General features: G+C 40.9%; 1 protein-coding gene and 1 long non-coding RNA gene across 9 annotated transcripts in view; one reads left to right on the top strand and one right to left on the bottom strand.

The window, feature by feature from the left end:
* Positions 1–20,707, top strand: part of LOC137617326 (DENN domain-containing protein 1B-like) — a 90,434-nt gene extending 69,727 nt beyond the window's left edge. For 3 of the 8 annotated variants that reach the window (XM_068347345.1, XM_068347343.1, XM_068347344.1), the window contains 3 exons: positions 9,232–10,398; positions 10,847–10,997; positions 14,951–15,906. In XM_068347345.1, the coding sequence (XP_068203446.1) occupies positions 9,232–10,398; positions 10,847–10,997; positions 14,951–15,612 (1,980 nt within the window). In that variant the 3' untranslated portion in view covers positions 15,613–15,906. Of the gene's footprint in view, positions 1–535; positions 617–9,231; positions 10,399–10,846; positions 10,998–12,074; positions 12,161–14,950; positions 15,907–16,387 lie in introns of those variants that run through there. The other 5 variants (XR_011039618.1, XR_011039619.1, XM_068347346.1 and 2 more) reach the window with 5 other exon arrangements.
* Positions 20,708–30,622: 9,915 nt separating this feature from the next.
* Positions 30,623–61,717, bottom strand: LOC137617327 (uncharacterized). Its single transcript, XR_011039620.1, has 3 exons — positions 61,637–61,717; positions 57,087–57,214; positions 30,623–31,832 (listed from the first exon to the last, which is right to left on the bottom strand). It is a non-coding gene; the product is annotated as an uncharacterized lncRNA (long non-coding RNA).
* Positions 61,718–72,089: the final 10,372 nt, after the last annotated feature.

Below are 72,089 nucleotides of genomic sequence, written 5' to 3'. Positions count from 1 at the left end.
TACATTTGATTTTGGTCTTTTTATTAATTTTTATGGCATTTGAGTAGAGCTGTTTTGTTTCTTCTTGAATATGCATCATCCATTACTATAAAAAAAGGTTTAATATTGTAATTGCACTTAAATATAATCATGTGCTTACTGTATATAGTTAAAGATACTCTACTACTTTGAGAGCAGTTGCCTTCTTCATGCTGGAATGTTTCTGAAAATTTGGTTTTTTTACAATTAAGAATATGATGTCTTATAATATCATATACTGTATTGTTTATTTAGTTTTAAAGTATATATTTTTAAAGTATGGTGTCAGTAACGTATGAAGTTTTGGTTTGAAAAGGAAATTATTTTTTAAATGCAACAATAGTGTGATTTATTTTTTTGTAAATAAGTTTCTATGTTTTCTACATTTATTTTGTATGCTCAGCATTGTTCTTTTGATTTCATTTTGTGATGCTCTTAATTTTATTTCTTCTTAATTAATGATCTCCAATGAATTGAATTCTGCTCGACTTCCACCTTTGACCTTTTGTGATTTCAGCTGAGCAAACCTATTCTGGCCCCTTTGGCCATTAATGTTAATGCTGCGGAATGGATGTGTAAGAGCTATGTGTATCGTGGGGTGAGTTGCCTTTCCCTGCTTGTGCTGCCACAGCAGCATTCGTCAATGCATTGTGCTGCCTTCATTTTGCTTATGCTGGTGCTGAGGCCAGAGCTAATAAGGTTATGGTTTAAGGATAGGATACAGTTGGAATGTATTTTCTAAGTGCAAGTTTGGTATTGTGCAAGTGAACGAAGAATCTTGAGAAGTAAATGATTCTTAAAGCCAAATAAGTAAACATTTGTTTAACCAGAATAAGCTCGTTTAGGGAATATAGGCATGATTTTTTTTTTACATTTAAAGTTACTCACCATAGCATCTTTAAACTGATCAAACATTATAATAATGGTCTTGCGTTAATTTAGAATCTTTATAATTATATGGGTTCTAATTAAAAAGTTTATTATTTAAATGTATGTTAACTTTATTCTTTTTTTTCTAGCAGTTTATTACTAAAGATATATTTCGGAAAACCTAATGAGGGAATGGAGTACTGTAATTTCTTATTTCTTCTCAGAAAGATAGTGGCACTGGTGGTAGTGGTAGTAGTATGGGGCAAATCCTTTGTAGCAGCAGCCCTGGGAATTTTGTTATTTTTATAGATTTCACCACTCTTTGCTAGTTGCATTTCACATTTTTGAATTTGAAGGTGGGTGGGATCTCTTGTCTTCTATTGTCCTTTGTTTCATATGTCAATAATCAAGTTTGGAAACTTTACCTTTTAACAAAATACTAAGCCCTCAATCTCTTCTCATGTTTTTGTGGTTAAAAGGTGACCAATGCTGTACTTTTATTTCTCTGTAAATCTTTGATAGTGTTTTTTTAACTAAAGTAATCATTGGTTTTGGAGGTGCACGTATTATCTTGAAAACTAAAATATTCATACAAATACTTTAGCCTAGAATGTGTGACGGAGTGAAATGATTTTAGCAATACATTACACGAAGCATGTATCCATGAGTCGCTTTATCCGTACTTAGATGGTCTTCAGTCACGTCATTGACAAGTACAAAAAGGCATTACTACTCAAGCTCACCTTTACCCAAGGCTTGATACTCTTCTGTGTTCAATGCTGTTGTGCCACTCACAAGCATCAACATTGTTCTCCAAATGTCTGCATCACTCACGTCGTCATCTTTGGCCGGGTTGATTTTTTCCTGTATTTTCCCATTAATTTTGATATATTTTTATACAATATATGTACTTCTAAAGAGTTCCCACTCCTTATGTTTCCTCTTCTTGTATCATTTTGTTTGCTTTGTCATCGATTCCATTCTTAGCCTACGTTCGGCTTTGTTATCAAATCTATAGAGTGTAATGTGGTTATCCAGCTCTAGTGACTTATTTTCCTCTTTGTTTATGTAGTTTTTATGAGACGTTTTTTATTGATTCACATGAATTTCAGTCTCAGTGCTTTAACTTTACCTAGCCCACTGCTTCAAGTTTATATGTTGGGGTTAGTTATCTATGTCAGTGAGCTGATTCTAAATACAGCAATCCAAGATGATTTCAGCCTGATTTTAAATGCCTTACCTTACTTAAGAAGGCTTTCCAGTCAAATCGTGTACTGCTTTTATATCCTCCCAGGACAAATCCATTCATTTATTGTGCCATGGAAAACTCTGATCCGTAAAATATGGATATGAGAATTAAGATCTAAAACATCAAAGCACACAAACAATAAACATTTAGTATTTAGATTCTCTCAGAAGTGTTATCTGACTCGGAAAGAAGGGGATTTACTCTTTCTATTTTTATATGTCCTCTCCATCAAGTAACACTGCTTTTCAGACTAGCCTGTCGAGAAAGAGTCGCCCCTGATCCACGGATAAAACAGCTTGGAGTCTGTGTTTTGGGCTATTTGGCAGCTACACCCACTCCTTGTACAACTTCATGCAATAAGGCAAAAGTCAGTTAGAAATAAAACACAAATCACGATGTAGAATATAAATAGCTCAAGAAAATTCGGTCGGTTCACAAAAAATTATATACAGTAATTCACAAATTGAGCAAATATTTGAAGTTACTGTACTGAGAACCTTGATGTAAATGGGTGAGAACACTAGTTCAGTAACTCTGCAAGATAATGACTTGAATTATAGATATGAGCCTGTTTGTATAATAAAAAGAATATTAACTTACTGAAAACGGTGGAGATTAGAGAGTTGGGTGGCTAAGATAGTCAAGTTGGACCCAAGACCTTTTTGACTTTAAAGAGCCCACACTTGAAATACATCTTGCCCATATGTAAGGGACTTGCTGTGCATTTTTTAAATGAAGCATTTTTATTGTAAAAAAATGAAAAGTGTTACTACAAGCCCGAGATGTGACACAAAGACAAGCAATCAAGCAAACGTCATAGACATCTTTGCAACCTTCCTGTTGCAATGGAAAAGTAAAGGTGAGGGAAAAGAGAATCGAAGTCGGAGAATATAAAAGCACTCGCTGGCCCAAGTGAGATTTCTATCTAACTGGGACAAATAGTTCAAAGGTGTTCATGTGTACTGGTGCAAACCAGCCTGTAGATGATTTGCCTTGAATAGCCAATGAGATTGGTGTCTGGAATGAAGACCAACACATGTTCGGCAAACGGAATGGGTTCGTGCTAAAATAAGCTAGTTATTAAAGGTAGTGAATTATTTTTAATACAAGTTATTCTTTGTTGATCATAAGTGAAGCGTTAGGATGAGTTCTTTAAATTATTGTAATTGTTAGGGCTAATTTTCTCATGTTTAGTATAGGTTTAGAATTTTACAAGCCAGAAGGTCCGGTGCCTCATGCTTCGCTGCTGCTGCTACTGCTGATAGATAGTTCCATGGAATTTTGCTTTTGATGTCATACAGTACTAAAGGAAAAAAATGTTGGTATGCATCGTGTTTTCTAAATACATTTGTAAATAATAAAGATATTAAGAAAATAAAATTAATGAAATAACATTACCTGTTATAAAGCTTGAAATTAATTATTTTAGAGTTGGTTGATATACTTAATTGACATTGTAATATTAGATATAATCAAGTCTGTCAATGCCTGAGAAAGATTGTTATTTTCTTTATATATTTTTTTTATTATTTGTACTATATTTGCAAGCAAATACAAACCCTGCCAGAAGAGTATCACTGTAATTTGATATGACTCCGAGGGTGTTACTATAGTCCATTTCTTTCATCGAGGCAGATTTGCACCGACTCGCAGCGGTGCCCTTTTAGCTCGGAAAAGTTTCCTGATCGCTGATTGGTTAGAATTATCTTGTCCAACCAATCAGCGATCACGAAACTTTTCCGAGCTAAAAGGGCACCGCTGCGAGTCGGTGCAAATATGCATCGCTAAAAGAAATGGACTATAGTGTTAGCTAGATTTTGTGGGGTATATTAGCTTACTTATAGTAAGTGGACACATTTTTATCCTATTTCATGTAGTCCTGACATTTTTGGGCATACTTTATATAATTCTATTTATTCTGTGTTTCTTCATCATTATTACCTGAATTTCAGTGGTAGCCTGTATGAGGGGCCTAGTATTATTGTTGTGAACAATGCACTGTAGGAAGGGAAGTCTCTCATTTGCCACATCAAACTGTAAACTGTAACATTGTGATAATAGCGAATGCTGTATGTGATTTTCTTTGACTTGATGTCAATCGTGTTTCAGCCCTTGCTTTTTTCTTTTGTCTTTATGAAAGAATTGTTCCCTTCCAAGGTCATGCAATAGTTGATTTTGGACCTTCTCTATTAAATTTCTGAATTTCTTATTCTTCCTGAAGTTCCTCATCCATGGGCCATTTTTGTGGAATGACATTTAAAGTATGGATGGGAAGTTAAGATTTAAGACAACATGAATTCTCTTCACATTGTAATTTAAAGCTTCCGGCAAAAATTGAGACATTTCCCCTTTTCAGCCTTTTTTGTTTTTGATGAAGCTTTTTATTGGACGTTTTTGGAATAATTGATTCATCTTTGCACTAGCAAGGGATATATCTTTTATACTGTGGTAGAAGACATTAAGGTTCATCTCTTTCCAAAGTTTTACAAGGAAGGCCATCCTAATCATCCTATTTTCTGAGATTAATCTGCGTTGAGATGTCAAATTACTTTGAAAAATGCTATATTATCTACGAGAAATTCTGATACTTTAAAACTCTGATCAATTCATTTGCTTCAGTTTTACAACATTCCAACATAGTACAATTTTATAAGTAACATAGTTTGGTGTTTCTTACATCCTTGTCAGAACTTCCCGCGAAAGAATTAAAGTGACTACTTTGTGAGGGCTTCAAGACCGTAATGACCAAAAATTTAAACTTATTCCTTCTGTGCCTCTTGCTCAAATGTTCACTGTATTTTTTCACAAATTTCTAGTAATCATATGGCCACAACTTCATTTATGTTCAAGGTTGTCAAACTGTAGGAACAATATAGTATAAGAATGATTAAGATCCAGGTGTTAATTCATGTCCATAGTAAAGGGAAGTTTGGGACTCTTACCACCCATATAAAAGAGAATTAAAGTGAAATTAAGATAATCTTCTAACAATATGTTTGGATCCTTTGAAATGGAGAGCTTTTTGCTATGTAAGTTTGTTTATGTAGGACAAAATGTCAGTCTCCACAGGATGACCAAAAGCAATTAGCGGTGAAATTAAATCTAATGGAATTGGAAGCTGTCTTTTGTGGTTATAAGCCTACACAGTACAAGCCTCAATGATTGGTTGGTTGGTGATGACGGACTACGTTATTATATTTGTGCATCGGCGTATGTGAGTTGATTCATAAAAGTGAAGGAAAACATCAGGACCTTTATAACAGGGAATACCACTGAATTGTATTAGTTTTGAGGTTCCTGATAAGGATCTTTTTCCTTTTTATTTTGGAGACTTAATAAGTTTTAGTCATAGTATTTTTGTAGTTGGCAATATCTTTTGCAATCTTCCGATTATCAAATCCTATGAATTTTTATGGTTGGTCATTTTGAATAGAATTTTATACTTTTAAGATGGTGGCAGTTTTAATTTTACAGGTACGGTGATTGAATTATGTTAGTGGGTGTAATAAATGGAGATACTTATGGCGCATCTCACTATTATGATATTTTATATATGATTATGGATATACAGTATACAGTATAAATATATACAGTAGGTCATTAAACTCCACATGGCTTCATTAGACTCGCAAGTAATTGGTTTGCTTTATTGATGTCTCTAACAACCTATTAATTCGTAGATGTTGCCAAATTTAATACTTTTGAAAATGCCCTTGCAGAATTCTGTCAGTAGGGAAAATTAAGGTACTTTTGAGTATTTAGCTTCGTCGTTTGTAAAATTATTTCTAATCATGGATGCTTGTAATTGTCTTTCAAATTTTACAATAATTTATTAAATTCATCAGAAATATTGTTTTAATGTGAACTCCATTCATCCCAATTAATAAGGAATCTCCTAACATGCATATGGTAATTTTATCATATTGTTTTTACTAATTTAAAAAATATTTTACTTCCAGTGTTAGGTATTTACTTCAAGTAATTAGAATTGCCAGAAATTTAAGCAGTTTTCCCATTTAGAATTTCAAGGTAGAGGTGGTGGTTTTTATTTGTTGTATTCTCCATGTTTTTCATTGAATTTAGATTACCATATTTTGTTTAAGAGAATGAAGATTTAATTTGTGATACACGGATTACCATTACCTGTGCTGGTGATGAGAAAAGACCTAGAATAAGTAGAAAGTTATAAAAAATTTGGAGTAACTAAAGCTTTAGTCATATTTTTCTTCTTCTCTTCCTGTCTTTTTCTAAGGCATAATTTTAGAGGGAGAGAAAATATTGTGTGTTAACTACAGCCTTGACTGCTATTATATCTTTAGAAGTTTGCTAAGTGCAAGAAATATTCAGAAGGTTTATTCTTTAATCATATGTTCAAAATAAATCTTGTAGAAAATTAAAAAAAAATATATATATCTTGCAGCTTGAAATGTATATTTCATATTACCCCATGGCGAGAATTCTATCTTTTAAGATTCCATGCATGGGGGCTAAGTTTTTATTCCTATTCAGGTATGATATACATAAGCCTCAAAGTAAATTATTCATTTTTAAATTTTTTATCATCTTAGAATATTGGGTTCATCTAAAGATCTTTTTATTCATATCAAGTCTGAATGGTTGATGTTTTCAGATTATACAATATTTCTTCATTACAAGACAGAAGCTGCTGAGAGTATTAAAACCATTTGGAAGTGTTTATAAGCAGAAAAAAATATTGGCAGAGTTTAGGGTATGAAAGTAGATACAGTAGAAGACAGTGCTATGGATATTATTATGAATATGCGAGGACTTAGTGGTTAATTAATGTAGGTATTTTGGAGGATATGTAGTAGATGATGATGGTTTAGATAGATGGTGTAAATTTGTTCAAGATTCAAATAGGGCTCACATAGAGGAATTGTTTTTGAAGGAAAGGTGAAAATGGAAGCAAGGGAATGTTAAAGAAATAAGACAGTTAGAAGTTAGAAGAGACCAAATGGAGAGGCTGAAGCTTAAAAGGCAGAAAGAAGAGGGTCTTGGGTTAGAAAGATGTCATAAAAAGTATTCATTACCATTGACAGTATGCCATGCAACAAAGTGATGTAACCACAAAAGTGAATTGAGGGAGGTAGCCAGATTTGCAATAGACACAGGAAAAAGAATTATTTTGTAAGCAAAGCTTAGGATAGATGAAGTAATTGTTAATTCATCTCTCCTTTAGGAGCTAAGATTGATAATGGAATAAGAGTTAAAGATTCAAAGGTTAAAGCTTTTAAGATGCACTGTTTGTGTAGTACACCAAGGGATTGAAAGGGTTAGGGGTATAGAGATACAATGGCAGTGTAGTAATGGTCTGTTTTTTCATGTAGTTAGGTAATAGAGAAATAGCAGATAATATTTTAGTGGAAAGCATTTGTAATTCAGAACTTTGCAAGGAAGGAAAAGAACAAGAAATTTCTGACCCTATGGAATGCTAGAGGTGTTTGAACTGAAGGGTCTAAATATCCGTGCAGTGCCAGCTTAGTTGTATGCTGCTGATGAACTATTAAGTGTGTTTTGGTGGGATCGATGAGCCTTCACCGTTTGTTGAAATCAACCGATGTTATGGAAGTTATCTGCACAAGAACCTCATCTTTGATTCAGTAGCTAAAGGATGAGTGTTGCAGAGTAGATTTTATTTCCACACATTTAGGAACCCATGGCTTGATATCCATTAAAGAAATACCACTCAACTTTCATTTTAGTTGACCAAGTTTTGGCTTTGTTTGACCTCTTGGCAGTTTACACGTATCAAAAATTCTTTGAAAGGTTTGGTCAGAGCTGTGATATAATGAAGCAAATTTATCAGACTTAAAAATAGTCGATGTCAAATCGTATACAGGTACTGTACTCATTTGGCTGTGTAAGTTCTTCTAAAAGCTTCTTTGAATATCACTTTAGCGCTGTAGTTGCTAAATTATACTCTTTATGAAAATCATGTGGCCATGTAATCTGTTTCTAGTATCCGGGGGACCCACTTACTGAATATTGTCTAGATAAATCTTTACTAGGAGATTTATTTTGAGGTAAACGTCTTCCGCTAATACATTGTCAGTTTGATTTTTTTTTGATGTCCAGAAGTTTAGAAATAGGAAATGTGTTTGCTCTTTGAGGAATTCTGATGTTTAACCTGATGGCATTAATTTGCAATACAAATTAAGGAAAGAGTATGATTACAAGTCAAAAACTCAGTAACTTATATTGAATTGATGGAAGTAGTGTTACAGTGAAGCACTGAAAGAAACACACTAACATTTTTGGTGTTAAAACCATAGCTACGAAAAATACAAGTTTAGAACAATAATGTATATATTTTAATCCAACATAATCTATGTGCAGGTTCTTTGTGAGTTTTCCTTTTTGAGCTCATTGGTCTGGATAAACTATAGTAATGGTTAACAAACAACATTTTGAACTATTAGATTGTAACATTTAGTGCTTTACAATACAAATGTAATAGCTCAAATTGTTTGTTGTATTATTTTTTATGCACTGTATAATGATATATATTTATTGTTTAGAAGTCTAATGGCATAATGTTTATTATAAATAATCATGTTTGAATTTTTCTCTTACATAATTTTATTCATGTCATTCTACAATATGTATGGGTTGACAAGGGGTAACATTTATGAAAAAAATATTTGATTACAGTATATAACATTACAAATTAATTGAATATTTCATTTCCATAACTATCTCTTTACTAACTATGGCATAATTTGATTAATTCTATTCTTAAATTGATCTTATATGCAATGGCAATAATGCCATCAATGTATAGATTTCTAGAGTTTTTCCTTCTTTTGTCCGTCATTGGTGTTATGGTTAAGAATTCTTCATTTCTTCACTTGCTTCCTTAAAACCTATTTTAACTTTGGTGAATTATGTACAGAAAAAAAATATTACTCATTATGTAAAGCTGAAGGGAAAAGAAAGAATATCTCATATTTTTAATAAATGATATGGTGCAATTTGAGCACACTTTATGAGAAATTGGTCAGTGGGGATAATGACAACAATAGTTCTTTATTATAGGATGGGTCACTAAGCTATATGTTATATGTCTCTTGCAGCAGCTGAGTGCGAGCCTCACCTCTCTTCCTCTCATTGACCTCTCCTTAAACATAGAACTTCCTCCTCCCATAATGGCATCTTTTGGCTACCGTTTTCCTGTCACATTTGATGATGACAGTAATGGTGGTGGTGGAGATGAGGATGGTTTAGGCAGCTCCTCGTCCTCTCACTTTCGTTCTCCTAAGCTTCTGCACGATACAGATTTCACAGTCTCCGATGCTGATAACTCGGCAATGGACTCACATTTATGGGGACATACCCACCTCCCTTCATCATCTACTTCTCACTCTGCTAACGATGGCTCCAACATCTCTGCTGTATGTACAAGCTACTCAACAATTCCAAGGGAGCATAAAAAATCAGGCACGCGCCGTGGGCAGTTTCGTGATTGCTCTGCCTCTAAATGTACTATTCCAGTCTGTAAAACTTTTGCCACCAAAATCACCACTGATTTTCCTACCACATGTTATGCATCCTCTGCCTTGTCTCATGCTAAGTTGCATTCTCATTGTGGGCATGCTTCTCTCTCACCATCAAGGTCTCCCCAGCAACCACCTCGTGTAATTGGTTTGGAATCATCCTCTGTATCTTCTATCCGTAGTAGCACTGAATTTCCTAAGTATGGGGCAAGTCAAGCTTTTTCTGCTTCATTATCCAAATATTCCAAGACAAAACAGGGTACCCCAGGGTATTTTTATTCTAAGCTAACCAAATCTATTGACGATGATGCCCCAGTTGCCGAATTTGAAGCCATAGAGAAATCTGAAGATTTCATATTATGCTCCCCTGTAAATATACCACACGCCGCATTTCCCTCTTCTCAGCCTGGTTATGCTGGAAATCTCCTTTTCTTTTCCTCCGCTTCACAAACAACAGATATCATGACTATGAGCCTGCCAGCTGTGTTGACCAGCATCTCACCACCACTACAATGTCCTTCTCCTCAAGGGAGAAGTTTATCTCCAGCACCTAATCCTTCTCATTCTCCTTCCTCACCTTCATCCTATTATCCTCCAAGTCCAGTTACTCCACGTCCTTCCAGCACTCAATCCAGGCATCCTGACAAATCCCTCAGTCCATTTCCCCCACCTCCCCCATCCTTAGGCCGTCGAACAAGGAGCCCTAGCCCCCACCTTGGTTTAAATCAGGGTTCTGGTGAGGAGGAGGTAATAATCTTTCAATATTTAACAATTGGGCTCATGATAAATATTCAGTTGCAATTTATTGTTTAGTTAAATACCAGGTGCATAGTGTATATACAGTAATGTGCTTGTATGTACCCTTTTTTGTTCTTTAGTATAGGTATGAATATTTCAGTGTATGCTTGATTCAGTGACTGCTTTTTACAAATACCTGCTTCACTGCATGCTTATTTCAGGTTTACTGGGTGTATATCCTGCATTTTATGCCATTTTATTTTGATACATTTTACCTGTGTATGCTTTTATTTGCTTTTTGTTTTGTTTTACTGTTGTAATGAAATATCTGTACGTGTCTATTTTGATATACAGTATACATATATATGGTCAATTTAATGCATGGTTGTCATGGATGTTTATAAATGTAAACCTGGGCAATTGGGTTTTAGATTATATGTGGCGTTATAAATTCCAGGATGGGAATGGTCAAGACCTCATCTTTCTGGAGTCTCCCCAAGATGAGATTTTTGATCCGCTGTTATCAAAAGATATTACACCAAAAAATAAACGACCAACACATTCACCCCCACCTATCCCTACAACAAAATCCACTTCAAATCTTCCAGGTAAGTTAAATATTTGTGGGGTTTTATGATAAGTTGTGAGAACCTTATGTGAATGACACAGCCGAGTAAGTTATGTAAGTGAAGCTTATTGTGTAAATGGCATTTACTAATCATGGTTAAAACTAAGTTAAGTATATTTTCCCTTATGATGATACATCTCAAATTCATAACTTCTCCAAGATTAGGAAATTTAACAGTAAATTTTAAATTTTACATTTGATAGTTCTTTTTTCCTTACTATTTTATTTTGATTTTTAGTAGGTACAGTAGATGTGTTATACCATTTACTGTAATGTATTTTCTTATATTCTTTACGATGTTGATTTATCCAGTATTTACCGTTAGATAACGAGTTGAAATGAACATTAATATGGTGAGTGTACAATGAAATTTACCAAGGGATGATAATTCTATACCAAATATGAGTTGAATAACATACTATACGCAGTTTTTTTATTATCGTTATCATTATAACTGTCATGAATTGATTTAAGGAGACTACTGAGTCGTATTTCTAATTTTGTACAGCTGCCCAAAGGATTTGATATCCAATAAGGTTAAAATAGGAGTAAGATAGTTAGAATAAGTTTTAACAATTAAGTAAGAAACAAAAGATAACGAAAGAAAATTAAAAGGTGGAAATTAGTACCCCTGCAGTCAAAGAGGTGATGGAAAGAACCTAATGTATTTTGTACTGAGGTCCTCTTACGAGGTATAGTATAATAATGAAAATCTATAGGTTTGCTCGCTTTGCCCTCAGAACTTGGTCTCGTCATAAGAATGTTTAATTTGGTACAAGTACAAATAAAAGTTCTGATTTTTATGGATAATTGAATCATTGACAAATTACATAAGTGTGTAATACGAATAAGAAATTCTGTGGCTAAGAGATGAGGGATAGTCAAATTGCAAGTTATCCTCACTCACACCAAAATCATATTACTGTTACCCTTTCCCCCCCCCCCCAACCCCTTACCATCAATAGTTTTTTTCCAACTAACTTCAGAGCGTTTGGCTTTGCTCTGCCATTGATCTTGAACCATTAGCAACTTTGTGATTCTTCCGGGTTAATTGCAGGTGGACATTCGTGCTGAAAAAAGTGTGAGAGTAAAGGCGAGTGTTGGTGATATAGAAAAAGCTAATGAGAGGATTACTAAGTATAGGTAAATATATTTATATATTATAATTATACACAGTGCACTAAATAATAAGCAATAAAAATTGCTCACCACTTGTATCTGAATACTGAAAGCCTTGCAATCATCACCAAGAAGAGACGAACAATAAGTGAAGTGAAGGCCAGCTTAACAAAGCATTGCCAACCTTGCACTTTTTTACCTTTTTACATTGAAATAGCTATTCTTTAGAAGGCTAAGGATTTTGAAACCTTGTGTATATCTTACAAAATAAAAATACTGTATGTACTTGCAATACTTATTTACGGAAAAAGACTTGTAAAGGCTGAGAAAAGCAGGCAAACAATACTGGTGGGCAAAAAAACATCATTTATGAAGCACACAAAACAGATAATGATTTTAGCTAATTAAACAGTAATTCATTAAATTAACCGCTGAGTATCTAAGCACAATGTAGAAAAATATTAAGGTGATTAAAGAGGAAAATAGTTGCCTTCATTCATGGTAGAGAAGAAATAGAAAAGAGAAAATACTGCTAGGTTGGGGAACCAGATTGTTGACAAGCTAGCCACACACATGAGGAGCAATGCTCTTATCTGCCTTCACCCCCCAAAATCCTTGTAGCACATGGATTGAGAAAAAGACTAACGTGGAAGTTCTACAAAAGATCAATATCGAAAAAAGATTACTTGACATTTTGGATGAAAGAAAACTAACTTTTATTGGACACCAGGTTCGGAAACACAATACTCTGGAAAGAACGCTACTAATTGGATCAGTCTATGGTACAAGAACGAGAGGAAGGCCTAAAACTAGATTGAGTGACAATATCAAGGAGATGTGCGGGCTAACAATGGTGGAGTTGGAAAGGAAGGCTCAAGACCGGAATGAATGGAGATGTTTTGTGCAGAGGGCCACGGTCGTTCGACATCGAACACCCCGTACTTGATGATGACATGTACCATCTGTCCAGTCAGTAGACAATCTTCTTTATATCAGGAATTAGGTGATTAGAATTTTTGAAGACCAGAAATGTGGTCTACTGTAAATGAGAGGTTTATTGCGAATCAAACTATGCTGGAATGAAAATTATACTCGCTCTATAGTTCTGAATAAATTAATATACATTGAATTCATGCACAATCTATATATACTCTATAAGAAATAATATTCATTGGATGGGCAGCCTGATATGCTCCAGTCAATGCAACACATTTTAGAAATCCTATCCTTAATATACAAGGCACTTATTTTACAGATTATTACTAGAGAAACAGAAGTCATAATACAACAAGCTAAAACAAATCAGAATAAATCTATTCTAATTGATAATGCACAACTACAAGTGGTGCTGTATTTCAAATACCTTGGGAACATTGTTTCATCTACTACTGAGAACGACGAAGACATACTAAAATTAACAGGGCCTCACATGCTTTTTGCAAGTTAAGGACCAGGATTTTTCTGAACAAATATCTGAGACTGACCACCAAAATCCAATATATAGAGCAGTATTTATCTCATTTCGTCTCTATGGTGCAGAAGCCTGGACTATTGATGCTATCTCAAGAAACTGGAACTTTTTTACATTTCCTGTTTGCAGAAAAGGATGGGCCTCACCTGGAAAGATTGGGTACTACACACAAAATTTTTAGAATAAACAGAATACACAACCTTAGAAGACATCCTCACTAAATGCCAACTATGTTGGCCGAATCACGTAATCCATATGCCTGTAAAATAGCTCCCAAAACAAATTTCATACAGACAATGAGAAAAGAGCAAGCGATAAAAATGTCAAGCTAAGTTGACCATAAATAAATGTTAACTTTACTAGCTGACCATGTTAGAAACCAAGTGGTCTGGAGAGCAGGTATTAATAACTGGGTTACTACCCTGGTACAGGCTCTTGCAACCCAAAATGCAGTATTGACATGCTAGAAAAGAGTTCTTCACAGTCCCGAATCTATATTTGATGTGTCTGACATGTGGCAAGGTATGAAAATCCAAGATTGGCCTGGTGATCAATGTAAATAGACAGTGGCAGTATTCACACTACATTTTACATCTATGAAAGAAATTCGTTCATCGTCGTCAAGTTAGGAAAAGTAAAACTAGGAATAAATTTTTATTCTTACTAATATGCAAAACGAAAGCAGTGTTTGGACAATCACTGACCTTGAATTTTATACTATCTATAAATGATGAGTTTTATAGGATAAAGATATTCACATTCGTTTGAAAAAAGTAAGTGTGGATATGATATTAATCAAATTATGTCAATAATAACATTTTTATTATTAGGGAATGCTGATTTAAAGGGTTTAAAAATTGTTTTCAAGTAGAAACATGTTAATTGATTGCAATATATTTTGACCCTTTTAGAGTTTGATTTAATTTTAAGTGATGTCAAAATATCCTAGACTAGAGGGGCACTCGGTAAAGAGCATGCCTTCGCCATGCCAAGCTGTCTTATTTTGCTCTTAACTCCACTGCATACTTGTACCAAGATGTATTTTCTTCAAAATCTAATGGATCTAATACATGCCTATCAAAACGTTGCGGCGAAGATAACTAATTTCCAAAATATTACAGGTTCATCCTTGGGTCATATTCAACATAACTACGAAGTTTGGTCAAAATTGGTACAGTAGTTTTTGTGTAAAGTTCCTCTCAAACAAACAAACATACAGGGGTGAGCACATATTCTTCGCAAAATATTCGATTTTGTTGTAGACAAAGATGGGAGGTAAACAAATAAAAAACTGGTATTATAAACATTTTTAAATATTAATTGAATATTCGTTTTATGTGCAGGTAAACTGACTCATACAGACCTAAGTGGAAGTGCCAGCACATCTCACCTTCCTAGTAAAACTGTACCTCATCCAGCTTTAGCCAGGACGTCTGCTATCAACACAACAGGCTTACCTAGTTCAACACCTAATAGAAGTTCAGAATACCGACCACTCACCCCTTTTCAGTCATCAGCACCAGAATACCGTCCATTTTCCACTCTGCAGACAAATTTAGGCGTGCCAGTTGGATGTCAAAATCCAATTTATACTCAACATAAACCACTTGGTGATCATCCACTGCCCAATGCAACAAGAAGTGGTAGTGCTACGGCAGCCTTCGCAACGAGTATGTTATCTAGAGCTCCTGAAGAATCTTCTTTGAATATGGCAAATAGATCAAGTCAATATGTGCAGTTTGAACCACCCCTGAGTCATTCAACCAAAGGTCTGAACAGTTCCTCTTCTCAACCCCAGAGGCCTCCACGTTTGTCACAAAAGGACCTTTTGGGTGATTTTTCTAAAGACTTCCAGAAGCTTAGTGTAAATAGCCCTTCCAGAGCAGCATCTCCCGCTAATAATAATAATACAATTATAAATAATAACAAGACTTGTGATGCCATTCAAGCAGCAGAGTCAGATTCTGTAGATCAGAGCGAAAACAAATGGGCAACGTTTGATTAAACGGTAGAATTGTAACCAAGGTGTTCAATTATTAATAATGAATGACAGTGGGAATTAATCAAGCATGTTCTGCAACTGTAAACGATTATTGATAATCATGGTTGTGATGCAGTTCTTTTAGGTAAAATAAAAAAAAGACAGAAACCTTGTTTACGTAAGTATTGTAAATATTTTGTAGAGATCTTGCATATGGTTGTCCATATTTGGCTGGCAAAAAACCAATTGCGAGCCAAACATGGATAGCATTGTATAAATGTATAACTCCATATTTTCATAAACAAAAATTTATATTCTCATTAGGTTTACTTCATTCCTAGTTTGTATTAGTTGGAAAGCCAAAGATGATGCTATCTATAATGGCTTCCTTGGGAGCCCTTCATAACTATCATGCAGTCTATGCTGGCATTTCATAACATTCAACATAGATTTTTAGGGAACATTTCTGTGTAAGCATTCATTAAGCTTTTCTCCCTATAGCTTAGTAAGGAATCTAACAGCTTTCATGATAGAAAGCAGTTGTTAACATTTCTAAAGTTTTAAAAGCATTCTATAAAAGTGCTGTATATAATTCAATTATTTTTCCCTGTATAACTCGTGTTTGTGAGCAAAATGAAACAACATTTATGTCCGTGTTCTTGATGACTTATTGATATGTACGTAAACGCACTTGTTTGCTGACTTTTGACGCACACTGTTTATTGTATTGAATTTTTACTATGGGATCAGTCATCAAAAGTCATAATCATGTTGTAATTCCCTCTCTTTTTCTTGTTAGGCCCTTTTTTTGTATGTATGGTCTCCTTTTTACTGACACAACGAGTTGTGATAATTTTATAAACTCATCCATCTAATCCAGAAGACAATATTTTATAAGAAGTTCGCAGCAGTATTGAAGAGTTCCAAGACTTACGTGACAGAATGTCATATTTGCAAAGATGAGTGAAGAGATGGCGCTGGTAAGTGTTAAGCTTTTAAGAAATTTTTTTGTTTTCCTTTCTTGACAAACTAGATTTGTACAAACCTTTATTTTCATTACTATCCGTGAATTAGAATTGTATTATACCTCTAATTATAACTGCCTTGCTGAAGCACAAATGACAATACAAACTTGACCGAAAATAACATACTCCTATAACTTGGTGCAACAAAAGTAATATTATGTTTATAATTTTTAAGTTTGTGTTACAGTAATCCTTTGATTATCTATGCTGATTTGGCTGAGGCTTGCCTTGTCATGAGTGCAATCTTGATACAGGATAGGGCTTGTAACCACCAAGTCATGACTAGGCCTCCATAAGATGTCATTAACCCTTAAGCCCAGGATAGAAATATCAAAATCTGCTTTACCGAGGAAGCTTTCAGGTATATTGAAAGGTGACCGTTACTTAGATCAGGGTGACTAAATAATGACCTTTCCCCAGAGACCAGATATTTTAACCTGAAAATCAGCATTGCTAGTTCTGATTATTTTGTTAAATTTTAGCCACCTTCTATTACTAAGTTTTAAGATAATCAACAGTCGTCTGGTTTGAACGGTTAAACAAGTGGGAAGTGAAGCATACTGCTAATTATTAAATACATCATCCAAAGCATTTGTTTCAGCAGTTTAGTATCTCTGATATACAGAAAAAATATTAAACATACCTTTCTAGTTGGAAAATTACCATTTGTATTGCAAAAACTTGGCATTATACCTGCAATTTATTACATTTTCATACATAGAAGTATAAAATATCTCACTATATCATAAATAGACATTAATACAAATTGCAGCACAGGCAGCTTACAGATAACAAGTGGAGATGATCGTATAAAGTGAACCTTTTGTAGACATTAATATTAGGCTATGAATTTATTAATGGGTGGGACTGTAATATCTAGAAGTAACAATAGCTTCCTTCTAGCTTGAGAAAAACTCCGTAAAACACTGCGACATTCAAACTTTTTCTTTATAACCCTTCCTTAACCTACTGTTCAATGTCTGCCTTTTTATCGCAGACTTTGACATCTAGCAGTTGCAATTGGGGATTAAAAACTTTATAAGATCATTAGCCTCTAATCCTCATTTTGAATCTTCTTTCCTATCTTGTAAATGTGCAAATGGATAATTGACAATTTACTGTCGGAAGAAATTCAATTGTGTACAGGAAGATAAAGAATGATTGAATGGAACCAAGTTGTAATAGCCAAACTAAATAAAGGGGGCAAATCCAAATAGAAATAGTGCTGTAATCAGATGAGTAGAATTTGATGTGCGATAACTATACACATTTAGATAACATAATCTTGAGTTTATTAACTATGAAAAGACCAGATAACTTTGAGCTTATAAATGTTGACTCGAATGTAGATTTTCCATTAAGCATAGCGACTGTGCACTGCTCTTTTTTTTTATCTTATTTATCAGTTGATTAATCATTGCGTTTATACAATAAATCCAAAAAATTAATAAGGTAGGTAGCAAATTTAACCCTTTCAATTTATAACTTATTTTCTCTATAATGCAGCATACTGTACTGTAGGTATAGTGTATAGTGATTAACTGCTTGTAGCATTTTATTGATATCTTTATTTTTTGGTGAAAAATATCATTGAAAACCAAATTAGTTTGGGAAAGATTCTAAATAACCTCTTTATATTTACCGTTTATTACTCCTTGATATTGAATTATCTGTGGGTATGTACTACATGAGAATGAGATATTACAAGAGAGGAAGTGAGGAGAGCACTAGATGAAACAAGAGTAGGAAAAGCATCTGGTATGGATGGCGTGAGAGCCGAGATGTTGAAGGAAGTGGATGTGACTATACTTGAATGGTTGGTGAGATTGTTTAATATGTGTTTTGTGTTGTCAATGGTACCAGTAGATTGGGTTTGTGCGTGTATTGTACCACTATATAAGGGTAAGGGAGATGTGCATGAGTGTTGTAATTCAAGGGGTATTAGTTAGTTGAGTGTAGTTGGGAAAGTGTATGGTAGAGTACTGATTAATAGGATTAAGGATAAAACAGAGAATGCAATCTTAGAAGTACAGGGTGGTTTTAGAAGAGGTAGGGGTTGTATGAATCAGATTTTTACAGTTAGGCAGATATGCGAGAAATATTTAGCAAAAGGTAAGGATGTGTATGTTGCGTTTATGGATCTGGAGAAAGCGTATGATAGAGTTGAGAGGGAAGCAATGTGGAATGTGATGAGGTTATATGGAGTTGGTGGAAGGTTGTTGCAAGCAGTGAAAAGTTTCTACAAGGGTAGTAAAGCATGTGTTAGGATAGGAAATGAAGTGAGCGATTGGTTTCAGGTGAGAGTGGGACTGAGACAGGGATGTGTGATATCACCGTGGTTGTTCAACTTGTATGTTGATGGAGTGGTGAGAGAGGTGAATGCTCAAGTGCTTGGACGAGGATTGAAACTGGTAGACGAGAATGACTATGAATGGGAGGTAAATCAGTTGTTGTTTGCGGATGATACTGTACTGGTTGCAGACGCGGAAGAGAAGCTTAGCCGATTAGTGACAGAATTTGGAAGGGTGTGTGAGAGAAGGAAGTTGAGAGTTAATGTGGGTAAGAGTAAGGTTATGAGATGTACGAGAAGGGAAGGTGGTGCGAGGTTGAATGTCATGTTGAATCGAGAGTTACTTGAGGAGGTGGATCAGTTTAAGTACTTGGGGTCTGTTGTTGCAGCAAATGGTGGAGTGGAAGCAGATGTACGTCAGAGAGTGAATGAAGGATGCAAAGTGTTGGGGGCAGTTAAGGAAGTAGTAAAAAATAGAGGGTTGGGCATGAATGTAAAGACAGTTCTGTATGAGAAAGTGATTGTACCAACTGTGATGTATGGATCGGAGTTGTGGGGAATGAAAGTGATGGAGAGACAGAAATTGAATGTGTTTGAGATGAAGTGTCTAAGGAGTATGGCTGGTGTATCTCGAGTAGATAGGGTTAGGAACGAAGTAGTGAGGGTGAGAACGGGTGTAAGAAATGAGTTAGCAGTTAGAGTGGATATGAATGTGTTGAGGTGGTTTGGCCATGTTGAGAGAATGGAAAATGGCTGTCTGCTAAAGGTGGTGATGAATGCAAGAGTTGATGGGAGAAGTACAAGAGGAAGGCCAAGGTTTGGGTGGATGGATGGAGTGAAGGAAGCTCTGGGTGATAGGAGGATAGATGTGAGAGAGGCAAGAGAGCGTGCTAGAAATAGGAATGAATGGCGAGCGATTGTGACGCAGTTCCGGTAGGCCCTGCTGCTTCCTCCGGTGCCTTGGATGACCGCGGAGGTAGCAGCAGTAGGGGATTCAGCATTATGAAGCTTCATCTGTGGTGGATAATGTGGGAGGGTGGGCTGTGCCACCCTAGCAGTACCAGCCAAACTCGGTTGAGTCCCATGTCAGGCTGGGAGGAACATAGAGAGGAGACGTCCCCTTTTTTGTTTCATTTGTTTGATGTTGGCTACCCCCCAAAATTGGGGGAAGTTCTTTGGTATATGTATGTATGTATGTATGTACTACAGTACTGCAGTTGTCACTGATGCCCTTGCAATTTGATAACATTCTCGTTTCCCCAGTAGTTGTATTCGTCTTTCATATTTAGAAGCAATTTATATAGGTCAACCTTGAGTGGCTAGTAATGACTTGGTGATCTGGTTAAGCTATGTAGTAGTATTAATAGTATCTATAAATCAATTACTAAAATATACAGTAGTCCCTCATCTTAATAGACATGGACTTGCATACACGTACCAGACTGTTACTCTTTAGGAATTATTTGGGTTTTTTTGCTCTAACTCCCCCTCCGGGAAAATGCATTTTTTTGCAGATAAATATCTTTAATGGAATAATGAATGCAAAAGGCTAAGATACTATGTAAAAAGAAGTGATATAAAAATATATATATATTTGATGAATTCAGTTTAGAGGAGATTTTATATATTTTCTTTACTACTTGTTAGACTTAAGTCTCTTACCAGAACACCCCCCCCCCTCCATATTCATCTAATAAGGTGACGGGCTACTAGAATACGGTAATTTATATTTCAGGTGTAGCCTTAGTAGTAGATAACTATGGGTAATGGAAGGATTGCTGTACCTTATAAATGAAAAATGAAATATCAGTTATCATGTAAGAAACTAAGATATTAGTTCATGTGCATAGCATCACATCATTCATTCAAGTGCATCATCTTATCATATTTTTTTTTATTATATAACCTTAAATATTTAGTTGTTTCATTTCAAAAATTTCTTGTCACTTTGTACAGAGGGATAGAAAAAGTTGTGACTGCAATTAAAGTACGTACGTATGTCCTTCAGTATCTTGAATATGAAGATTGTTTTTCTCATTGTTATATAACATAGGAATAACAAGAAATTTTTGGGATGCCTGTAAAAGCAAGAATTAAAAATCAGATGTATTTTAATACCTAAACTCTCATTAACCTCAAGATTAGAATGTAATGCAGATATTTTTCTTATCCAAGGGTACAGTATTGGAAACACCTTTAGAAGTATACTTGTAATTTGTATCAAGGAACCCGTGGAATATTAAAATTATTTTATCATATACTGTTAAGGACAGTGTAGATTCGGTAAGTATTCAAGTTATCTCAATTGGTAGTAGATAATGGTAGTAATTTTTTAGAGCACATAATTAGTATTGGTGAATATTAGTTACTTGAAAGTATAACCTTGGGTTTATGAAGCACTTGGGATATGAATTGTTTTAGATGGCTTGGTAGTGGCCCTTGATTAAATACTTCACAGAACAGGTAATTGTGGTTTTACTGTAGTCTATACATTTTTTAATCGTTTGATATTTAGAGAATATAGAAGTAATCTCTATCTCAGAAGTAGGTGTATTTCCATTTGCATGGAATTAAATTAATAGCTGTTTTTAGTACAGTAGTACCGTGGGTTACAAGTAACTTTAGATATGAGCATAAGAATTTTAATTGGGTTACGAGTACTTTGCGCCATGGGGCCATATCCGTGGACAAGTACGAACAAGACTATCGCGTAATGCGCAGAAAGCAGTCACTTGGTTCCCATACACCGCCCACAGTGTTTATGCCACTGATAAGGCTTTGGCAGAGTGAGCAGCAATTTATTTACTGATAATGCAATACAGTAGCTCATTTTCATGCCATTTTAAAGTAAAGTTTCCTTGTGAAAATTAAACGTGTAAAAAAAAAAAAAAACTACCAGGTGTCCAGATAGCAAAAGTAAAGTGAAAGGCATTAAAGAGAATTACAGATATTTTATCAGAAGGTCTCATGGAAGGAGATTCTCCTTCTAAGCAGTAACCCGTTCTTCCTCCTCTCTAGTCTCCATCACACCAGCTATGATTCTAATCAAAGGTAAAGTGCGAGTTAATTTGTCGGTTACTATTTCCCATTGTGAATTATTAATTTGTTCCAACACACAAATACAAACCTTCGTCCTTTACTTTTGGATATGTTTCAGCGCAAGCTGAATTTAGCCATAAAACGTTCAATGCGAGGTGTCAACAACCCTCAACTAGTAAGCAGGGTGAGCGGTCGGTAGACCAACCACCCCGCTCACACATTCGCCCAGCGAGATCCCTCACTTTTGTTTTGGCTACAGTCGAGTGCAAACGCATTCTCTCTTCCGGATTCCTTTCTTTTGAGCTGGCTGTAAAACTTTTTAAAATTTCTCTTTCTTTTCAAGAGAGCTTGGTAATTGAGGACTGCAATCATACAAGTTTGTCCTGGCATATTGGGCCACTCTTCCATTACGTTTATGTCAGGCGATGGAGATAGATCCTCAACGGCTTTGTCGTTCATGCAGACAATACCCCTGCATGGAGGCTTCACCTTGTGCTTAGTGTTGGGAGTGGTCATCCTTCCAGTGGGAGCTGTATGGTAGACAGGAAGGAGAAGCCTAAAAGGATTCTTTGCCTTGTTGAGTTCATCCTTAAGATCAAAGAAGTCCCAACTTTTCTCCCCTGTGCCTTGTAACCTCCCACCTTCCTCAAGAGGCCGATCTGATAAGAGCGATGACCATTTGACCCCTGGACAACCTTCAGACCTACAAGACCCCGCTGCTTCCCCTAGTAAAACCTCTCTTTACATTCTGCATCAGTTGGGGCCTTCCTTGTGGCTCATGGGTTCCCCCATGAAAGAACGGCTGGATGTGTGAAGCTTGGGGCACAGCTGCCTCCACCGGGGTCAGTCCTGATCTTCCCTTCCAGTTGGTCTCCTGCCTTCTGGCGGATTTTTCCTCCTCAATTCCTCACCCATCTGAGGAATTGCAGGCAGGTTCTCTTCTCACCAAGTCCTCTCAGCCTGAGGTTCCTAGTGAACCTAACCTAAACCCTGCAAGGATGGAAGACTTTTGCCGGTGCGTGATTCTTTGACACCTTGCACTAGCTCCGGAGTTGGCAAGGGGTGAAGAGCGAGTTTTCTTTTTTCCTCTACCAACTTCTCCTTCCCCCTCCTCTTATCTTCTGGAGATACTTCTTTGAAAGAAGAAGTAGCAGTAGTAGTTGTTTAGGAGGCCTCTTGGAAAGTTCCATGGAAATTCTAGCTCGCATTATTCTCCTTTGGGAGGGAGCAATAGATCTCAACCCCTGAACATTCCTTATGGATTGTTCAAGTGAATCCATAGCAAGGAGAGGGTCAGCATTGCTCCTACCTTCATCATTCCTGTCTTGTCATAGGATTGTAGGAAAAATGCCCCCGGCCCATAAGAAACTGTTCCCTTTTCCTTTGATTGGTACCTTCTGGTTTGGTCGAATCTTTGTAAGGCCGACACGATGGTCTTCTCCTTTGATTGGATGCAGGTGAACTTTGACAGCCAGGACCCAACACCAACAACGTAAACCAGGCAAAAGGGAGACATTTTACACTTTTCCCATTCCTGCTTAATAAGGGAAAGGAGTTCTTACCCTTAGGAGCTGCCCTCCACTTCCAGGAGGGCATAACATTCTCACTTGCTGACGGATTCCTTTGCGCTATGTCAAGCAGTGTGAGCCAGGTATGAAAACTACCACAGTTGCACCCGTTGCAAGTTACCAGTTCCACATGTACCAATCACCAGCAGGGCACTTAAGGGTAGATTATATGCAATCACCAGTACTGTAGGGCACATAAGGGTAGAATATATACTGGCTTGAAGCCACTCTCCACCTCCGGGAGTGGCAGAACTCGCCCAGTGACTCTCTCCCCAGGACTTAGTGAGCTGGACTGTGTGCCCAGTATATCGGTAGCAGGTAGCTGGCAACAGTCCCTCCAGGAATTGAGTACTTGCCTACTAGTAGCAGGTAATTTTCTCTTTGGGGATTAAGTACTCGCACCATCAAGGTAGAGTGGTCCCGTTCTGCTAACACTCGAGTAGGTCCTGAGAGAGAGAGAGACTATGAGAGGTCGAACAAAACATGTTTTTCCAGCCAGGGAACTTTTCTATATACTCATGGCACCGACATACATGCCTCCTGCTAGCCTGAGGAGGACATCTTAGGGTATTCCCTCAAGGCTACCTCTCTTCTTTGCTTTGGCATGAGAATTGCAGAAGAGGCTTCTCATTGCTTTGTGGATTCTTGCTCCTTAGGAATTGGTCCATGCTCGGGTGTCGCTTTGAGCAGTCTTTTCTATCCTACGACTTAGGTTCTGGAATGGGATGGTCCTCATTCACATGGCACTTGACACATATGCCTATTGCTAACCTGAGGTAGTCATTATAGGAATTTTTCCCAAGAGATTGTCAAACAATTGGGCAATTTCATTATTCCTGGTCTGGACATCAAGCCCTAACACCATCATTCAGTTTGTATTATATTGTGCATATCCAGAACTTCCTTAATTTTGACAATTCTTCCCAGACTACCATTTTCAACTTAGTGCATGTACAGTACTACGTATGCTCTTGATTTTACGTCTCTCTTTTTCTTTCGTGCATATTTTGTACTACATAGTAATACCCAGACTAAAATTTCTAAACTGCTGTACTAAGTTGTGGAATTATTTTTAATTTTCTAAATATTATGTAAAAGTAACCTACTTAAAAATGAGGAACCTAAATTCATATTTAAACTAAACTGCAATTATTAATTTTCTGAGAAGCTTCTCAAGATTAGTCTCATTTTATAGTTGTTTTAAATCTTTTAATTCTAAGCTTCTTCATACTGGGTAGCTTTCCAACCAAGGTTATAGTTTGGCTTGTGATTATAAAAGAGAAAATTGGATGTGATGTCATGGACTCTTCAACATTTGGTATCATAGAGCTAAATAAATTTCCTTTCCATTGGTATATAATTTTACATGTTTTGTAAGATTTTGATATACTGTAAGTAAATAAGAAAAAACTAGTAACAACTTGACATACATTACGTCTTATGGCATCGAAGGTTCAATATAAAGTACAGGAAGTCCAGCGGCACTGAAAGAGTAATCATTTTTCTTTTTCACAGTAAAGATACTTCACAGCTTAAGTATACTATCCCATGAGAAATACTTGGGTGGAATAATAAAGCAAAATAGTTGAAGAAATTTCATAGGAAGTTAAGAATAGACCACAGTATCATGGAGAGAGATTGAGGTTAGTGGTGAAGGAATTATTTGGAGAAATCCACTATAAAATTTTGCTGTTTAAACATTACTAAAGTAGTTTTACATTCAACATTTAAGGTATTTGGGAAAATGAAAATAGAGCTAAGAAATATTTTTATTTAACCTTCAATGGAGTTACATTAATAGTTTAACATCATCAATCAAATTATGTACATTTTAAATAGGGTATAATTTATAAAAATATCTTGGGACTTTTATTTTGAATAGCACAAGTATCCTATCTCTTTCACTTACAGTACCAACCATAATAATCAGATGAAATAAGAGCTTTTCCTTGTCCACCATTCACTAGCTAAAGTTTCGAATCTAGATTTACAGATTTTCCCAACTATGAGGTAAGGAGAGATTAAAGCTTTGATATTATAAGTAGGTATTCTGGTACAGTATTTCATTCAGTAAAAGTATATGGATTTGTTTTTATTTAATAAAAATAGTACTGTACTGTAATTTATATTTGATCTTACACAAATACAAACCATTGTCTTTTAATAAGCAAGTGATTTTAGGTAGGCTGGAATAGCCTTTAAAATCCCTTTTCCTCGCAGCCTCGTCTGGCTGCTAACAGCGTTTGTTTGTTATGGAGATTCCATGTGCCCCAGTAAACCTGGAAAGAAATATAGCAGGTTTATGAGCAAGCACGCAGTGCATGTCCATTATCTTTGTGTGTTTTGCAAGGGTCATGACTAGTTGCAGTCATCCCCTGGTGACAAGTAGGTTATGTCCTCCATGCAGTTGGTGGAGTTTGACAAGAAGACCAAGAGAGATTCTTTATCTTCTGTTCTCTCACCTTCTCGACCTGTTATGCCTCCTTCAGATTCCTCTAGGGCTGGGTCCTGGTCCTCCAAGGGCTTGCCTCAGGAAAAGGAGACAAACACCTAATCTATGTACCATTTGGTGTATGGCTGCTTGGGAGCGATCAGGGTCTCTCTTACTCTCGATGTTTGCATCCAACTGCGGAAAGGTGGAAATAGCTAGGAAATTCCAGAACATAGACCGTCCAACCTGTCTCCCAGCCCCTCTATCGGCGGTTCCCGACGTCTTCCTTCAGCCTTCGACATCTGGAACCCAGGAAATTGTGAAACCGGCCACCCCCGCCTCTCGGATCTGTTACGAGGAGTCGTCGAAGTCTTCGGCGGCAGGCTCATCGTTTTCATCGGAGGAAGAGGCGTGGAGAAGACACCGTCGAAAGAGGGACAGATCCAGGAGACGCCGCTCCCCCTCGAGGTCCCGTTGTAGGTCACGACATGGGAGGAAAGCCAGGAGCAGTAGTTCGCCGAAGGAGCAATGGGTCCTCGTTCCCCGCAGTAAGCTCGCGGACTTTACTACTCTCCCAAGCACTGCGGGTTGGCTTCCCGGAGACAGTCCTAATAGAAGGGCCTCCACCAGCCATAGAGTTGACTCTCGCAAAGACCCAATGGGCTCTTCGGACAGGCGTAAGGCCTCGAAACAGGCGACTCAACTAGCCCAGCGGAGGGAGTCGCCTTTTCGGACGGGCAGCCTCGTCGAGTTAGCTTGACCGAGCGATATAAAAGGACGGCTTCCTCCGTCGGGCAAGCCCACTGAAGCCTCGCCCCCGTTGAAGAAAGACAAACGGAGGACGGAAGTTCTCGCTCCCTCCGCAATGCCCATCTTCAAACCACAACCTAGTGCGGAGGCCCCCGTCGGTACGGTTCCTCACCTCAGACGGAGGGCGCGGACAGCGACACTGAAACCGCGCAAGCGGAGGACTCCGCTAATAGGAGGATTATTGGTCTGATACGAAAGCACCACAGGATTGAGGAGCCAGTTCCTTCCGACGAGGATGCCTGGCAGTCTATCCTTAATAGGCTAATGGAGGAACCCGTTCAACAGAAGCCCTCCTTAGCCCTACCTGTGGCCAGAGATGTGAGAGGGTTGGCCGTGCTCACAGACAAGGTTGTGGCATGAAACGCTGAAGGTTCCAAAGCTCAGAGTTCCTCGAAGTTACTCCAGGGGTTGAAGTCCCAAAGCAAGTATTATTGGATGGAAGGACAGCCACAGGGAGCCAGCAAATTGGAAGACTCCCTAGAAGTTTTAGGTCAGGGGGCTTCGGAGGACAGAGCTTCTTCAGCGCCTATTTGTTTTTCTCAATCGGAGGCGACGATGATGGAGGAGATGTCCAAGGACCTTGTCAACGTCGCCTCTTGGTTAGACTGGTGGGCCTCGACACTAGTAGGCATCCAGGCTGCCCCCGACCCTGCAGTTCCGTCCAATCAAGCACTGTTGAAGGAACTTATCAGCTCCGGGGGGTGGGCCTTGAAATTCCTAACTTTTCAGTCTCTAGCGTTATCCGCCACGCCAACTGGGTCCTGCTAAGAAGAGACAGTCTTGAGTAAATTGTCCAGGCGTATGCCGGACAGGGAGGCAAGGACTTTGAGGAACCTTTCTGTGTTGGGTGATGCACTTTTTCCCCTGAAGCAGACAGAAGAGGTGGTTGAGAAACTTCTGAAACGGAAGGAAGTGAGCTTTCCCAGACCTCACGCCATGAGGAGGCCCACTTATAGAAGACCTCCATCTGATGGACCGTCGATGTCTCGAGCCTCCCCTAACCAGGTAAGGAGAGAGGCCCCAGCGTCCCTGTGGTCTCAGCCTTCGCAGCCCACCCGCAGGGGCGCTCCCACAGCCCCAGCCTCGTTTAGAACAGCCCACTCAGCTTCCAGGAGAGGCCATTCAGGTCGCTCCTCCAGAAGGAGGTAGGGTGAGAGGCCCTCCCCGGCTCCTGGCCAAGCCTCAGGTAGGGGGGATGCCTCAAGCAATTTTGGCAATCATGGAAGAATCACGGTGCAGAACCCTGGACGGTAACAGTGTTGAAAGAGGGGTACAGGCTTCCGTTCCTGGCAGATCCACCACCTCTTATCCCAGCAAGTCAGGCGGAGTGGTTAGCCCCCAAGGACCCCTTGAAGAGGGAAGCCTTGCAAGAAGTAGTCTCCACTATGTTGACGAAAGGGGCAATGGAAACGGTTCTACAGCCGTCTCTTCCTGGTGGAGAAAGCGACGGGGAGGTTGGAGACCAGTCATAGATCTGTCGGCCCTCAACAAGTTTGTGTGCAAGACCGACTTCAAGATGGACACCCCGAAGTCGGTCCTGGAGTCCTTGAGAGAAGGAGACTTCATGATATCCATAGATCTCAATGACGCCTATTTCCAGATCCCTATTCACCCCTCCAGCAGAAAGTACCTTCGGGTGAAGTGGGGTACCCAGATCTTGCAATTCAAGACTCTTTGCTTCGGCCTGTCAACAGCGCCCCCAAATTTTCACGAGAATCTTCACGACTGTCTCCGTATGGGCTCACGAACGAGGAATTCGTCTGATTCGCTACCTGGACGACTGGTTGCTCCTTTCTTCCTCAGAGGCAGTTTTGAAGGAGCAAGGCTCGAAGCTACTGCAATTCTGTAAAGTTCTGGGTATCACCATCAACCTGGAGAAGTCGCACCTGTCTCCCTCCACCAGGATGATGTACTTGGGGATGGTTCTAGACTCCCGACTATTGAGTGTCTTTCCATCAGAGGAAAGGCTGAACAACCTGGACCAGGTCCTCCGTCCCTTGCGATCAGGACAGCCCAGGAGAGCGAAGGATTGGCAGAGATTGATAGGCCATCTAGTATCATTGGAGAAACTGGTTCCCCAAGGGAGAATGAAACTCAGAACCTGAAGGGACTCTGGAACCAAGTAGATTCTCCCTACGAAATAGTTCCTGTTCTTCCATAGACAAGGCAATCCCTGGAGTGGTGGCGGGACCGGACAAACACCCTCAAGGGGATGCCCTTCACAGCGGAGCCCCCGGAGATGCTCCTCTTCACGGACGCCTCCAAGGAAGGATGGGGAGCTCACCTTCTCGGGAAGTCATCAAGGGGCTCTTGGACGGAGGGGGAAAAGACTCGGCATATCAACGTCCTGGAGATGAGGGCCTTTCAGAAAGCGTGCCTTCAGTTCGTCGGTCTTCTAGGGGGAAACCCAGTGGCGTTAATGTGCGACAACGCCGCAGTGGTAGCCTACATAAAGAAGCAAGGCGGTCTAAAATCGAAGGAGTTGTGCGATCTCACGTTGGAGATTCTGGATTGGGCAGAGTCAGAACAAGTCGTAATAACAGCAAGATTCATTCCGGGAAAGAGGAATGTCCTAGCCGACGGACTCAGCAGAATGGGCTAGGTGGTGGGGACCGAATGGTCCCTTCACCCAGAAGTAGCAAGACTCGTCATCCACCGTTGATGGACCTCTTCGCAACCAGACTGAACACACAACTCCCCGTATTATGTTCTCCTGTCCCAGACCCAAAGGCGGCATTGGAAGACGCCTTTCAACACAGGTGGGACAATCTCGACGTATATGCCTTCCCTCCCTTCGCATTGATCAGGCAAGTGCTCAACATAAGGACGGCTCACAACCTAAGGATGACTTTGGTAGCGCCTTGGTGGCCGGGGAGGGAATGGTTCGCGGATCTAAAAGAGCTAGCGTGCCTTCCCCCGTGGTCTCTGCCAGACAGACCAGATCTCCTGAGGCAGCCACACTTCCAAAGATTCCACGACAATCCCTGATCTCTGCGCCTTCACGCGTGGAGGTTATCCAACAGCTCCTGAGGATAGGTTATTCAGCAGGAACAGCTGAAAGAATGTCTCGTTATCTGAGGCATTCATCGGCAGCGGTATACTAGGCAAAATGGACCACTTTCACGAAATGGTGTGCCTCCAGAAACATCAAGCCCTTAGAGCCTCGATTCCGAACATTGCGGATTTCCTCGTACACCTCAGGGACGTGGTGGGCATGTCAATTCCAGCCATCAAGGGAGTCCGTGCAGCGTTAGGCCAAGTTTTCCTCCTGAAAAGCATTGATCTGGGTTCCTCTAGGCACATCTCTATGCTCATCAGGAGCTTTGAGCAAACCTGTCCTCTCACACAATGAACTGCCAACAATTATTTAAAATAAAAACTTTAATCTACAGCCAGATGATGGTGCCGGAAGTAGGTCTGTACTCTCTGGCAGCTAGAGATTATATGGCTACTCAAGTCAGCTGTTAAAGAGAAAGAACTTCTCTGACTACCGCCGGTAACTACGGACACATTATAAATCTTGATGGCAGAGTTCCAGCTATGCTAAAAAACATACTCTTATTAAAGGACAAGGTTTTATATTCCTATAAGAACAAATATAGATTGGACTATGAATTTTACAATACTTTGGAAAGCACTAATTTATGAACAAAATTTTATACTTTATATTTTCAGAACTTATATCCTGGATTATTTATATTTTCAGAACTTATATCCTGGATTATTAGGACACATAACTGATCCCGATTCATACCCTGGATTAACAAACCTCCTTCCACCACAGATGTCCAGAATAACCACAATAAAATCCTTGGTCAGGTAGTCGGAAGAGTAAGCAGGAAATCCTAACACAAAGCAATTTTTAAAAGTTAATTCTGAGAATATAAAATGATAAAAAATAGGGTCTCATTATCCTCATCATATTTATGCACAATAAAAATTATTACACAATAACAAGAGCTATATTACATTTTAAGCACCAAAAATTATTTACCGACAAGCCTAACTACATTTAAAGGATTGTACATTACCATGAAAAATTGACTACTATGCCAAATTATAAAGAATAAATTACAATTGTAAGCACATAAGTAGAACAAGGCAAACTGTAAGAATAAATTACAATGCTTATTACAATAGTAAGCAGATAAGTAGAAACATATGTTACAAAACAATGCAAATAATAAATGACAATGGCAAGGAGATAAGTAGAAAAAGGAGAGTAAGATTAATTCCACAATTGCTTATGTTACAAAAAATTGCCAAAAAGAGGAAGCATATTATATATGCAAGAAATACTTGCACTTGGAACTTATTTGGGTATCAAACCCAAATAAAATAGCAACTTTACTCAAGTGGAAACATCAGTCACACACTACAGTTATTCAGAAGAAAAAAAAAAGGGCGTTATTTTTTCAAGCTACTGTAAAGCTTAAGTAAAAATAAAACATTAAATTAAAGGACTTCCTTAAAATAATTTAAATCTGCAATTCAATTATACAGTACATTGTATCGGAAACCATTCAGTACAGCAATTTCAAGAATGCTTGGCATAATTTTATGATGGCATTTTTATTGAAGGAAGCTGAGGAATATTTAAAACCTTTTACTGATAAGCAATTTTACAAAATATTGTTACACATGGTCTTATGATAAATTTGATTTTAACTTAAAACTTCACAACATAATGACATCCATTTTAAAGTGAGAGAAAAATCTTATCGAGAGTATCACAACATAATGACATCCATTTTAAAGTGAGAGAAAAATCTTATCGAGAGTATAAGAGATCCCGATATCACATTGGTATCTTTAAAATTGTGAGAAACTTATAATTTGCAATCATCATATTAAAGAAATTAATTAAATTCAGACAAACATCACTGTAAGCTCATCTCTATTACTCTTTCCTTTTACCTCAAGCTCAAGAGTTCTGGGGTCTTTTCATGGGCATGAAGGTTAAGTAAGCCTTCTATATCTGGAGGCATATGTGAACTTTAAAAAATCTGCAGCTGTGTAACTACTGATCCAACCAATCACCAGTTCTAGAGCTTACGTCTTCTCTCCTCGCTCTCAAAACCCTTTAAATTACAAGGAAAAAAAAAAACTTACTTCTATCTTTCATAACTAACCCTTCAATTTACCTTAACAGTTCTAAATTATCAACTAGACTTCATGCAAAACAACATCACACACATCAAATTCTTCAACATATAGCACTATCCCTTCATGCCTTTTAAATCTGAATTCAAAAGATTTCCTATTGCTATTCTAATCTCTGCTATGCTAATCTCAACTGCTTTAAATACATCTTCATAAACTTTACCTTCACGTTATATGTGCTCTCAAATCTGGATAAGTGGATAAGAAACCCCTTCTTATTATCTAAATTAATATGTATCACACTTTAATCCATGAATGACTTTCAATGTTCTCTATACTGTAAACTAAAGTTTTCCAGTTATCCTCTTCACAATAACGTATCAAAGCAGTACTTAGCAGCAAAAATCATATCAAATCCACCTGACAATTGCTCTTGGTAATTTCTTTCACACTAACATTTTAGTTGGAAATAAAAAAATACTTGGTGACCAAACACTTCACCCTCTTTTCTAAACACGTACTCTTGCAATGTACAGTACTAACAATTATTCTTGAAAATATCATGCAATTAGAAGTTTTTATCCTTCACCTTTCACAACTCATACATTTCACACTTTTTCCCTTTATGCAGTTTCCATTGGGTACAATAATGTACTGTATTTACATTAGGCAAGAGTTATACACTTGAAATTTCCCACAACTAATTTACTTTTAAAAATATCCTCGTCAAAGAACACCACTCAAACTTTTGCAGATGTGCCACATATGCTAAGACTCTTATTTTCTTCACTGAAGCTTTCTAAATAAACCCACCTATTAATTCAAGACTATACATCCATGAATAAACTGATAAAAACAGCCAACAAACTAGCTAAGGCATCACATTTCCCAGTAATCCATTCTCTGCTTTCCAATCATACTATGGATCAAGGGGAAAATTCTAAAAATAGCCAACCAAAATATGACAAATTCGTAGATAATTTGTATTTTTCCTAACCATACAAACCTTAGCTATTTAATTAGGGTATTACTTTCGGCGTAGCTGAAACGACGAGCCAATAGATTTTTAACGAGGGTTTACTACCCTCTCGCTAGTTAGCGAGGGGGTAGGGAGGAGTAGCTAGCTACCCCTCCCCCCCCACACACACCAGTGAATAGCTCACTTTGCTTAGAGGTAGGACTTCCCGGGGGACAGGGCTGGCGGGCAAGTTTGATTAAATAGCTAAGGTTTGTATGGTTAGGAAAAATACAAATTACCTATGAATTTGTCATTTGTTCCGTAACCGAAATACAAACCACGCTATTTAATTAGGGTGACTTAACCCTTAGGTAGGGTGGTAAGTCCCAGCCGTACTGGCGTTGGCTTTTGCCCGGGGACTCAGTATCTGAGTGTGTAGAACTCGAGATAAGGAGTCCCTGCACCTCGCAAGTGCCTTGCTCTGCAAGGACCGCGGCCTACGTAAGCTAGTGTGTGAAGGAGTGAAGTGTGACTCGTCCTAGGAAGTTGACCTGGAGTCCTTTAGATGGAAATCTAGGTTAGGACGATCCCAATACCACCTCGTAAGGGTATGGGGACGGGACAGTATTAACTTAATACTAGGAACACAAGGAAACATGGTTTACCTGCACTGGTTTGAGGTTAGCTATGCAAAGAACCCAGGATGCTGCTTTCCCCAAGAGAGGGGAGAAAGAAGAAAAGAATAAGGGCCAGGCATACTTTTTCATTCATGCAGACTAAAACCGGGTAACAATGCCCTCAACCTTCTGCTACTTGTCCATTAAGAAGCCTGAAGTTTAAACCAGCTGTTGTGCTGCCACCACAGGGCCGACAGAGAACGTATCGAGCCTCCTGTGGGTCACGTCTTGCAGGTAGTGGGCTGTGAAGGTCGTTTGAGGCTTCCACACCCCTGCTTGTAGATCCTGCGTCACAGAGTAATTTCTCTTGAATGCCAGGGACGTAGCGATGCCTCTGACATCGTGCGCCCTAGGGCGACGTGACGGAGGAGGGTCAGGATTCAGGCATTGGTGGATAACCCTGCGAATCCAAGCTTAGATTGTATTCTTAGTGACCCTCCTCTTCGTCCTTCCTGTGCTCACGAACAATGCTTGCACTCGAGGACGGATTGCAGCTGTTCTCTTAAGGTAGAGCCTCAGACTCCTTACTGGGCACAGTAGGAGATGGTCTGGGTCATCTGTTACAGAACAGAGACTCGAGATCCGGAAGGAGTAGAACCGGGGGTCCGGAACTCCTGATTTCGGAGTCTTAGCTACAAGCTCTGGGATGAATCTGAACGTTACCTCCCCCATCCCCTTGAATGGCCGATGTCATACGAGAGACCATGAAGTTCGCCGACTCGCTTGGCCGAGGCCAAAGCAAGCAGGAACACCGTCTTCCAAGTCAGGTGGCAATCAGAAACCTGGTGTAATGGTTCAAAAGGAGGTCTCTTAAGAGACCTGAGGACTCGAACCACGTTCCATGGAGGAGGTCTCACTTCCAACTGGGGGCAGGATAAGTTCATAACTTTGTACGAGTAAAGAAAGTTCCAGCGAGAAGGAAATGTCCATTCCTTTGAGCCTGAAGGCAAGACTTAAGGCTGAGCGATAGCCTTTCACTGCCGAGACTGAAAGGCGCATTTCTTCCCGCAAATACACGAGGAACTCCGCTATTGCTGGAATAGTGGCATCGAGAGGAGAGATACCCCTTCCACTACACCAACCACAGAAGACTCTCCACTTTGCCTGGTAGACACCTGCGGATGACTTTCGCAGGTGTCGAGACATCCTTTCCGCAAAGCCTCTCTCTGTGAGGAGACGCTGGATAGTCTCCAGGTGTGAAATCGTAGCGATGCTATGGCTTTGTGGAAGATGTTGGCATGTGGTTGTCTGAGTAGCTCGTGTCGAGGAGGAAGTTCTCTCGGGAGTTACGTCAGGAGCTGCAGAAGGTCCGGGAACCACTCTGCGTGATGCTATAGCGGAGCTATTAAGGTCATTGAAAGGTTGACCGATATTCTGGTCTTGTTGAGTACTCTTCTCATCAGACAGAACGGTGGGAAGGCGTAGACATCGATGTTGTCCCACCGTGGTTGAAAGGCATCTTGCCAGAGTGCCTTGGGGTCCGGGACTGGGGAGCAGTACAGTAGGAGCTTGAAATTCAAGGCTGTCGCGAACAGATCCACCGTCGGGGGAACCCCACAAAGTCAGGACTTTGTTGGCTACTAGACGATCCAAAGACCTCTCGGTACTCACTATCCGAGATGCCCTGCCCAGACTGTCGGTGAGCACATTCCTCTTGCCTGGAATGAAGCGAGCTGATAGTGGAATCGAGTGGACTTCGGTCCATCTCAGTATCTCTACTGCAAGATGGGATAGCTACTGAGAAAAGGTACCTCCCTGCTTGTTGATGTAAGCTACTACCGTGGTGTTGTCGCTCACCACCACCACGGAGTGACCCGCCAAGTACTGTTGGAACTGCTGAAGTGCCAGATACACGGCCTTCATTTCTAGCAGGTTTATGTGGAGGCACTTTTCTGATTCTGACCATAGGCGTCCGAAAACAGCATCAAATCCGGGGGAAGGACGAGAAGATCCACTCCCTCTCGTAGGTTTTCCTGTCAACCACCACTGGAGATCCGTCCGTTCCGCAGGACCCATTGGGACCAAGATGTCCGGGGAATCGTGACCTTGATTCCCCCGGGACCTGAGTTGCCATTGCAGGGATCTCATCCTTCATCCTGAGGCGACCATTTGGAACTAGACGGGCCAGAGAAGAAAGGTGACCGAGGAGACGTAACCACGATTTGGCTGGGAGTTCTTCTCGTCTGAAGAAAGGAACTGCGACCCTCCTCAGCCTTGCTATCCTGTCATCTGATGGGAAGGCTTTGTGGAGATTGGTGTCCAAGATCATGCCTAGATATACCAGTCGTTGAGTTGGCGGCAGAGAAGACTTCTCGAGATTTACCATGATCCCTAGATCTTGGCAAAGTCCCAGAAGCCTGTCTCGGTGTCGAAGAAGGGTCGACTCCGAGTCTGCCAGGATCAGCCAGTCGTCCAGATAACGGAGGAGACGGATGCCGATCCTGTGTGCCCACGAAGAAATCAGTGTGAACACCCTGGTGAAAACCTGAGGTGCTGTGGAGAGATCGAAGCACAGGACCTTGAACTGGTAGATCTTGTTGTCTAGGCTGAATCTTAGGTACTTCCTTGAAGACGGATGAACTGGGATCTGGAAGTACGCGTCCTTCAGGTCCAGTGTACACATGAAGTCTTGTGGTCTCGCCGCAAGTCTGACCATGTCCGCCGTCTCCATGCTGAACGGGGTTTTTTTAACAAACCTGTTCAAGGCTGAGAGGTCGATGACTGATTTCCAGCCTCCAGACGCCTTCTTTACACGAAAGAGTCGACTGAAGGAGCCTGAGGAACCGTCGATGACCTCCTGGAGAGCGGCCTTCTTCAACATGGTCTGGACCTCTGCCCGTAGGGCTTGGCCCCTTGCCGATCCCATGGCAAAGGAGCTCAAAGACACTGGATCCGCTGTCAGGGGAGGAAGAGATGTTATGAACGGGACGCGATATCCCTGACTGATTACAGAAATCTTCTAGGAATCGGCCCCGAGTTTCTGCCACCTGTCTGCACAACTTTGAAGGCATCCCCCCACTGGTGGACATGCAGGGGGACTGCCAATCTTAGCGTTTGCGGCCTCGGCCGCTCCCTCTAGAATTCTTTCCTCCCCTGGAGGACTTTTTGCCTTTCCTGTCTTTGACAGGAAAGGGCTTCGACACCGTTGCCTTCGCTGCCACAGCCGGTTTCGTTGTCTTGGGCGGGTGAGGTTGTTGAGGTGCCGGAGCTTTATAGGGCTTAGATGTAAGAGCCCTATGGAGGAGGGAGTCCTGGTTGGACTTCCTCCACCTCTCGGCTGCCAGCTCCAAGTCTTTAGGCTCAAACAGGTTCTTCCTACCTAGAAGGGAAGAGTGTCTGAGCCTGCTGATCTCGACGGTTGGGACCTTCGTGTGGAACCTCTCAGCCACCGCATCACGACATTTCAGGATTGAGTTGGCCCACAAGTTCGAGACTTGATGGGCTAGAAACTCAATGCTGCATGTGCCCGAGAGGAGGAAGGTCTCCAAGGCCTTCCTGGTGCTCTCCTTAGACAAATCTTCGGATCGCAACAGGATGCCAAGAGATCTCCGCCAGAGGTCAAGCCACGAAGTAGCCTGCATGGCACACTTCGCAACTTTCTCCTGGCTTATGATCTCAGTCGCCGAGAAAGTCACCTGCCGGCTGGAGTCTCTCTCAAGAGGGACTCCCTTAGTAAGCTCTTCCACAGTGGTGAGGGGGAAGAGCTAAACAAGCCTCCTCCAAGATCTCGAAGTACCTCCTCTGTTGGACGCGAGGAGGCGGGAGGAGTTTGTTGCCAGCCGTGGAATGGCTGGAGGAGGCGAGCTCAGAGAGCTGGCCCTCGACCTTATCCCTGGCACTCTTCATCCCCTGGGACCAGGGCAAAGCTGCACTGGCCTTAGTGGGCTTCTGGGTGCCAAAGACTCGGTCCAGGACCGTGTCCTTGCCCTCGCGAGGAGGCATCTCAGGATCGGGGATCCTGTTGAGGTGCCTCATTAGAGTCAAGACTTGCCAGATGGCATGCTCTGACTCTAGTGGCTCCCCTCCTGGTGAACTGGCTGCGAAGTCTCCCGTCCCCAAAGGCTCTTCTTGGGGGGACACGGGGACGTTCTCCGCGGGTCTAGTAGGTTCTGGACGGATCCTTGAAGAGTACTTGGGAACATTCTTGGAATCCTGCAGAACGGACATAAGGTGTGGGGATCAGTTTTGACCGCCGACATATAAGGGCCATAAGGCCGGTCAGGTAATCCGGGGCACTTCCGCATAATGGTAGAGGCCAACTTCCAAAAACACACTGAAAGAAAAAGGAATAAGATTAAGGCTGACAATAAGCGAGGGTGAGAGCAGACACGTCTGTTCATCACCCGAGCCAAAAGCAAAGAGAGCTATTCACTGGTGTGTGAAGGGGGGAGGGGTAGCTAGCTACCCCTCACTTCCCCCTCGCTAACTAGCGAGAGGGTAGTAAACCCTCATTAAAAATCTAATGGCTCGTCGTTTCAGCTACGCCGAAAGTAATATGACAAATTCGGAGATAATTTGTATTTTTCCTAACCATACAAACCTTAGCTATTTACATAGGGTTTACTTTCGGCGTAGCTGAAATGACGAGCCATTAGATTTCAACGAGGGTTAAACTACCTTCGCGCTAGTTAGCACGGGGGTAGGGGGGGGTAGCTAGCTACCCCCCCCCCCCCCCCACACACACACTGGTGAACTGCCTCACTTCACTTAGAGGTAGGACTTGTCTTGAGGGACAGGGATGGCGGGCAAATATGTGTAAATAGCTAAGGTTTGTATGGTTAGGAAAAATACAAATTACCTTCGAATTTGTCATTTGTTTCGTAACTGAAATACAAACCACGCTATTTACATAGGGTGACTTACCCTTAGGCAGGGTGGAAAGTCCCCAGCCTTACTGGCTTTGGCTTACCCGGGGACTCAGAATCCGAGTGAGCAGCACTTCGAGAAAAAAAAGAGTCCCTGCGCCTCTTGCGTAACGAGCGGCCTACATAAGTTGTGTGTGGAGAGATGAAGTGTGACTCGTCCTAGGAAGTTGACCTGAAGTCCTTTATATGGAATTCTAGGCTAGGATGTCCCCATACCACCTCATCAGGGTATGGGGGATGCGACAGTATTATACTTAATACTAGGAACACAAGGAAGCATGTTTTACCTGCAGATTGATTGATTGATTGAAAGTTTTCTGGCATCCTGACATCTAAGGTCATTGACACCTATAGCATTTATTATATATGAAAATTAAAAGAGAATTCAATTAAAACCATAGAAGTTAAGAAGTCATTACAATAGTTAAATAGTTTTCAGAAGACCTGCTTCTGAAATAAATCTAAAAATTCCACTCACATAGTAGGACACATCATGTCCAAGAATCTTGGCAAGGATGAACCTGCCATCCTCACCTCGAGCCTCAAACAGATATCTATTTCTTAAGTTAGTAAAATTAGGGCATTCGGTCAACAAATGCCTCACTGTTAAAGGTACTACACAGTCCTCGCAATACGGTTGGTGTTGGCCCTTCAGCAGAAACTCGTGTGTCAACCGAGTGTGACCAATTCGGAGGCGACAAAGAGTCGTCTCCCATTTTCGGGGTATCATGTTATACCTCCAAGGTGATATGATATTTGTTACTTCCCTCATTTTATTGCCATCTTGACTATCCCAGTGCTGTTGCCATTTATTACAAACCAATTTCTTGATGTAAGGTAGGATATCATTACAGGGAATGGGATGCCTCCTTGGTAGCAACTCGGATGCCGCATTCTTCGCCAGTAAATCGGCCTTCTCATTCCTAGACACACCTACATGTGCTGGAACCCAACAAAATCGAACTGTTATACCTCTCCGTCCAATATTAAAAAGAAATTCTAAAATCTTTAAAACTAGAGGGTCACTAGAATTAAAAACTTGTAAAGCTTGAAGAACACTCCTTGCATCACTAAAAATGGTAAAATTACCCTCCTTTTCCAAAGCTATTTTCTCAATAGCAGTTAGTATGCCATACAGTTCGGTTACCTGCAGAGGTTTGAGGTCAGCTATGCAGAGACCCAGGATGCTGCATTCCCCAAGAGAGGGGAGGATGAAGAAAGAAGTAAGGGCCAGACATACTCTTTCATTCACACAGACTAAAACCTTCTGCTACTTGTCCATTAAAGAGCCTGAGGTTAGACCAGCTGTTGTGCAGCCACCACAGGGCCGATAGAAAAAGTATCGAGGCTCCTGTGGGTCACGTCCTGCAGGTAGTGGGCTGTGAAGGTCGTTTGACACTTCCAGACCCCAGCTTGTAGCATCTGCGTCACAGGGAAGTTTCTCTTGAAGGCCGGGGACGTGGCGATGCCCCTGACATCATGTGCCCTAGGGTGACGTGACGGAGGAGGGTCTGGATTCAAGGCATGATGAATAGTCCGTCGAATCCAGGCTGAGATGGTATTCTAGGTGACTCTCCTCTTCGTCCTTCCCGTGCTCACAAAGAGAGCTTGCACGCGAGGACGGACTGCAGATAACGTCTCAGACTTCTTACTGGGCAGAGTAGCAGATGATCTGAGTCATATGTTACGAAACGGAGACTCATAACCCTGAAGGAGTCGAACCGTGGGTCCGGCACTCCAGGGTTCTAAGTCTTGGCAACAAACTCAGGGACGAACCTGAACGTTACCTCCCCCCATCCCCTTGAATGGGCGATGTCGTATGAGAGACCATGAAGTTCACTGACTCGCTTGGCCGAAGCCAGAGTGAGCAGGAATACAGTCTTCCAAGTCAGGTGTTGGTCAGATGCCTTGCGTAATGGTTCGAACGGAGGTCTCTTCAGAGCCCTGAGGACCCGAACCATATTCCAAGGAGGCGGTCTCACTTCCGACTGAGGGCAGGTAAGCTCGTAGCTTCGTATGAGTAAGGTAAGTTCCAGCGAGGAGGAAATGTCTATTCCTTTCAGCCTGAAGGCAAGGCTTAAGGCTGAGCGATAGCCTTTCCCCGCCGAGACCGAAAGGCGCATTTCCTCCCGCAAGTAAACGAGGAACTCCGCTATTGCTGGAATAGAGGCATCGAGGGGAGAGATACCCCTCCCACGACACCAACCACAGAAGACTCTCCACTTCGCCTGGTAGACCCCTGCGGATGACTTTCGCAGGTGTCAAGACATCCTTTCCGCAACTTATTACAGTAGGGTCCCGAATTATGCGAGAATTTGGTCGATGAAAGGCCTCGTGTAATTGGAAATTCGTATATTTCGAAACATCATGGCGGCAAACAGCAACCTACCCGTCAATTTTTTTTTCACTCCATTTCTAGCTTTCTAGCTATATATATACTGTATATACACTGTGTGTGTGTATGTATGTGTGTATGTATGTATGTATATATTATATATATATATAAAACATATATATATATATATATATATATATATATATATATATATATACTGTAGCTTTTATCTTAACAATACTGTAAGAAATCCTTCTTATAGATTTTTTTTATAAAATACTGTACAAAATTTCTTTTATGGATAAATAAAACAATAAAAAGTTGTTAAAGTTTTGATAATTTTCTATGACTAGTATTTACTACTGTACTATGCATAGCTTACTGTTTTCAGTATTTTCCGAATGATGTAGAATTATTTCCTATAGATACAAAAAACAAAAAAGGGTTTTCAAGGTTTGATACAGTACGTATCTAGCAATAGTTAAAAATTACAGTATAGTACTGTATATCCATGATGACACTCCCACACGTAAACACGGCCACTAGGCTGCTGTACGATAATCACGCTTTTTTTGCCCTGAGTGGTCATTTCACTAATGATAATTTTTCAAAGTTAATATAATTTCTTTATGCTTATAATTCGTAATTATAGTTAAAAGTAGGGATATTAATTAAATGGTTGAGTAAAAAAAACAATTAATACTACTATTATTTAATTTCAAATGGCTACATAATACTAAATATTCTAATGGGTTCTTTTTATCTTCAATCGTAAATCTTACGCCTGGATAAGCAACAAAAGGAAAGGGATAGGTCTCTCTCTCTCTCTCTCTCTCTCTTCATATCGTTTCCTGTATAGTTTTCAAATATGTTCGTCATACATTTGTACATTATTTATCCACTTTATTCTCTCTCTCTCTCTCTCTCTCTCTCTCTCTCTCTCTCTCTCTCTCTCTCTCTCTCTCTCTCTCTCGGCATTTCCTTTCCCTTTATAGTTTTGTGAAATTTCGTTGTCCAGTCATTCGGTAATGAGAAGTCATTTTCGCTTTCGACATCGAAAGAAAACTTTGTTTCTTCAATATACTCATCACTGGAGGATTCAGAACTAGTGCTCTCATTATCAAACAGGTTATCATTATCAAATTCCACAACAAGAATATCATTTATTTCATCTAAAGAAATAACCTTCCTCTTTAGACCTTTCATTACAAAAGGAACAACAAATAACCACTTATGCATGAACGCCCGAGCGCACTGATAGGAAACCAGTTCAAACCAGAGTTTTGTAACATCAAGCTACCTTCAGAAAAATAGTTGCCAGACATCATATAAGTTTCTATTCACAGTCCCCATATGCTGAGAGTGTTGCCAAGTGGTGATCCTATACTTACTATACGAGTAAAGTAACATCACGAGACTGACGGCTTGTAAAAGGCAATTAAAGTCATGAACGGAATATACAGTTGAAGGCGGTACCGAGTAGATCGTGGTGAACGGTTTATCACGTGGGTGACGCTTAACAGGTTAAAAAAACATTTTATATAGTTCGGTATTTTCTCTATCCATCCTCTCCCAGAAAACCTTCAAATGTGAATTATCGGAATGTGTGCAGATCTTGACAGTGCGATAACTAGTTAGCGACTGAGAATAAAAAAAATAAAAAGCCCGATTGACGAATGACGATGCTGATGAAGAGGATATCGAATACCGATTTCTCCCTAATTGATTTTTTCTACGTTCTGTCTAATCCAATGTACAGTACATTCTTATGTAAAGGGCGAACCCCAACATTTCTTGATGCTGCTACACTTTAATTATAGATATTTTACCACCTATTTATAATCTTTATTTATAATAACATCTTTAGTAAAAGCTCTTCAATATCACTTTCAGGAGTAAATGCGTTTATGATCGACGATGAAACGTAAAAAAAAAACGTTTTCCTTTTAAGAAGGCGTTTTTTTAGGAAAAAAAAACAACACGAAACAAAATTGCTCATATTTCATATATTTTGATTTTCTAAGGATAAATAAAACATTAATTATAACATTATTATTACATAGTACCTGGTAAGATATCTTTTGCCGCAAAAGTTAACCTATAGACAGATGTTAAAATTGGTTAGCGAGTTCGTTATGATCGGCGATGGAACGTACTAAACAAAGTAATGGGTTTGGTTGTGGTGACATGTTTGGCAGTAGCATGGTATAAAATTTATTTTGATGGTTTTTAATTTAAAGTTTAATGAATAAGGATTTTTCACCATAATCACAACGTAAGTATAAAAATTAATTAGTACAAATATGGAATATTATACATATAGGTGTTGGACAGTTAGGCTAGGCCTAGCGACAAGTTCACACAACAGATGGGCAAACCTTAACATTTTTCATCCAAAACTAGTCTTAAAATGTTTGAACAGAAATCTTTCTCTCACATTCTCCCCCCCCCCCTTCTCAGACATCGGGGAACCATCCCCCCCCCCAATACAATTAAGAAAACAATAGATTTCCTACGCTTCGCGGTGCTTGACTCGCGGATTTAGAATGCTCCTCGCAAATACAGGAAAATTAATTTTTAAAAACTATCGATCGCGTAATTGAGTAATCGCGTAATTAGAACACGTGTAATTCGGGACCCTACTGTACAAAAAGCCTCTCTCAGTGAGGAGACGCTGGATAGGCTCCAGGCGTGAAGCCGAAGCGATGCTATGGCTTTGTGGAAGATGTTGCAATGTGGCTGTCTGAGTAGCTCGTGTCGTGGGGGAAGCTCTATCGGGGGTTCCGTCAGGAGCTGCAAAAGGTCCGGGAACCACTCTGCATGATGCCATAGCGGAGCTATTAAGGTCATCGACAGGTTGACCGATAGTCTGGTCTTGTTGAGCACCCTTCTCATCAGACAGAACGGTGGGAAGGCGTAGACATTGATGTTGTCCCACCGTTGTTGGTAGGCATCTTGCCAGAGTGCCTTGGGGTCCGGGACTGGGAAGCAGTACAGCGGCAGCTTGAAATTCAAGGCTGTCGCGAACAGGTCCACTGTCGGGGAACCCCACAAAGTCAGGACTTTGTTGGCTACTTGAGGATCCAAAGACCACTCGGTACTCACTATCTGTGAAGCTCTGCTCAGACTGTCAGCGAGCACATTCCTTTTGCCAGGAATGAAGCGAGCTGATAGACGTATCGAGTGGAGGTCGGTCCATCTCAGTATCTCTACTGCAAGATGGGATAGCTGTCGTGAAAAGGTACCTCCCTGCTTGTTGATATAAGCCACTACTGTGGTGTTGTCGCTCATCACCACCACGGAGTGGCCCGCCAGGGTCTGTTGGAACTGTTGAAGGGCCAGAAATACGACCTTCATCTCTAGCAGGTTGATGTGGAGGTACTTTTCTGATTCTGACCATAGGCCTCAGGCCCTCTGGTTCAGAACATGGGCCACCCACCCTTCTTTTGATGCGTCCAAAAACAGCATCAAATCCGGGGGAAGGACGAGAAGATCCACTCCCTTTCAAAGGTTGTCGTCGGTCAGCCACCATCGCAGGTCCGTCCGTTCCGCAGGTCCTATTGAGACCAGAGTCCGGGGAATCGATGCCTTGATCCCACCGGGACTTGAGCCGCCACTGCAGGGATCTCTTCCTGAGGCGGCCATTGGGAACTAGACGGGCCAAGGAGGCTAGGTGACCTAGGAGACGTAACCAAGATTGGGCTGGAAGTCTTCTCGACTGAGGAAAGGCTTTGCAACCCTCCTCAGCCTTGCTATCCTGTCGTCTGATGGAAAGGCTTTGTGGAGATTGGTGTCTAATATCATGCCTAGATATACCAGTCTTTGTGTTGGGAGCAGAGAGGACTTCTCGAGATTTACCATGATCCCTAGATCTTGGCAAACTCCCAGAAGCCTGTCTCGGTGTCGAAGAAGGATCGACTCCGAGTCTGCCAGGATCAGCCAGTCGTCCAGATAACGGAGGAGACGGATGCCGTTCCTGTGCGCCCACGAAGATATCAGTGTGAACACTCTGGTGAACACCTGGGGTACTGTGGAGAGACCGAAACACAGCACCCTGAACTGGTAGATCTTGTTGTCTAGGCTGAATCTTAGGTACTTCCTGGAAGACGGATGGATTGGGATCTGGAAGTACGCGTCCTTCAGATCCAGTGTGCACATGAAGTCTTGCGGTCTCACTGCAAGTCTGACCGTGTCTGCTGTCTCCATGCTGAACGAAGTTTGCTTGACAAACTTGTTCAGGGCTGAGAGGTCGATGATGACGGGTCTCCAGCCTCCAGACGCCTTCTTTACAAGAAAGAGTCGACTGAAGAAGCCTGGGGAGCCGTTTACGACCTCCTGGAGAGCATCCTTCTTGAGCATAGTCTCGACTTCTGCCTGAAGGGCTAACCCCTTTGCCGATCCCATGGCATAGGAGCTCAACGACACTGGATTCGCTGTCAGGGGAGGTTGAGATGAAATGAACGGGACGCGATATCCTTGTCCGATCACAGAGCCCGTCCAGGAATCGGCCCCGTGTTGCTGCCACCTGAGCACGCAACTTTGCAGGCATCCCCCCACACGTGGACATGCAGGGGGATTGCCACTCCTAGCGTTTGCGGCCTCGGCCGCTCCTTCTAGGATTTCTGCCTCCCCTGGAGGACTTTCCGCCCTTCTTGTCTTTGACAGGAAAGGGCTGCGGTTTAGAAACCTTGGTCTTAGCTGCCGGAGCCTTCTTCGGTGTCCTGCGAGGCTGCTGCTGTTGTTGAGGAGCTGGAGGTTTGTAGGGCCGAGATGTAAGGGCCTTCTGGAGGAGCGAATCATGACTCGTCTTCCTCCACCTCTCAGCTGTCCGATCTACATCCTTGGGCTCAAACAGGTTTCCTCCAAGGATGGAGGAATGTCTGAGCTTGCCGACATCCAAAGCGGGGACCTTCGGGTGGAACCTCTCAGTCACTGCATCACGACGCTTAAGAATTGAGTTAGCCCACAGGTTAGTGACCTGGTGAGTTAAAAACTCGATGGAGCGCATGCCCGAGAGGAGGAAGGTCTCCAGGGCCTTCCTATTGCTCTCCTTGGACAAGTCCTCAGAGCGCAATAGGATGCCCAGAGACCCTAGCTAGACATCCAGCCTCGAAGTGGCCTGTATGGCACACTTCGCGACTTTCTCCTGGCTCAGGATCTCCGACGCTGAGAATGTCACCTGCCGGGCATGGAGTTTCTCTAAAGAGAGACCTCTGGAGAGCTCTTCCACAGAGTGGTGGAGGGGAAGAGCTAAACGAGACTCCTCCATAATCTCGAAGTACCTCCTCTGCTGAACGCGAGGAGGTGGGAGGAGCTTGTTCCCGGCAGAAGAACGGCTGGTGGCGGCGAGCTCGGAAAGCTGGCCCCCGACCTTGTCCCTGGCACTCTTCACCCCCTGGGACCAGGGCAGGGCTGCACTGGTATTGGGGGGCTTCTGAATGCCGTAAACCTGGTCCAGGACCGTATCCTTGCCTTCGCGAGGGGAGGTCTCGGGGTCCTTAAAACTATTGAGTTGCCTCATTAGATTAAGGACCTGCCAGAAGGCGTGCTCAGACTCGCGCTGCTCTCCTCCTTGTGGACTGGCAGCTAAGTCTCCTATCCCCATTGGCTCCTCATGGGGGGACACGCGGATGTTCTCCCGGGGAAAGGTTGGCTCTGGATGACACCTCGTCGATGACTTGGGTATCGTCTTTGAGTCCTTGGACTCCAGCAAAGAGGTCTGGAAGGTCCCTCCTACGCGAGACGTTTCTCTTCCTTGAGGTGGGGTTCCTCCCATTGGTGCCGTGGGAGTGTGCCTCACCTCACTGGATTCTCCCGAGGACGGGAAAGGTTCGTTCACAGGAGAAGGAGAAGACACCTGCAAAGGGGAATGGGCCTTCCCGACGGACCTCTTGGGAGCCAGCTTAACCCTGTGGAGAAGTCACCGCGAAATCCTGCTCCTGGACGCGTACTCGGTGCTTCCGAGATGGCGATCGCGAGGACGATCTGGAAGCTCGCGGTCCCGGTAACTCGCAAGGTTGGGTGCACTGCGAAACCCGGCGGGAAACGCGTTGGGGGTCGCGCTGGCTGGATCGCTGGGTCGCGCTGGCTGGATCGCTGGGTCGCGCTGGCTGGATCGCTGGGTCGCGCTGGCTGGATCGCTGGGTCGCGCTGGCTGGATCGCTGGGTCGCGCTGGCTGAATCGCTGGGTCGCGCTGGCGCGCGTGGGCGTGCTGGCGAGTTGGCGCGTGGGCGCACGGGTGAGGGGGAACGCAGGCAAAGGTGTGCGTGAATGCACAGGTGAACGCGAGGGCCTGGGTGATCGCTGGCGATCAGAAGAACAATGGCGCGTAGGCGAACGGTGGAGCCTAGGCGAGAGGAAGCGCGTTGGCGAGCGATGGCGAACGAAGACGCGTGCGAGTAGGCGACCGACTACGCACTGGCGAGTTAGCGCGTGGGGGAGTCGGAGACCTATGGCAATCAGACGCGTGGGCACGTTGGTGAGCGTTCGCGCACAGGCGAAGGATCGCGCGGGCACGTAGGAGATCGCTGACACGTAGGGTGGCGCGCAGTGGCGCGTAGAGAAGTTGCCAACTGGGGCGCAGGGCCAGAGGGCAGTGAAGTGCTCGAGGGCTTAGTCTCGTGGATGCGCGGGCATGCATGCACTTTAGAAGTGCGCGCAGGCGGTGGTCGACGCGCAGGGGAACGCTGGCGAGGCAACGGAACAATGTCCTTGCCTGCGCCCAGATCCGAAGATCGTGGGCGCATGGGCGAACGTTGGCGCCCATCAGGAACTTGGCGCATAGTAGTGCGCTGACGAGCCGGAGGTTGACAGCGCTCAGGAGACTGTTGACGTGCAGGGCGTGCAGCAGGGACCAAAGGACGAGCGCTGGAGATCAGGAGAGCGCTGACGATCAGGGGCGCGCTGGCGAGAAGAGTCTGGCGACTCATCCGCAAGAGGGCGCTGGCGAGCAGGAGCGCGCTGGCAAGCAGGAGAGCACTGGCGAGGAGAGTCAGGAGAGTCTTCGGCAGGAGAGCGCTGGCGAGGAGGGTCAGGAGACACTTCAGCAGGAGAGCGCTGGTGAGGAGAGTCAGGAGACTCTTCAGCAAGAGAGCGCTGGCGAGCAGGAGAGCGCTGACGAACAGGAGGGCGCTGGCGATCAGAAGAGCGGTGGCGCTTGCGCGCTACTGAAGGGCGCTCAGGTGAAACCTGGCGCGGAAGAGACTTACCCACACTGTGGGATAAGCCCTTCTGCCCCGAAGGGACCGTTGCTTGCGTAGGCAAGGAAGATCTGGCAGGCACAGGAGATCGCGAACGATCTGCGGAGAGGTCCAGTGATGTTACTGCCACGGTCTGCTCCCGACGAGAAGTCCTTTGCAGGGGACGACGAGGATGAAGACCCGAAGAGAAGGCGCCTCTTAACTCCCTTGTAAGGAGACGGAAGGCCTCGGCGACAAAGAGGAGGGCGAGCCTTGCGGCGAAGCCAACCTCGAGGTAGGGTATCACCGTCGTCGGTCCTCCGAAGAGGAGTCTCTGTTAGTGCGCTCTCCCGAGGGGGAGCAACACTCGCAGGAGAGACCGTTGGACCCAGCTTCCCCCTCGAAGGATGTTCGAAGGGGGAACCTGAGCCTTCAGCAACATCCGCAACAGTAGCAACTGGGGTTTGACTCGACCCGTCGGACGCCTCTGCCACAAAAATGTCGACAATAGCCAGAGGGTCTACCTCTGGTATTACCGGCGACTGTTAGACAGCTGCCCCCAACTGGATTAGATCAAACAGGGCTTCCTTGGAGGGTGAGCCCTTACGCCCCAAGGAAGCCCAAAGCTGGAAAAGATCTTTGTTAGAAACAGTCTGGTCATAATCCACAAAATCAATAAAATCCTCCCCCGGAGGAGGAGGGGGAGCTGCCTCACTATGGGAGGCAACACCCTCTCCCTCTCCCCGAGATTGGGAAACAAAAGAAGGACCTGCGCTACCACTCGGCGGCCTCTCACGAGAGACCGAACGAGTGGGAGCTTCGGAGGAGGTTCGGGCAACGATAGAAGAGTCCTTGGAGCCTTCCTTCCCCAGGGCAGTCCCTGAGAGAGAACGGTCACGCTTAGAACTCTTCTTACGCCGCCAGGCAAACCTCTTCCACTGGGAGGTAGGCCACTCCCGACATTCCATACAAACATTATCGCTTTCACACCGTTGACCTCGACACTGCGGGCAAAGGGTGTGAGGGTCTGTCTCGACCGCCGACATGAATGTTCCACGGGCGGTCGGGAAGTCCAGGGCATTTCCGCATGATGGGAAGAAAAGCTAGAGGCCAACTTCAAACACAAACATACACTGAAAGAAAAAGAAAAACAGATTAAGGCTGTCAAATATGTGAGGACGGGACAGAAACGTCTGTACATCGTCCGAGCCAAAATTGAAGTGAGGCAGCTCACCGGTGTGTTGGGGGGAGGGGTAGCTAGCTACCCCTCCCCTACCCCCGTGCTAACTAGCGCGGGGGTAGTTTAACCCTCGTTAAAATCTAATGGCTCGTCATTTCAGCTACGCCGAAAGTAAACCCTATGTAAATAGCGTGGTTTGTATTTCGGTTACGGAACAAATTAAGCTTTCAATTTTCCTTTCAACATCAGATATTTTGTAGTGAATATTACTACTGAATATTATTCTGCAGTTACCATTTTTGCTATGATACATGATCTGTTAGCAATTTAAACCATAATAATTTTACTTTACAATATTGTGATAAGTTCAAAAGTAAGAACATAAAAGAATTGAAGGTTAAAATGTCAAGGCTAAATCACCATAAGTGGATGGGTTGGAGCATTGTAAGTGACTAAATTAGTTTTTGATAGACAAAGGCACTGAAGCACTCCAAAGGATTAAGTTTCATACATACATTAGAATAGTATACTAAAAATATTCTATTACAGCAATATCTTTACCACAATAATTAGTATTGTTACTTACTACAGTATTTGAAACTTTCACCACTACTGTGTGATTAATTTATGAAGATCACAAAAATTCAAAATACAAAATACCTGTAAGCAAGATTAGTGAAAGATTCATCATCTATAAATAAGTTACAAGGTCACAAAATAAGTTTTCACTTTAAACTTAATGCAGTTTCCTACCTATGGACAACTATCATTTCTTAGTTAAATATGTATTAATGTAACAATCTCTGCATGAACAAAAGTAATGATTATTGTTAGAAATTAATTAGATTCATCCTACAATGAGAATAGCAATGAAACCATACAAACATGTTATTTTTATTAATAAAATAAATTTTTGAATATACTTACCCGATAATCATGTAGCTGTCAACTCCGTTGCCCGACAGAATTCTATGGAGGGATACGCCAGCTATCACAATACTAGAAGGGGGTGTATTTACCAGCGCCACCTGTGGCCAGGTACTCAAGTACTTCTTGTTGACACCTCCTCAATTATTCCTCGGTCCACTGGTTCTCTATGGGGAGGAAGGGAGGGTCGATTAAATCATGATTATCGGGTAAGTATATTCAAAAATTTATTTTATTAATAAAAATAACATTTTTCAATATTAAACTTACCCGATAATCATGTAGCTGATTCACACCCAGGGGGGTGGGTGAAAACCAGTGTACAAGATTAAAGGATAGCTAAGTATCCCATATTTCATATAATCAGTTATCCACAATAACAATGAAATAATAAGTACCTGGTAAGGAAGTCGACTTGAACCGTTACTCTGCCTTTAATAAGATCGTCTTCCTTACTGAGCGCAGCGTTCCTCTTGGGAGGCTGAATCAACTCAAAGGTGCTAAAGTATACAGGGCTGCAACCCATACTAAAGGACCTCATCACAACCTTTAACCTTGGCGCTTCTCAAGAAAGAATTGACCACCCGCCAAATCAACAAGGATGTGGAAGGCTTCTTAGCCGACCGTACAACCCATAAAAAGTATTCAAGAGAAAGGTTAAAAAGTTATGGGATTATGGGAATGTAGTGGCTGAGCCCTCGCCTACTACTGCATTCGTTGCTACGAATGGACCCAGGGTGTAGCAGTACTCGTAAGGAGACTGGACATCTTTGAGATAGAATGATGCGAACACTGACTTGTTTCTCCAATAGGTTGCATCCATAACACTCTGCAGAGAACGGTTCTGTTTGAAGGCCACTGAAGTAGCCACAGCTCTCACTTCATGTGTCCTTACCTTCAGCAAAGCAAGGTCTTCTTCCTTCAGATGAGAATTTGCTTCTCTAATCAGAAGCCTGATGTAGTAAGAAACTGAGTTCTTAGACATTGGTAGAGAAGGCTTCTTGATAGCACACCATAAGGCTTCTGATTGTCCTCGTAATGGTTTTGACCTTCTTAGATAGTACTTAAGAGCTCTAACTGGGCAAAGTACTCTCTCCAGTTCGTTCCCCACCATGTTGGACAGGCTTGGGATCTCGAACGACTTAGGCCAAGGACGGGAAGGAAGCTCGTTTTTAGCCAAAAAACCGAGCTGCAAGGAACATGTAGCCGTTTCAGATGTGAAACCTATGTTCCTGCTGAAGGCGTGGATCTCACTTACTCTTTTACCTGTTGCTAAGCACACGAGGAAAAGAGTTTTTAATGTGAGGTCCTTAAAAGAGGCTGATTGGAGCGGTTCAAATCCTGATGACATTAGGAACCTTAGGACCACGTCTAGATTCCAGCCTGGAGTGGACAACCGACGTTCCTTTGAGGTCTCAAAAGACCTAAGGAGGTCCTGTAGATCTTTGTTGGAGGAAAGATCCAAGCCTCTGTGGCGGAAAACCGCTGCCAACAAACTTCTGTAACCCTTGATCGTAGGAGCTGATAGGGATCTTACGTTCCTTAGATGTAACAGGAAGTCAGCAATCTGGGTTACATTGGTACTGGTTGAGGAAAACTGCATTGGCCTTGCACCAGCTTCGGAAGACTTCCCATTAAGACTGATAGACTCTGAGAGTGGATGTCGTCCTTGCTCTGGCAATCGCTCTGGCTGCCTCCTTCGAAAAGCCTCTAGCTCTTGAGAGTCTTTCGATAGTCTGAAGGCAGTCAGACGAAGAGCGTGGAGGTTGGGTGTACCTTCTTTACGTGAGGTTGACGCAGAAGGTCCACTCTAGGAGGAAGAGTCCTGGGAACGTCGACCAGCCATTGCAGTACCTCAGTGAACCATTCTCTCGCGGGCCAGAGGGGAGCAACCAACGTCAGCCGTGTCCCTTTGTGAGAGGCGAACTTCTGAAGTACCCTGTTGACAATCTTGAACGGCGGGAATGCATACAGGTTGAGATGGGACCAATCCAGCAGAAAGGCATCCACGCGAACTGCTGCTGGGTCTGGAATCGGAGAACAATACAAGAGGAGCCTCTTGGTCATCGAGGTAGCGAATAGATCTATGGTTGGCTGACCCCACAGGGCCCAAAGTCTGCTGCAAACATTCTTGTGAAGGGTCCACTCTGTGGGGAAGACCTGACCCTTCCGGCTGAGGCGATCTGCCATGACATTCATATCGCCCTGAATGAGCCTCGTTACCAGCGTGAGCTTTCGATCTTTTGACCAAATGAGGAGGTCCCTTGCGATCTCGAACAACTTCCTCGAATGAGTCCCTCCCTGCTTGGAGATGTAAGCCAAGGCTGTGGTGTAGTCGGAGTTCACCTCCACCACCTTGTTAAGCTGGAGGGACTTGAAGTTTATCAAGGCCAAATGAACTGCCAACAACTCCTTGCAATAGATGTGAAGTGTCCTTTGCTCCTGATTCCATGTTCCCGAGCATTCCTGTCCGTCCAGTGTCGCACCCCAGCCCGTGTCCGATGCGTCCGAGAAGAGACGGTGGTCGGAGGTCTGAACAGCCAATGGTAGACCTTCCTTGAGAAGAATGCTGTTCTTCCACCACGTTAGAGTAGACCTCATCTCTTCGGAAACAGGAACTGAGCCCGTCTCTAGCGTCATGTCCTTTATCCAGTGAGCAGCTAGATGATACTGAAGGGGGCGGAGGTGGAGTCTCCCTAACTCGATGAACAGGGCCAGCGATGAAAGTGTCCCTGTTAGACTCATCCACTGCCTGACTAAGCATCGGTTCCTTCTCAGCATGCTCTGGATGCATTCTAGGGCTTGGAAGATCCTTGGGGCCGACGGACAAGTCCGAAAAGCTCGACTCTGAAGATCCATACCCAAGGAGACAATGGTCTGGGATGGAACGAGCTGAGACTCCTCAAAATTGACCAGGAGGCCCAGTTCCTTGGTCAGATCCATAGTCCATTTGAAAATCTCCAGACAGCGACGACTTGAGGGAGCTCTTAAAAGCCAGTCGTCTGACGGAGCCGGACACAAGATCATGATACTGCTGCACAGTCTGTAAACTGTCAATCATGGGCAAGCGAGGAAGTACAGTGACAACCCGAATCTGTCTAGACTGTCTGGGTCGTACAGACAACTCCTTAACGGGTTGCTGAGGTTGCCGCACTGCGTCACAACAAGTCCCTTCTGTTGGTTGTTGAACGTCTTCCCCGTGACACATTGACTCCGTAAACAAAAAATCCTCTAACAAGGACTAAGCTTGGACTGCATGTCATGCAACACAGCTCAAGGTCTATGGGAGCAGGTGTGGTAACAGACGGGATTAGCGGCTGAAGTGTAACCATTACCTTCCCTGTAAGCATGTTATGCTTAAATAAAAGTCCATAAGAGGTTATGCAGCTAAAGGCTCCCTCCAAATGACAGAGTCCTCAAGGGAATATCAGAAGGAGGGAGAAAAGAACTTTCTCATCTACAGGGACCTTATCCTAGAAAAGCTAAGTTCTCTGAGTGAGGGTTCACTGGTGCAAAGCAGCAGACTAGAAGGCAACGTTATGAAACTGCTTGACAGTCTAGTGAGTTGGCAACAACCCAAGATGTGTTGAGAAGCATGCGGTAAGGTATGCAGAGCATGATGTATGCAGAGTATGCTGTATGCAGAGCATGCTGTATGTAGAGCATGTTGTATGCAGAGCATGCTGAATGCAGAGCATGCTGTATGCAGAGCATGTTGTATGCAGAGCATGCTGAATGCAGAGCATGCTGAATGCTGAGCATGTAGTAAGCAGAGCCTGCTGTAAGCAGAGCCTGCTGAAAGGAAAGCAGAGCGTGTGCATGGCGTTTAACATTTCTCAGAAATTCCATGACCAGTGCTAGAGTGCTTTATGCATGCTTGCATGGGGTTTAAACCATGGTATGCTGAACAGCAGAGTCAGAACGAGCTGGAACAACAATAGTGTGGTTTCCTCTTCAAGACTCCGATGAGGGAACACCTGAGGCTCAGTCTGCAAAGGCTGAATAAAAGACAAGCAGAAGGAAGGCGCATGGGTGGAGGAGGCTGACTCCTAGCATGAGTGGTTGAACCCAAGGGTTGCGCTTGCTGAGCGGTTGGCGGAAGCGGAGTAGCAAGTTCCAGTTCCTGTGGTGTGAGCGGAGCGCGATGAGGAAGAGGCTGCGCAGAACAAGGTAAATGTCTCGCAAGCTGAGGCTCCTGAGGCGCAAGGCTAAGGTGTTGTGGTGCTTGCCTTATGGAGGGTTGAGCTCGCTGCAGCAAGAGCTGAGGAAACTGACTCATGGACGGGAGAGGTTGTTGTACCTCAACCGAGTGTTGCATCACTGGTGGAGCAGCAAGTGGAGGCGGAGGAAGAGAGGTATAATCCTCCTGATCCCAATGTAAAGGTTGCCTTAAGAAAGGCGGAGGCTGAACACCACAGGGAACAGCAAACTCAGCACGTGTCTCAACATCGTACGCCTGGCAGGTGGAACTGCTGGCAGGTGGTACTGCGATCAGGCGGAGCGAGTGTAGGTGGAGGGAGTGTAGGCGGAGGCGGAGGAGCAACACTCTCAGCCCGACACTCACGCATCAAGTCCGAAAGCTGTGCTTGCATGGACTGTAGTAGAGTCCACAACATCGTACGCCTGGCAGATGGTACTGTGATCAGGCGGAGCGAGTGTAGGAGGAGGGAGTGTAGGCGGAGGCGGAGGAGCAACACTCTCAGCCCGACACTCACTCATCAAGTCCGAAAGCTGTGCTTGCATGGACTGTAGTAGAGTCCACAACATCGTACGCCTGGCAGATGGTACTGTGATCAGGCGGAGCGAGTGTAGGAGGAGGGAGTGTAGGCGGAGGCGGAGGAGCAACACTCTCAGCCCGACACTCACTCATCAAGTCCGAAAGCTGTGCTTGCATGGACTGTAGTAGAGTTCACAACATCGTACGCCTGGCAGGAGGTACTGTGATCAGGCGGAGCGATCATAGGCGGGGGGGGAGTGTAGGCGGAGGCGGAGGCGCAACACTCTCAGCCCGACACTCACGCATCAAGACCGAAAGTTGTGACTGTATGGACTGCAGTAGAGTTAACTTGGGGTCGGCAGACACTAAGTTCTGCTGAGGTAAAGCCTTAACAGCAGAGATCTGTTGTGGCAGAACCTTACTCCTCTTAGGCGGAGTGTAATCAACTGATGACTGAGGAGAGTCAGAGCTAACCCAATGACTGCATTCGGGTTGTGAACTTTAACTTCGTACGTCTGGCATAGGTCTGGACTTAACGTTTAAGAAGTCTTGAGACCTGAGACCAGCGTTACTCTGCCTTTATTTTCTCCCCTAATCTCTTCTGCAGACGAGCAAAATAAGGGCTCAATCGTCTGCGGGTGGGAGTGACGGTCTCGGTAAGACACGCCCACAACCACCGAGAATACTTCTGTGCGCCGATCAAGGCCTGCTGAACCCTTATGCCCTTCGACATTGCTTCTCCCCTGGGCTTGGGAGCTTGCAAGAGGTCCCGGACTGGGAGGACGACTGGCGCGCACAAAAGTACCCTCACGCACTAATCACTTATCACTTTGATTTCTGTTTGCACTTATTTCACTGAACTCGAAACTTTAAGTGGTTTGTACCTGAAATACGCAATTCTATCCTTTCTCAAAGTTAGTAATTGCGAAAACAGAATTACAATGTAACAGAAAAATCTAATGAAAGATAATTCAGTGGTTGGAAAGAGACTAAACACTAGATCACTCTAGAAACGTTTAGTTTCTTCCCCTAAAGAGACTAGGGAGAAGAGCAAAAAACGATAACGACGTTACTCGTACGCCTGGCAGGCTTGAATGAAACGTTTATCCTCTTTCTCCCTCCGTCTCTATCTCTCTCTCTCTCTCTCTCTCTCTTGACTTAGAACCTGAGAGAAGAGCCCAATCATATATATCGTTAAAACATATTATTGTTGAAGGAAAAAAACTGAAAAGTTCCTTTATTAGGATCAAAACCATTAAGTTAAGAAAGAATGAACAAAACGCTAGACACGGTTACTCTTACTGCAACGTGAAACCGTGAACATTCTTTCTCTATCGTAACGATAGAGTGCAAGTTGAACGTTCTGAACGTCAACAACTGCAGAGACAAAACAAAACGTTAGTTCAACTTTGAAAACAGTACGAGACTGTCAAAGAAAATCTTTCAAACTCTGTGGCGGAAATAGCATAATATGTTAACAGGTAAAACCGAAATGACGGGCTCAAAGTTTATTAACTTCGGTAAAAGACCGCCTACTATTAGGAAGGTCGAATATAAACAAATATAAAAATTAATTTTAATGAGTTTATAATAAAAGGAAGTTAATCGAAGAGGCCTATAAGAGGCGGAGAGATATAAAATAAATCTATAACTTTTGTTAAGCAAAATTAAGAAAGAGAGTCTATACTCTCTTAGACACCAACACTTCCGTCTAAGGGAAGGGTCGGCCATTGAAAGGTGAACGAGAGTTCATACTCTCTCGTCACCAAAATTAATCAAATTAATTCCAAAAGCTAACTAAGCTAATATAGAAGTTTCCAGTAAAGCGACAGCCGAAATCAAAGAGAAATACTTCACCAAAGTCGTGAAAATACTCCAAGAACATAAGCGTATCCCAGAACGTCTTGCCGGAAGCACGACAGAGGAATAATTGAGGAGGTGTCAACAAGAAGTACTTGAGTACCTGGCCACAGGTGGCGCTGGTAAATACACCCCCTTCTAGTATTGTGATAGCTGGCGTATCCCTCCATAGAATTCTGTCGGGCAACGGAGTTGACAGCTACATGATTATCGGGTAAGTTTAATATTGAAAATAAGAGTATTCCTGGTTTTAAGGCTTATTTCAATCTTAACATATGTGATATGCAAATCATGTCATCATAACTATTAAAAATATGCAGAATATTAAAAAGAAATTAAATTAAGAAGTTGGGAACTTGGACACCCATGCAGACCCAATTTCCCTTTGTACAATATTATTAATGAATTAAAGCTCACAACATTTTTCACCAGAAAATAACCTTCAAGAAGAAACAACTTACCATTGTCTCTATTTTCTAATCTTACAGATGCCACCACTAATATACTACATATTTACTAAACATTCAAGCTTACTCCTTTGTTCCTGCTGCAATCTTGAGAAAAACTTTTCATGGATCTTACTTATAATCCTTTACTAGAAAAAATTCTTCAGTTTTTTTTTTAACCTTGCTGTATGAACTGGCAATCTCTCAAATGTTAATCTGCAATAAAAAAAATATATATATAACTTCAAAACTTAGTTCAAATAGTAATTTTATAACTATCATTTGCCATGGTTGCAAGATGCCTACAGCTATCATCATAATTACAATTATTTTGCTATTACATGAAACAAAAGCTTTTAACTTGTAGTTAAGGTTCCAGAAGAAAAAGCACCAATAAAGAATCAGCTTCACAGAATTCCATATTCAATAACTTCATTACTATGGCAGTTTATACGAAGCTACCAAGCAGACTATACATTTTGTTGATATATCTAAGATTTGAACTATTAAAGTAAAGTGGAGCATTGTTTGGGCTGGAAATTATATGGAAATACTGTAAGCTATGGGATATCTTGAATGCTCAAGTGTAGACTACTGTATTTTTTCTTACATAGAAGTTTAAAGTCCCAATGAACCTGATAAGTTGAAGGGTAATGAATACAGTAAAAATATATATTAACACAGTAACAGCAAAAAAGGTGATGTAAGCAATCTTGTATATAACACTATCAAATATGATTTACTGTACATATTAAATTTGCAACAGATATTAAAAATCCTGACTACTTGTATGATTCTAGATACTGTACTTCCAAATATAAATAACCTTACCGGCATGAAAGCAGTTCCTCAATTTCAGAAAAAAATGCAACGGAAACCACAAATTTTAAAAATATTTTATATTTTTCTTAGCTATACAAACCGGAGTCTTTTGTAGGGAATATGATTATTAGCTTGAGCTGGACAGACATATGAATCATTTAGATAAGGCACTTGAACAAGCGATGGGAGTGAGGTCAAGGAGTCCTATCCCCCTCTTCTATTAAAAGCTCTTCACTTATGACCTTTTAACTCAGGACAGAGGGATGGGTGAGGAGGAAAGTTTAACTTCAAGGATAACTTCTATAATGGATGATTTGCTCCTATGTGAAAGAAAGATATCGTCCTACAAGTACAGTAAAGAGACTCACTGATTGGTGGGTTGCAAGTCCTCTATAGCCAAAATGGTAGTTTCTTTTTCTTCCCTAAAAATGTTAATCTACTTAGTCCGTACAGGAATGTAGGAGATTGTTCCCACTTCCTATCTCTCTATCATTGGGATGAAAAGGCTGATAGGGCCTGGCCTGTCCAAGAAAATACAAGATCAAAAGAAGGATCCCTTATACATCTGACATATGATGATCAACAGGTTGGTTTATATTTCATCACCTACCCATTGTCTTGGGAGGATGGGGGAGAACTTCTATAGGTTCTAAATAATGGTTCTCTCAAGTGTAGTTTACCAGCAACAAAACACATCTAGTCAATGATGCTCCGATTGCTTCATCTTTGATGGGGGCAGAAAAATTGAGAAGACCCAAGCATTCCAACTTCATTCTAGCCTTGCATCTATACTTGGACATAGAAAAGATGCTTACTGTCTCTCATGTGTCTGTCTGTGTTAGCTACACAACTAGTTGAGCAACCACCAAAGGACAAAGGGCAAAAGCATCAAGGGACTTGCGGGTACTCCTGTAGATTAAAGGCTGAGAAGGTGGTCTGATGCATACTGTACACACCTTCCCTTGAAGGCAAGAGTGGGATCTAGTCCATGACTTTGTGAGCTCCAGTCCTAGTTGGTACCTCAGCCTTCTCAGCTATCAAGGTGTATGCATTACAGATTGAATCACAATGTCAGAAAGAGATCGTGTTCTAGACACCTTTTTCTTTGTTCTGCCAGTGCTAAGGAAGAGTTATTAACACTTACCTCTTCTTCATGAAGTACCGCAGAGCCCTCACGAGACACAAAAACACTTCTCTGGGCCACATGAAGAGGACGGGATAGAGAAGGGCTCAAAGCTAGGTTTGGCAACAAGACGTGACACAAAACTAAGGGAGCTCCTTCCACCTCTCAGTGTGGGAGAGTAAGGCAGAAAGACCATGTTACACACTTAAACTCTTTATCCGATACTAAAGTAGCAGAGAAAGTATTGAGAGTGACAACGTATCAGTGAGAACTTTGAGATTGAGGAAATGTTCGAAGCTCCTCTCGAACAAAGACGACAACTATTATTACTATTATTACTTGCAAAGCTACAACAATAATTGAAAAAGCACGATGCTATAAGCCCAAGGGCTCCACCCGTGAAAATAGCAGTGATGAAAGGAAATCAGGAAATAAACTACAAGAGAAGTTTAAGAACAATAACAACATTAAAATAAATCTTTCAAATATAAACTGGAACACGAGAAGGCAAGAGACGGGCCTAGCACACAGCCGGATCATCGACAGGAGAAGAGATGGTATCAACAGGGGCAGCAGGAGCATGATCCCTCTGAGCACCCCGCTAAAGGAGCTGAAGAAGGACTTCCATTGAAGAAGGTCCAGCCACATCCAACAACGGCCAAGCCTGCAACACATCTGAAAGGAAGAATAACTCTCACGAGGGTGGGGGGCAAAAGTCCCGGGTGCCGTTAAGGTGCCAAGGAATTACCGTATTTCCCGTGTCATTAGACGCACCTTTTTCCCTGAAAAATTACCCCCAAAATCACCCTGCGTCTTAACACTGGGAAAAATTTGTATAGGGAAGTTTGACAACCCTCAAACAACCAACTAATCACTTACAAACACTCACTCAACAGACATAAAATATAAACCACCAATTATCATTCATATGTAATAAAAAAATTATTTTCCTATTATGCTTTGTTTATTATAGTGCAATAGCAAGTTAGCCTGTAGTTATTCTTTTTTGAAAACCATAGCAAAGTTCCATGGCGATTACAATAGTACCCCAAGCGTAATTAATCATTTCTTAAAATCTCAGTGTTATACCACAAACCTTACAAAAAGAATTTTAGGCAATGCTTTTCTAGGTTTTTCTTTACACACCACTACCTAAAGAAAACGACGTCGTATTTTTTTTTCCTTACCCTCCACTACAACAATTGGCAGAAGACTTCAATGATCCTGAATCTTCATAAAATTTTCAAAAATATCCCAAATATAATGACCCACAGGATGGGCGAGCCCAGCTCTATATGTACCGCTTGCCAGAGCATGGGCACATTGAGGTATTTTGTTTTTTGCGACCGAAGCGAGCCCTGGCAGAGCAACAACCATCCTAGCGACTGTTTTTGCTAAAGTTAATAATGTGTCCTCCTTAAATTCAGACAGAAAGTATCCTATTTATTCTTCTTCACCGACTTAAACACCTGGTCCCCAACCTGCTCGGTTGACAAGGACAGGTGACCGAGTCACCGGAGAATGGTTGATTAGCCCCTGAAATGAAAGTCAGATTTGGACAGAGCACATTATTTACAATAAGCATTTAATCTCGGAAAGGGAGGAGACGACTTAAAAAATAAAATTATAATGATAGGTCAAACAGGTGTTTAATTACTATTACAGTTCCTTGGTTAGGCAGGAGGGGGGCCAGGGGAGATTACATATGCTCTTAGGATACTAGAATGTTTATTTCAGGTAAGTATGGATAAGTACAGAGACTATTTCATGGGCTAATTAGTTTGCAAGAGCACTTGTCTTGCCGGTGTGACGGTCTGAACGATCCCCCGGTCTCAGAATTCTCCTTAACATTGTATAATGGTTCTTTTCCGTCATTAGCTCGCTTCGCTCGCATGAAAATAAAACATCAAGCTCGTATATACTGGCAAGCGGTAATGTTGAGCTGCGCACGCTAACATTACAGGAAAATAAAACATCAACCTCGTATGCACTGGCAAACGGTAATGTTCGCGCATGCGCAGATTATCAAGAATTCTGAGACTGGGGGATCGTTCAGACCGTCACACTGGAAGGGCCAGGCAATCTATTACAAAAATGAGTATATACCGAGACTGTATCATAGATAAAGATAAGGGCCAATAGGAGACTTTGTTCCAATATTTCCTTAAATATTCACATAAAAGAATGAATGATTTGAAATTCTCTGGCATCTTGACATCGAAGGTCATTTATGCCATCAAATTTATTATAAAGATTAAAAGCATATCAAATTAAAAACAGAAAAGTAAATATGTTATGAAAGTTAAATAGCATTAAAAGGACTTGCTTCCGATATAAATTTGAAAATGCCACTAGCATCGTACGACATATGTCCAAGGATCTTGGTAAGGATGAACCTGCCATCCTTACCCCGAGCCTCAAACACACATCTGTCACATAAGACTTTGGCTTTCCACACTTCATTACACTTATACTAATAATAGCTATACCTTTACACCTTAGGGTAGTCGATTGAAAAAACTAGGCATTGCCTTAGTGACCTACTCATCGATGTTTCAATATAGAGAGATGGCAATGCCTAACCTGTTAGGGTTCATGGTAATTACATTTCGAAAGGTATTTTTAACAAAATTCACATATAAAATATACGGTATTATTGTACTGTATTACAGGGCAATGTAATGTAGGCTTACCATGGGCAAATTTCACTAACTCACAAGAACACTTCACACTACGATGTCTAGGGCTCTAAGCATGACATCTCCAGATGGTTGAAAACTGTAAAGACTAAAGTACACCTCGTCAGTGTTGCCACACGAGTTAGCTTATAAATCCCCAAAACTCGTGATAAAAAATCCCCAAAATTACCCAAAAATCCCAATTTCCACAAATACATTTTCTTCTGATCATGTAGGCTTTACTAATATAAAAGAATTACTCGCTATACTTTATATAAGTGCAATTAAACTAATTCCAACAGTTTAAAAAGGTTTACTCATCCTTGTTTTTTCTTCATAGAAATTTATACACAATATCCCCATCAGACACCCAAAATCTCCAAATCTAGGGATAAATTCCCATATATGGCAACACTGCACCTCGTTGACTCCATTTCGAGAAATTACAACACGGAAATGGGAATTGAACATCAAAAAGTTCATAAGGTTCCATGAAAATTTATCTTTAAAATTACCGTTAATATGATGTCGAAGACCGGGATATTTGTAAACACTTGGAGAAATTAATTCCCTCTACTAGTCGAGGTTGGCTAAACTGAAACTTAGGAAAATTTCCCCAAAACAAGGGAGAAATTGCCTTTCAATCTTTCATAAATTCCTGATTCCATAAAAAAAAACTTTCCAAAATATGACGAAGCTAAAATATAGACCTTACTAATATAGATATACTATATATACAAAACACGGTTAAAACTAAATGAAATACAACCTTGGCTTATTCATCTCCTTTCTTTTGCAGAGCACAATAACATATAGGCTAAGTGCTTTTGAATTTGAAAGTAATTATCAAACTAGTCAACTATAGAGATAAGAATGTTTGAATTTCAATACATAAACCAATAGTACTCCAGGATAGCCTAAAATAGAACGAACACTGACAAGGATAAATTTGCCAAGCTACTACAGGTATAACAAAATACTAAAATAAAAAATAATCTCGTTTTCCCTATAATCTGAGGAAATTTTCTAATGTTGGCAATACTACAAACTATGAAGTGATCTTTGTCAAATCACTAATGTCTTATTAAATAAACAGTGTAATAGATGTGTTAATTTCGTTTTAACTGCAAAACCAATCATAATGATATTATAATTCATCATTACAATATTTAAACCGTATTACCAACCAATTTTTCCATGATTGTATAGAGAATATAAACTACACTAGGTTCTTTATTTATTAATTGAAAAACCTCACAAATTGTTTCCTGCCTGTCATTGAATAACATTAACAGTGCCTGCTAACAAGCCTCGGTCAATGGTTCTAATTTGCTCAGTATATCCAATAAATTACCAAATTAACATATAATTAGAATAGTAACTGTTGAATTTTTTTTCATTTTTGGCATTAAGTTGCCAATTACCCCAATATTTAACTCCTTTCTTCACCCTTGCTGTCAAATTAATTCAAATTACTACTTCACATTGTAAATATAGTGTCTTTCCTAAAATCGCTGACTCTGGTACCAAATGCAGAAAAAAAAAATATCGAGCCGATTCGAAAATTCTAAATTGTGACACTAAGATGGTCGAAATTTGTTCTCAAACTATATCTCACTGTCAATGGCGTCCTCTCTTAATTGAAAGACGACTTATGGTAATTAATTTGAACCTGTGCAGTAACGTCCCTGCCTGGTGATCGTCAGAATGGGGTTCGAGTCCCGGCCAAACTCGTTAATTCCTCTGGCCGTTGCAACCTCACCATCCTTGTGAGCTAAGGATAGGGGGTTTGGGGAGCCTATATGTCTGTCTGCCGAGTCATCAGTAGCCATTGCCTGGCCCTCCTTGGGTGGAGAGGGGACTTGGGTGCTGATCATATATAATATGCTCAGTCTCTAGGGCATTATCCTGCTTGATAGGGCAATGTCACTGTCCCTTGACTCTGTCATTCACGAGTGGCCTTTAAATTATTTCGAGTTGGTCCAAATCTATTTTTCCTGAATATATTATTATCTTACTTGCTTAGAGATTAGTTAAAGAGCCAAAAATATCCTTCGACTGACAGTTTTCAACACATAAGAAATAAAAACAGAGTAACGCGTTAAATACTTAAATTTTCTACATACATACATACATGCATACATACACACACACACACACACATATATATATATATATATATATATATATATGTGTGTGTGTGTATACATATATATATGTATGTATATATATATATATAATATATATATTATATATATATATATATATATATATATATATATATATATATATACATGAATTTGCCATAGAAACAGTCTTATTTCGAGTAAATTCCTGTCCCTAACATTCTATCGGTTTACCGTTGGAAATCCTTTGATTTCTTGAGATTCCCATCCAGGCATTTTGAGGCGAATCGCTTTAATCGCGCTTTGATGGGTCTCAGACGACCTCGGAACGCTCCTAGAAAGTGGAAATTGCCGTCCTACGAAGTAATAAAATTCTACGAGAGAGAGAGAGAGAGAGAGAGAGAGAGAGAGAGAGAGAGAGAGCATCTTCGTGATTTTGTCTTGTAACAATTTTCAAATAAATGTGACACTGAATCTCTAATAACACTCATATTACTGACGATACCATATGAGAGAGAGAGAGAGAGAGAGAGAGAGAGAGAGAGAGAGAGCATCTCCGTGATTTTGTTTTGTAACAATTTGCAAATAAATGTGACACAATCTCTTGCACTCACATTACTGACGATACCATATGAGAGAGAGAGAGAGAGAGAGAGAGAGAGAGAGAGAGAGAGAGCATCTTCGTGATTTTGTTTTGTAACAATTTGCAAATAAATGTGACACTGATCTCTAACACTCATATTACTGACGATACCATATTAGAGAGAGAGAGAGAGAGAGAGAGAGAGAGAGAGAGAGAGAGAGTTCTGATATACAAATATATAAGCAAATTAGAGAAAAGAAATTGAGGTAGTTTATGATGTAAGTAGAAAGAACCACTGTTCATAATCTTTGGAATTCCAAAATAAATTAAGCATTTAGTTAAAATAAATACGATGCAACTTTAGATATGATCTTGTTTCTAGTATATAGAATATCTATTAATAAATGAATATTTTCTGAAGCTGCGTCGCTGCAAAGGAAAACGAAACATCACCTGCTGATCTATTTTAGGCCAAGGTCATACTTAGACCCTGTTTTACGCCAAATTCAAGGACAAACCTAAAATCGATAGACAGTTCTAGCGAACATCATGACCCATATATTAATCTATCTATCTTTCTATTGCCAAAGTTATATCTTATATCACGACCCATAGAGTCAATCTATCCATCTATCTATCGATATATATATATATATATATACACACACACACACACATATATATATATATATATATATATGGATATTGTAGTTCTTTCTGTATGCATTTAAATCAAATTATTTATGAAACATATTGAATCAAAATCCACTTCATACACACACACACACGCATATATATATATATATATATGTGTGTGAGTGTGTGTGTATATATAATATATATATATATATATATATATAATATATATATATATATATATAATACCAACATGCAAATATAAAACTAGATAATTATAGTGAAGTAAATACAAACTACTATATCAAAATTAAATAAAACAGATTGAAGGTAAAAAAAGAAAGGTGGTTTTAACTGCTGGCTCTCCCATGGCCAAAGGGGGCGTATTTGACAAAGCGGGACACAGAGACGAGTTTGATAAGGGAAATGGGAAAAAGGGAAAAGGGAAATTGGAAGGGAGGAGACTTCGGGAGAATTCGGGAAAAGAGAGAGAAGAGGAAAACTCGCTCTTTTAGCAGATTCGCTTGACTGGAATCTATCTATTTACGTTTTCGCAGAGTTGAAAATCCGATTGTGTGTTTTTCATTATACGGTGGACATCCACTTGAAGTGTGTGGCAAAGTCGAGAGAGAGAGAGAGAGAGAGAGAGAGAGAGAGAGAGAGAGAGTGTGTTTTCAAGGATGTTAGAATAAATGCACAGATTGAAAGACAAATCACTATTAAAGTAAAGGAGAAAAAGAGGGGTAGTGAGAAAGAGATGGTTCATAGAAATTGCATAAAAACATAAAGAGAGAGGAAGATAGGATAAACTAGCATTAAAGTAAAAAGAGAGATGGGGAATTTCTAAATTATTGGAATAGGAGAGAGAGAGAGAGAGAGAGAGAGAGAGAGAGAGAGAGAGACCTGCATAAAAGTAAAAGGAGATAGGACGAATTTTAAGAAAAAAAGAGAGAGAGAGAGAGAGAGAGAGGAGAGAGAGAGAGAGAGAGAGAGAGAGAGTTGGTGCCTTGTTAAAGACGGGTCGAACTCTGGCACCTGACATTGAAAAGGACGTAAAATTCAGAAGAGGCTTCGAAACAGAATAAATATCGAAGATGTATTTGACAAGGGGACACTAAAGCAAGTTTGGAAAGGGAAGAGGGAAGGGAGAGAAGAAGAGGAGGGATGGGAAAGAGGAAGGGAAGGAAGGGGCAAGACAAGGGAAGGAGAAGATATGTGGTTTTGGGGGAATTCGGAAAACGAGAAAAGGGCAAAACTCGTTTGACTGGAATTTTATTTATTTACATTTTCGGGCGACTGAAAACCCAATTGTGTGTTTTTCATTATACAGCAGCCATCCATTTTTAGTGGTAGTGGTGAGAGAGAGAGAGAGAGAGAGAGAGAGAGAGAGAGAGAGAGTTGTCACTAAAAAAAATTCTTAGAAAATAGTAATTATATAGCAATCTGATTTTCGACTATCCGATAATTTAAACAGTGATTTTTATCGCATTATTTACTGTCATTCGGAAAAAGAGACACGATGCATGTTAAAAAAGTATAATAAAACATTACGAAGGAGAATACCGATGATTTAGTTAAAGTAGGTATTTTCTACAAAATAGTCCATTGTGTATCTGTGTTGCCTGTTTCACCTATGTTCCAAAATCTTGGTGTATTTCTTCATATGTATTTGGTTACTTTGTGTGTAATATATTTTCTTGATATATTTTCCTTTTAGATGAGGAATATTAGTATTCTATTATCACTTTTGCTCATGGGTTTGCCTAAGACATTGGATACTGAATTTTCTTCTGGCGGAAAGGTGTAGAGGGATACGTAACTTCATTCTACCACAATTGGATTAGGATCTCTACATAAAAGACCTGTTTCTTAATATATTTCCCGGTCGTATTTCATGCTTACAGTAGCAGGGGATCGAGATCTGAGAGGTTACATAAAAGATAAGTTAATCTCGAGGATGATGATGATGATGTTAATAATAATAATAATAATAATAATAATAATAATAATAATAATAATAATAATAATAATAATAATAATAATAATGATAATATCTCGTTCAGATGTAAAAGTGGGGCAATTATGTTCTGAAACGAATTATCAACTGTAAAGCGAAGCAAATAATTCATTTACAACAGAGAGAGAGAGAGAGAGAGAGAGAGAGAGAGAGAGAGAGAGAGAGAGATTTGTGAATACAAATTTCCTTGTTAGAAGCCTGCAGATAAAAAAAAATAGTTTCAAGGAACGGCTTTCACTAACAATAGGAAGTTTTTTAAATGCTAGCGAAGATTTAAAAATAATTTTTTTCTCAATATCGGAAATCGATGAGTTCTTTCGTACGAGAATAAAAAACGTTCAGCCCGTTGGGTGTTGCTAAGATCAAGTTTTTGGAAAAAAAAAAAAAAACAGGATTTTAAGAACTTTTCCTTAAAAAGTATTTGTGAAAAAAAAACAGGATTTAAGAACTTTTCCTTAAAAAGTATTTCTTATAAAAAATTAATTATATATTTTCCTGGCATTACTCCTTCTCCTCCTCTTTCTCTTCCTCCCCCTCTTTCTCCCTATACCTTCCGAGATGAAAATATGCTGTAGTGAGAGATGAATATTGTTTACAATAATGAGAGATAAAAGAAGAAAAGTAGGTGTATATTCGTGATGACAACAGTTGTGGGTTTTTGAGGGTGGTCTACATAACTCTCTCTCTCTCTCTCTCTCTCTCTCTCTCTCTATATATATATATATATATATATATATTCTAATCGTGTCTATTTATGACCTTTCTATGCCAGTGTAATACCCTCAAATTTACTTAGTTCGTCAACCCATCATCTTCTCTTCCTTCCTCGCGTTTGGAGAGGTAAATGAGACTGAAGACTGGAGGTTGAAACAAAACATTCAAAAGAGAGCGAACTAAATACCAAGCTTCGAACGTTATAGATGATCGAATCCTACTCAAAAAAGTGTAAATGATAAAAGACACCTCATAGGCAGCAGCGCTTAGAGCCAAAACACCATCATACATTCTCTCTTTTGCCTCGCAAAATTACCGTCATAAAATGACCGGGACGCTATAAATAGAAAGAGTGCCAGAGGGATCGGAAGGAGGTTATTTAAGGCGAGGTTTCAAGCTGTAAAGAATGAGTTAATGGGCCTCATTAAGGAGATGGAGATGAATGGGGTATCGAAGTTTATCGTAATGCATCTCGAACGCCACTGCAATTTCCGTATTTTCCGATTCAAATCGTGATGAATTTAATTTCTGGGATTTTAAAGTCGAGAAATTTATTTTTTATAATATATCCAAGACCGCAATAAACAGACAGGATTACTTTCATGTTTTGGCGAAGGGTGGCTATAAACGACGCCCATTTCTCACGGTGGCATACCGCCATGCATCAAAGTTAATGGCGGAAGGCGTTTGCCAGAATTGGTATCAATATATATCACCTTACTTACCTTCACCGATGCGAAAAGTTTTCTTTCCTTGAACATAGATGGCGCTCACAGCATCAAATATTCCTTAGGTTTTGACTACCTTTCTCACTGTTCAAATAAATCTTAAAAATGGAAGCTTCGGGGTGCTTTGGGTTCAATGAGAACTTTCTCAACTCATTCCAGTTTCAGAAAGAGTTCTGGAAGATGAAAAAAGAAAAAACTGGAACACTGTGGTTAAAAAAAAAGATATTTTGAAAATGCAGATTTGAACACTATGCATATTAGATATTTCATTTCTTATAACCCCTTTCCCTCTTATAACCATAAATATTCCAAGGATTTAATATATTCAAGATAAATCCATCCGTATAATTTTTGTTTTGAAAACCAGTAACGCCAATTCCATCATGATTACTCTCAATCAATTGTCAAAGACTACTTGCTGGCACACTGTATGCAATCATGCTCTTCGCAATGATGGCTTCATCTCCCCTGTTTATGGCTACTATTTTTCGTTATTGTTTATCGTACGTTTCTTCTGTTCAGCTTCTTATTTTTCACTCATTAAAAGTAAGTTGCTCACAAGCAATAATAATAATAATAATAATAATAATAATAATAAATAACAATAATAATAATAACAATAATAAATTTTTTCTCGTATACATTTTTCAGCAATAAAAAAATGAAGCATGGTATTAAGTATTCCAGATGAATAATGCCCTAATATAGATTTATTTTTAAGGAAGTATTCGATAAAGATTTTGCTATTCAATTTTGTTAATGTTTTTACGATTTTTTTATGAGCAAATAAGAACAAAAATCGAGTCTTTCTTTCTTGTTAGTGTGCAGATATTTGCTGAAACTTGACTCACTTATGTTGGTTGGGAGGATAAAGTCCAGAGGTCCCCAAGGACATCCTGTTCCCATTCACTCCTTGCCTCACTTACGGAAAAGCCAGTGGTGGTATAAGACGGACTTTATCTAAACCAACCATTTTAAATGAAAGTTGTAAATTGCGTTTATATTCGATTTTTTAATGAATATATGAATATTTCTGCTTACCAATAAGCTATTCACGGCAGAATTATTATTATATTAAGGTTGTGGTGGCCGATGCGGTAACGTCCCTGACTGGTGAATGCTAGACTGGGGTTCGAGTCCCGCTTAAACTCGTTATTACATCCTAACCATCCTTGTGATTTAAGAATGGGGGGGGGGGGGTGTCCCAGGGAGCCTATAGGTCTATCTGCTGAGATATCAGCAGCCATTGCCTGGCCTTCCTTGGTCCTAGATTGGGTGGAAAGGGGGATACATATTAGTCTCTAGGGCATTGCCCTGCTTGATAGGCAATGTTACTATCCCTTGCCCTCTGCCATTCGTGAGCACCTTTAAATTGAAACTCGTCCAGTGTGTAAATTTAAATATTTTCAGTAAAGTATTTACATCTGTCGTTTTTTTCTTTTTTAAATGGGAAGTGTATTAGTTGAATTTTTTATAAATATAAATATAAATAAAAATATAAAGTGTACAGTATGACTGAAGTCATTCTCTATGTTCATTACAGCTATACATGTGACCATTACAATTATGTAGAAAATATAGCCCTCACAAAAAAAAAAAAAAAAAAAATCAAATGGACAAAATGGACAAATATAAAAAAATGAAAAGCTGAGATGGGAAGTCTTTTAAAAATATGCTGAGTCTGCCATGAATGCCTAGAGATTTTAAAAACATACTGCTATATGTTGATTGAATTTTTCCTTGAATAGAAATTTTCTTGACCTTATTACAGATTACAGTCCTTCACCTCAAGGGACCTAGAATCCCTTATTTTCAATAGTTTCAGTGCTATCAGAAATCAGGAGCACCGAAAAATAGGCAAACTTTTTACGAATAATATAACAAAGATGGAATCGACTCAGTTGAATACGGCGAGGAACAACTTTTAACATCAAAGACAAACACCAGAGCACACGTTCAGAGCAGTATGCAGCCTCGTTAACACAAGGAGAATAATAGAAAGTTAGACGAAAGTAGACATAGATCATAGGGGAAGCTGAAGGTACCATCGAAGAAAGTCAATCAGGCCTTTGCAAAGTCATACTCGAGATTTTTTTTAAGAAGTTGATTGTTTGAGTAACTCGGAAGCGTCAGGAAGCAAGCAACAACTTTTCCATTGGCAATCACGGAAACTTGAAAAGCAAACAGTGGTTGGGTTATTGTGTTAGGCTTCACGAGACGCGTCTGCATCTATCTCTCTCTCTCTCTCTCTCTCTCTCTCTCTCTCTCTCTCTCTCTCTCTCTTTTTGAAGTTTTTATTTTTTAATATATGAAAGATATAATTTAATGTTGCTATTGTAATTAAAACATTTTATTTTGATTGTTCATTACTTCTTTTATAGTTTATTCTTTTTTTCGTTCCTCACTGGGCTATTTTTTCCCTGGTGGAGCCCTTGGGCTTATAGCATCTTGCTTTTCCAGCTTCTAGTAGCGGTAGTAATAATCATCATCATCATAATAATAATAATAATAATAATAATAATAATAAAAATGATAATAATAATAATAATAAATAATAAAAATAATTCTCTCTCTCTCTCTCTCTCTCTCTCTCTCTCTCTCTCTCTCTCTCTCTCTCTCTCTCTCGTTTCCTTAAAGCATATCAATATGTATCATGTGAGTTTCTGAACTTATATACACAATACATATCCACATGAGTATGTATACGTAGGGTACATAGTTCTTCTACAAGAGAAATATTTCAATTTGAAATTAAGATTTTTGCTTCAACAAATTAAAACGACCTGAACTGTGATGAAGGCAACGAAACGAATAACAAATATATATATATATATATATATATATATTATACCACTAATTCTGACACTCCGACTTCCCTCTAGAAGCGAAATGTTGGGAATGTGGCAGAGGTGACCATTGCCAGTCAATAAAGCTCATAGTCGCTAAAGCTTCGTTAGCAAAAACGACCGTTTCAAACTTTAGCTTTCTCTGACTTGGTGGCGCTAATGGACCTAATTTTGAGCAGTGGAAATTTTGCGGCTCTGATTCCACTGCCTGCAATTTTTAGATACGATGAATATGATGATAATGAAATTCACATTAGTGATGGAGTTCTATTTTTTTTTCTTCTATTTCGTAATGTCATTACGTATGACAAATGGTGAATATTAAAAGAATTCTAGCTCTTTCTGCAGTCTGCAGAATGCTTGAGTTGACTGTCTTTTCATGCCGGGGTGGCCATTTGAAAAAAAAAAATAAATAAAATAAAAAAAAGAGAGAGAGAGAGAGAGAGAGAGAGAGATGAGAGAGAGAGAGAGAGAGAGGGGAGAGGGAGAGAGAGCACTGATTATCATGATGGTGGCGTTTTCTGTATCATTATTTCTACCAAGGCCGTAGCAAAGAAGCCTCAAATTTTAATCTTCATGAGATATTTAAAGTGGAAAACGATTCCTATAAGATAAAATGGTTATAATGAACAGAAATCTTTGGATATTTTTAATTTTCATCGTAATCAGTTCATCATCACCTCATAAAAAAAAAAAAAAAAAAAAAAAAAAAAAAAACACCCTGGCAGCTTATTTCTCGAAATTTTGCTCGACCTTGATCTTGACCTTAAACATGTATTAATCGCCGTGAAATTTTATGCACTCAATTATGAACCAAG

The sequence above is a fragment of the Palaemon carinicauda genome, chromosome 23 (genome assembly GCF_036898095.1).
Source record: "Palaemon carinicauda isolate YSFRI2023 chromosome 23, ASM3689809v2, whole genome shotgun sequence".
Taxonomy (NCBI): domain Eukaryota; kingdom Metazoa; phylum Arthropoda; class Malacostraca; order Decapoda; family Palaemonidae; genus Palaemon; species Palaemon carinicauda.
Note: the sequence above shows the minus strand (reverse complement) of the source record. Positions and strands in the feature narration are given on the sequence as shown.